The 72089-nt window shown below is 46.4% G+C and overlaps 1 protein-coding gene across 3 annotated transcripts; it reads right to left on the bottom strand.

The window, feature by feature from the left end:
- Positions 1–17362: 17362 nt before the first annotated feature.
- Positions 17363–69877, bottom strand: LOC149361784 (monocarboxylate transporter 12-like). 3 transcript variants are annotated; one of them, XM_089572819.1, is made up of 7 exons: positions 69744–69877; positions 47422–47548; positions 39280–39535; positions 32194–32337; positions 31384–31702; positions 22503–23041; positions 17363–20075 (listed from the first exon to the last, which is right to left on the bottom strand). In XM_089572819.1, exons 3-7 carry the CDS (start codon positions 39509–39511, stop codon positions 19930–19932), a joined length of 1380 nt encoding a protein of 459 aa, XP_089428945.1. In that variant the 5' UTR covers positions 39512–39535; positions 47422–47548; positions 69744–69877; the 3' UTR covers positions 17363–19929. The 3 variants fall into 3 exon arrangements, with proteins under 3 accessions (XP_089428945.1, XP_089428944.1, XP_089428943.1); XM_089572818.1 differs by lacking the exon at positions 69744–69877 and adding an exon at positions 55340–55484; XM_089572817.1 differs by lacking the exon at positions 69744–69877 and adding an exon at positions 47849–47992.
- Between the last annotated feature and the right edge of the window lie 2212 nt (positions 69878–72089).

Here is a 72089-nt window from a genome sequence, read left to right as displayed (position 1 = left end):
CGGCGTCTTCGTCAGCGTCGTTGACTAGGGGCGAAAAATGCACATAAAATTCCAAGTAAAGGAACGTAGGTGGGCCACTTACGTCGTGTGTCCTTGTGGCGTTACGACAACCTCCACATCGGACTGTCTCCAAACTGAGCACCATGGCATGTGGCAGTTAAAGTAATGATTAGACGCAAAAGGTTGCTCGGGAAGAGCAACCTGGGACGCACAAGCCCACCGATGACAGCATTTTTCACCCCAGGGCAGTGGCGCATTTTACAACCTTTGCACCACTGCTCCAGGAGCGGTATGAGGACTACCAGAGATCCATGAATGTGAAGTAGAGAATGACCAATTGCGCATATATAGATACTACTCCTTAAAACTATCGCGTGATACCCTTAAGGCGGAGCTTATGTACCCCTTCTTAACCTGTGTCTCATGGTTGAGCGGACATTCTCTATGGCCCACACTCGTGTAAACGTTCGCAGAAAGCTATGCATGGATATAGCTGCGCACTTGTGCAATTACGAAGTCTTGGAGGCAGTGGTGACGGGGTCAGTTACGCATTAAAGTTGCACTGAAAACAAAAAGAAGTTAATAATAATAATAATAGTTTATTTTTCCTCTTTTACAAGGAAAGGAAAAGCCGTGAAAGAGCTGCTTCGGTGAGCATCTTGACGGGGCGACTGCCCCCTTACTGACGGCCTCTGGCAGCAGAGGATAAATCAACTGACTGTTTCTTTACATCAAGAAATCAAAATTGAATGCAAATTGAGTTAAACACAAAGGAAATCAAAGTACATCATGCACAAAGCACTAAATGAGGACATAGACAAAGTGTTCATTAAAAAAAATTGACGAAATTCTTGTACTTCGTCACTTCGTACTTCGAAATTGTTGTAAGTTCGTCACTAAACACAGATTAATGTACTCCATCCACAAAGATGCTACTGTCAATAAGACAGATATTTTTCAATCTACAAAATGCCTAAATATACAGTACAATTGTCGGCGTCACTAACCAATTTTGCAAATACATTTTTTACACTTTTATTTTCGTACACAGAGCCCACAGACTAGGCTGCATTGTTTTTCACATTGAAATGATGATCATCGAGTTTTTATGTGGAGTAAACTCCACAATTTTCGAATCAATTATAGAAAAAAATTGAGTACAATTCTCTGGGCAACTAACGGTTTGGCTAGTGGTTTATGGGGTTTGACGTCCCAAACCAACTCAGGCTATGAGGGACGCTGTTGTGAAGGATTCCAGAAAATTCGACCGCCTGGGGTTCTTTAACGTGCACTGACCTCGAACAGCACACGGGCCTCTGTAATTTCGCCTCCATCTAAATTCGACTGCAGTGGCCGGGATCGAACGCGCCTCTTTCGGGTCAGCAGAAAAAGGCAGTGGAGAATGTATTCTTACTAACAACCAAGATTAGATTATGTTTTCTTCAGAGTTCCTTTAATTTAATCAAGCACCTTTGGGAGGCAGCTTGTAGCATCAATGCAATACCATCATTCAATTAGGCTAAAAAAAACACAAATGCATGCTAAGTGTAAGGCCTTCCTGTTGTGCTTAAAATCAAACGTGACCACTAATAAGGGCCTCCTATAAATTTGTAATCACAACAGACGCCTCACATTATAACTTGAAAAGAGATCGGTTATTATTTATGTAGCAGATATCAAGTCTTGAATTTTAACGCCAGCGAGCAATGGTAATATCATGTTGCAGAATTCAATACTATACGTCAAATAGTCTACTTGAAAGAAATCCATGCCCGGCTTCACAAAACATGCATTGCAAAAAACGGTTGTTTCAAAACATTGAAGGTGAAGATAGGCCACCTATTTCCAGCTCAACACTTCCGAGGATACAGGATATTTTTGTCCCCTATGACTAGGGCTTCTGAAGAGCGGTCTGCTTGCTTTCTTTCATGTTTTTGGAAGTGACTTGTATGAATTTTTTGTGTCAGCAATAATACCCCACTTGCGAGTTAGCGCTTGTCTGCGTCGTTTCCTTTCCGTCCCTCGTGTTCCTCTTGCGCTATTGTTACATCAAGAGGATATAACGTTCGAAAATCTGGCTACCACAGTAAATATGCTAATGGCAGGAGTGTGATTGAAGCCACTGTCACACGACTAGACTCCAGCCCGCTCTCTGAAAGGACTTTCTTGGGCGCCAGAGCAGAAGCCAGTCAAGCCGGGTGCGCAGGGAAGGCCGTGCTCTACGTCTTATGCGAGACAGACATGAACGCCCGTTTGGGGAACTTGCATTTGTTGGACGCGCGCATGCATTATGCTTTTGCTTTAGACTCGTGCTGCCCATGCGTGGGTGGCAATTTGTGTTACCTGCCAGCTATACTCTGTACATATATCTCTCCTTCAAATTCATTTTCGTCTACTGCTGAATAGCAGGCCATAAACAAGTTCTTCCGGCCGATCTTTACAACTTCTTTGTCGTTACCGGCCGAATATTGGTATGGGTTTATGAATTTAAGTTTTATATGTTGCGGGAATTGCTTCTTAGCAATATTTGCCGTAGGTTCAACAAGTAATTGTATAAATTTCATTCGGCTTTTTTATCTTCATCGCGCGGGGCGTTAAATTGTGCTCTTAGAACGCTGCTTGATCATGGCATGAAACCATAGTATGAATACATGAGTTGAAGTGCGTGCATTTAGCGTGAAAGCTTCCCTCGAAAAGAAGGGGCACCACGCAAAGTCATGCAAATAAACGTCATCATGCACCACTTACCGCGAAGGCTTCAGAGAGCGTACGTGCACGTGTTTTCTACGCCCCAAAAACGTTGTAAAATAGGTCCATCATCCGTTTTCAGTAAGGCGGAACAGCAGGAAAGCGGACACTAAAGTCTACTTTACTGCAGACTGCGACAATGATCAGTAATTTGGAGTTTCGTAGAATACATTTGTTAATAGCTGGCTGTATCGTTCAGCGCTCAGTACACTAGGGAGACAACGCGAAGAGTAGGTATGTGGTTTGGCTCTCACAGTGCCAATTGAAGGCATGAGAAATTTCAAAAAGGAGGTAAAGAGGAGGAAAAATTAAATTACCGTTGAAAGTAAACCGTCTCCGATGGACAACGCTGCTGTTTGGTGCCTGGATAGGCTTGTTGAAAAGGAAAACCGAGAAAAAGAAGAATACACAGCAGGATGAAGCGTGTTTCGGTTACGGAGAAAAAACAAAAACAAAGTTCAACTATATTTTAAAGGAATGGAAAAGATACGGGGATGGAACTTGCTTACATCGCGCAGTTTAGAGTACACAGATAAGAAGAACCAGTATGCAGACCGAATTTGTAGACAGTTTGTAGACCGAGTAGACCGAGCAACATCGGACATTGCACGCCATCTCTCGTTGAACGATACTGGAGAGATGTCCAAAATTATTGCACAAAAAGTTGGAATGTAAAAACGCAACGTACTGGTATAGGAATATTCAATGTAATGCTCACATCTTCCGACACGTCGGAATATTTTTTGTATGGTGTTTCCATCGCTCTCATCGAGCAGTGAAGACTGTCATCAAAAACCAATAGGCGTTTCTGACGACAACAAAAACGTTAATAGTAAAACGGTTCAAGCCTACCAACCGGAGACCTGTGAATATATTGATTGTTATAGTGAAATCTTACGATATTTGAACAAATTGCGCTCATAAAATCTTTCCCATTCAAAGTCCAGTATTTTTGGGCATGAGTTATGAAGAAAGTGCAAAATCTAGCTGAAGGCTTCTTTACAGGGGTGCTCTTAGTGTAGCTTTGAAAGGCGTGACACATGGCTCATATGAGGTGTGTGGTTGCCTACTTTAATACATAGCACCGATGGAGTGGCCTCATTCAGATAACAGAAAACACATCGCGTCAGGTCTACGAGAGGAAGCAGCTTCTCGGTTTTGTTTTGCCGCTGAGCATTGGACATTTGATGTCTCATCAGAACCGGCGAAGACTGGCCTCCATTCATATGCTCAATAGGTAACCGGTTGGCCTAAGAAACTCTGATTATCTGCCGTAACCTCCCCTGAACAGATCTCTACACTACGAGAAACACCAGTGGAGAAGAGCAGATTGATTTCGGACCGTTAGTGTCTTCAAACACGTAATACGCAATAAACAGGTGCTTTTGCTTTTCTTCACCATAGAAACGCGGCCAGCGCGGCCACGAATTCAGTCCGTAAAATTGTGCTCTTTAAAAAACAGTGTCAGTGCTACGGATTCGGAGATGTTTTATTATTCAGGCATTGTGACGCATGAACATTTCCCGATTAAAAATCTACAGGTCACGAGAAGTTTATTGCCAGTTTATACTACCATTTTACTTTGGCTCTGGGAACCCCGGGACACTGATAAAGGACAAGAGAAAACGGGGCGATTTCGCGTAGATTCAAACCTATGCAGCACGAAAAAGCACCACAAGCTGGCAGAACGGAGACGATGCGCGCGCAAACTGTCAACTGCCTTTACAATCTAAGGAAAGGTGTGTGGACTGGCGCCACACACGGCGGAAAACTCAAAAGCACTAAAAAAACACAAATTTACAAAAACTTTCACGCGCGTGCACAGAGGAGGTGAGTCACGTCATTTTGACAAGGCATTAGAGCAACGACCGTTGATAGTACACAGACCCCAAGCTATCTTCTAGAACGCACGCAGCTATCGAGGAAAGGTAACTCCTTGTCTAGCAAACTGATGAAAAGGTACGCGACCCACGCGTCTGCTTCCTGCCTGATCAGATATGCTTCTATTAGCTTCCTACAAATATGATCGGAGTGATTAAACAGTACACTTGTGATATCCAAGTGAGGGAAGCTGTCTTTGCACAGCCTACAATGCAAAGCTAGCTTAGACGACACGGCACATTTCACAGACCTGCGATGCTCAAACAGGCACCCATTATTACCGCTGCCAATCTGGCCGTTGCAGTTGTTGCCGCAGGAAAGTGGGAGCGTAGACAACATCCGTCTCACGGTGCACTAGCGGTTTCCTATAGGGCTGTTGAGAACGTACACCTGTCGTAGTCATCGCTAAGTTCAAGCTTGTAGCACACAGCACCACGTACTCTGCGTAGTGATATGCTTGGTGGTCGGGACCAGGGTCTTCACCGCATGAGGACGAAGTGGGCAGACTACGGAGGGAAGCCTTCAGGGTAGGTAGTAAACTTGACGGTTTATTTACATTATTTACAGTATAAACAGGGAGACCAAAAGTCAGGAAAGAAGCTCTGTGACACAGCACAGATTGCTGCTTAAATACAGTTCACATTCCCCAGGCCACCAGCTAGGGAATCCGAATACTGGTCGAGGGTTCAATGGGCCTTGAGCCTCTACATAGGCTCCACCCTCCCCACGGGACCGCGCACGCCGCTCAGACACACACACTGGCAAGGAGGAACTTGGCGCCTTGCCGTCGCGAACTGTTTGGTTCGCCGCGGGCTGACCAGGCCCAAAAGGCCGTTGGATGCTGTCTGGCGATCCTGATTGTGGGAGACGCGAGTGCTTACGGCTCCCACCGGTGACCTATTCAGGTGGGTGGAAGGGACAAATCAGCCGTGTCCACCCCCGCTTTGTCGGGTCGCACAGGAGCAATCGGGCGATGGGTTGGCGCTGCCGCCGCCGCTCGCTGTCTCCTCTGCTAGTCCACAGGAGAGTGCAGTTCGGCACCAGAGCCACATTCAGCATCGCCGGCGAAGGGGATAAGACGGCTTTGTTCACGCCGACGCCGTCGCCAGTAGCTGCCCGACGCCAGCGTTTCTCTCCGAAAAACAGCGCCTTTGATCAGCGTAGCCCGATGGCGCCAGCTCGGCTCGCCTCTCTCCGCTGGCTGGGCCCCCGATCACAACAGTAGCTTGTTTTTCGATGTGAAGATGACATTCAGCCCATACCTCGTCCCGACCTTTTTCGGCTGGTGTGAAATGCCGCAAACATACGGAATCACCGCCATTCTTTTGCGTGCGCCGTATTCTTTTTCCTTACTAAGAGTTGCGCTGCTTCCCATCCCAGCCAGGATCCTTTCAAATATCTGATCAAGAGGCTCATCCGGAAAGCCTGCAACCCTTAGCCTCTAATACTTCCCAAGGAAGCTGGTCTCACCCTTTGCAGCACGATTTCGAAAGGGATGTTTTAAAGCAAGAAGTCGGTATGCCTGTCTTAACGAAGTTTAAATGCCCTGAACTGTAACTGCAGTATGGCTTAGCCGTCCTTGGGTGAGATTTATAACACACTCTGTGCTCATTGTAAACGATCTTCAAACCTCCCCGCCCCGGCCAGGATTCTTTCAGATATCTGAGCAGGGGCCTCGTCCGAAAAACCAGCATCCCTTAGCCTCTATGTCTTTCCAAGGAAGCTGGTCTCAACCCTGTCCGAGCAAGATTTCGAAAGGGATGTTTTAAAGCAAGTGTTCGGTATGCGTGTTTTAACAAAGTTGGAATGCCCTGGACTGTAACTGAGGAACGGTTTAGCGGTCCTTAGTAGTTTTCCCAACATATTCCGCACTGATGGAAAACGATCTTCAAACCCGGGAAATTGACTGAGCATGACTCTGACAGCTCAAAGGTCAAACCCTTGCCCCTCTTTTTGAATACCTTTATAACATCCGCAACAATACTGGAGAAACCTTGCTTCAAAAAAACCAAAAAATCGTCGACATAGCGAAACACCCTTACTGCCAAATCGGTAAGCTCCTCTTCCAATCTAGCATCCATTTTGCTTAGTCTAAAGAAGAATGGCATACGCACGTGCCCCATGAACATCGCCTTGTGCATGCTCCTGGCTGGATTGGCGGATCTCGGACTGCTGTTGGCTCTATTCCAGTTCCGAAGCTTCTAGAATAAACCACCACCCTCACCTTCACATGGAGACTCTATCACTCTAAACCATGAGAACGATAAAAATGTCGTTGCTCTGATTTAGATGCTCTTTGAAACGAGCGGTACAGGTCGCGCAAGCGACGAGCTAAAGAGGAAGAAAAAGTAGCTACCCTGAATAAACACCACTATGCGCAAACTCATCGGCTGAACGACATGCACTGCAATGTGCCGATCCTTTCAATTTCACCACTTCGTTTCATTGACCAATGTGTGTGATCAAGACGGCTTTTATTTCCAATGCAATGACGGTGATTAAGTCACACAGATATAGAAGTTTAACGCCAAGAAAGGTGGATACAAACGAATTATAAATTCAAGCCTACATGCATCACGCACTTCGTAGAGGGTGTCTCTGGGCTTGCGCTCATAGTTCGTGTTCACTCGTTCTTTTCGCGCTGTTAAAGTTGAATTGCTCTTATACAGCCATTATCGACCTTCTGTCAGCCTTCGCTGAAGACGATCCACAGGAAGTATAGAGGTGACCAAAGAATACCTCATGCTCACCGATTCGATAGACTAAGAGAGCAGCCAGTTTTATCGAGCTGACTACCGCTAGGCGAATCTTCAGCGGCAAGTAGATGGTAAAATAGTCGTCCGAACGTCTTCGTTGATCCTTCTGATCACAAGCATAGCCTTTGAGCAATATTGCAATAATTGACCGGGCGTGCCAGAGAACCTAATAGAGGTAGCCTAAAAGCTGTGAAGCGGAAACAAGACATAGGTAAAAAACAGATGTATGCGCTAAGAGAAAAAAAGAGCAATGTTATTAGCAATATGGTTAAGATAGCTGACGTAGCCGAAGAGTTCTACACAAATGTATTGAGTAGCTATTGCAATAAGAATGTTAGTAAGAGAGGCAGTAGCGGACAGTAATGGAACATCCCGCTAGTAAAGAAAGATGAAGAAAGCCATAGGAGTAATGCAAATGTGAAAACAGTGAGGGTGCAAGTATCCATCCGGCCTGGTGCTCGGGGAAATGCTTAAAAAATGACTCCTCTAACAGTCAGTTGTCTCCTGTTTGTGTGATCTGTTCGCTTTCGAACGACTGACATCCGCCTGGTGCAGTGAACCTGATGTCCACTTTGTGCGGTGATGTGCCATAGTGGCTCAATTTTTTTTCCCTCCCGATTCCTGGCCGATTCCCCAGTGTCGGTATGTGCCATCTTTGCAAAGGCTAACAACAACTACCTTCATTCCTTCCCTTACGGCCGGTTCAGGTGTCCGCCCATATATGTGAAACAGATACTGTGCCATTTTCTTTCCTCACAAACCAGCCAATTTACCAGATCTCTTGAAGGACGGAGGCGAGATTGTGCTAGAAAAACTTGCCACTCCGTATACGCAGTGCCTTATCACCACGAGCGTACCAAAGGCTTCAAAGGCAGCTAATACTACCTAAATTCTTAAGAAAGGAGACGTGAAATACTTGAAAAATTGCACATCGATGAGCTTAGTGTGACTTACCTAAAAGATATTTACCAACGTAATCGCAAATAAAATCAGGCCAACCTTACACATCAAAAATGAAAATGACCAGGCAGGTTTCAGTAAAGGGTACTCGACAACGGTCCGTATTCACACTACCAATCAGGTGATAGGGAAATCCGCAGAATATAACCAACGCCTATAGAATAGCATTCATTTATTACGAGAAAGTATTGGACTTAGTTGAAACATCATCAGTCATGCACGCATTGCGAAATCAGGCTGTAGAAGAGTCTTAAGTGAAAATACTGGAAGATATCTATAACGACTGCACAGCTACCATAGTCCATAAAGTCAGCAATTAAATGAAAGTAAGAAAGGGTGTAAGGCAGGGAGACACGATCTCGCCGATGCTATTTAGTGCATGTTTACCGGAGGTGTTCTGAGGCCTGAATTGGGAACAGCTGAAGGTTAAGGTTAATGCAGAATGCCTAAGTAATTTGCGATTCGCTGATGAGATTTCCTTGCTAAGTCACGCACGAGGTGAGAAGCAAGCATGGGCAATGAGTTGGTCAGGCAGTTCAGAACAGTAGGTGTAAAAATTAGCATGCAGGAAACCAAAGTAATGTTCAACAGTCTCGCAAGGGAACAGCAGTTCGCAGTTGATAGCGAGTTTCTGGAAGTGCTAAAGGATTACGTCTACTTAGGTGAGGAGTGGCCGTCGATCGGGATCACGAGAGAGAAGTAAACAGAAGAATAAGAATGGGACGAAGCGCATATGGCAGGTTCTCTCAGATCTTGAATGTCAGTTTAACCATATCCTCCAAGACAAAAGTATACAACAGCTGTATCTTACCGGTACTGACCTAGGGGGCAGAAACGTGGAGGCTCACGAAAAGAGTTCAGCTTAAATTGAGCACAAGCAGCGAGAAATGGCAAGATAAATGATAGGTGTAACGTAGAAAGACCGGATGAGGGCACAGTGGATAACGGAACAAACGCTGGTTAGTGGCATCCAAGTTGAAATCAAGGGGAAGAAATGGGCTTGGGCATTGCAGTACGAAGGCAAGATAGCTGCTGGTCCTTAACGGTAATGAAGTGTATTCCAAGAGAAGGAAATCGCAGCTGAGGGCAGCAGAAAGCTAGGTGGGCGGATGAGATTAAGAAGTATGCGGGGATTCGGAGGCCGCAGCTGGCAAAAGACAGGGTTAACTGGAGAGACATGGGAGAGACCCTTGCCCAGGAGTGGGCGTAGTCAGGCTAATGATGATGACGATAGCAAGCCTTGAAATAGCTAGTGACAATCCAAGGTCCTTGTCACAAGCGGAACATACGAGATCTCTCCGCTCCCTTGAGCAGCGGAAACTACGGGATCTCCCAGCTCCTGCGAGCATGCTTGGGCATGATTCTCGGGGGCAGCGACCGGATGGCGCGCGTCCGGACGAGGGGGCGCCGCTCGACCCTGCAGAGGGAATAAACGGGGAGACCGCCCGCTCAAGCAGTGCGCTCTGGGGAGGTTCAGCCTCCTGGGTCACTCAAATGGCCGTTCGCTCGGGGAAAGTATTTTTTTATGGGAAGCATACTAGCCGCACAACCGAGCTCTTCCTTGGTGCGCCGCGCACGGCCGCGTAGCTACCACTTGACCTTCATCGGCGCACCACGTGATATGACGTCACAACACCTGTGAAAGCTGGGGCCTCGTGCGCTCGCTTGCGGACGCGCAGCCTCCGCCGGCGGCCTAACTCCCGCTCCTACCGCTAGGAGATACTGACGTCATGCAATTGTATACAAGGCGACGCACTCGTTGAGTCAGTTGAGCAGCGAGATGTCGGCCAGAGAGAGGGCGGCTCGCCAGACCGCAAAGCGCAAGTTACAAAGAGCCACGGGAACGGGAGAAGAACGAGAAGTACGGCTTGCCAAGCGACGTGCACAGTATGCAGCTAGACGGCAGCGTTCGACAACCGATGCCGAGGGGAAGGATGAAGCTTCGAATACTTCTACTCGGTTCGAGCGGCGAAATGCTACCAAACGGAAAATGCGTGCTGAAGAAACTCCTGAACAGCGGCAACACCGCCTTGTAAAGGAGCGTGCTTACCATTACTTTACTGATTATCATAGTGTATTTATTGGTTTGAGAAAAAAAAAGGAAGAAGCAGAGTAACACATGAGTTGTTCTTGTCTATGAAATGGCTAACCAGGTATAGCCAGGTAATGTCTTGTCTATGACTGGCTAACCACGCTAACTTGATACTCTCATTGACAGATTCATACCCGTCATCAGTATCCCTCGCACTAACACAGCTCCTCGGTTTAATAGGCATCTACATCGCCTTAATAACAAGAAAAAGCGCCTTTACAGACAAGCCCACAAGAACAGACACTCCGAATTTTGGCAACGGTAGAAACTATGTGATAAGGAATATCAGTCTGAGTTGATATCTGCACGTAGGCACTTCTTCACACACGATCTACCGGCAATGCTAACAAACAATCCATGGAAGTTCTGGCAGATAATAAACTACGGTAATCATCCTAACATTCCTCTTACCAACGCGGAAGGCAGCAGTGTTCCAGTGGCCGAATGCGCCGAACTTTACAATAACGCATTCACATCCGTTTTTACCCGTGAAGATCTCCCTCTACCTCCTATTTCTGTCAGCACTTCTAATACATCCAAGTCCGAAATATGTATCAGTGAGACCGGTATCTTATCCTTACTACGGAAGCTTAAAACAACATCAGCATCAGATCACCTTGGCTTTAATAACAAAATACTCAAAAATTCATCTGATGGTATTCATCGCATTTTGTCCGCTATTTTTTCACAATCTCTATCATCAGGCGGAATTCCGCTGGACTGGCGTCTAGCTAAAGTTGTGCCAATTTTCAAGTCTGGCGATCGTTCCTCACCAGTAAATTACCGACCCATTTCATTAACTAGCACTGTTTGCAAACTTCTTGAACACGTAATTCACTCGCAGGTAATTAATTATCTTGAAGAACATAACATTATTCATAAATATCAACATGGGTTCCGTAAGGCTACTCATGCGAAACGCAACTTGCCGGATTCATTCAAGACATACATTCATCGATTGATGCTGGCATTCAAGTAGACCCCATATTAAGGCGAAAGCCTTTAATGTCTCATCGTTGTCTCATCGTTGTAAGCAGCAGTTGTCGACAGAAATGTCACGCTTTTCAGTAGGTCGAAACGGTTGTGACGTCACAGTGCGCCAATTTCAAACGGGGCCAATTGTACTTTGGCTAGTAACCATGCAACCAATTGAAGGGATAATATAGTGATGCTCCAAGTAAGTGGGACTGAGCTTAGTTAATTGCTTAATTACCCAGTTAGCCTAAATAACTTTTCTAGTCAGGCCATATAAATAAATAAAACCGAGTAAGAAATTGGTCGAGCTTGGGAATCGAACCCCGGTCTTCGGAGTGCGAGACAAGCATGCTATCCACTCCGCCATGCCAGCTCGATGGTTTGGAATGAACAAAGGCGCGTCTAGTGAATACGGTGTCTTCGCTCACTGCCATCCTCCTCCCTTCCCTTCCGGCGAGGTTTAGCTGTCCACCGAGGTATGAGAGAGAAATACCTTTTCCTTTCCTCAAAAACCAATTTACCGACGAGCGAGGCGTAGAACCGAATGGGCGATGGCGTTCTATGGACTCCCTGGCAGCGTTGCAAGACGATCTCGCGTTCCACTCTTAGAGGCGAAGCTTAACATCTTAGCCACACATCAGTGACCGCACTTCAGGTCAAAAAAGTGCACCCCCCCCCCCCCCCCCCCTGAATTTTGACGGGTGTCCACCGAGATATCCGAGACAGTTACTGCGTAATTTTCTTTCCTCAAATACAATTTTCATTTTCTTCATTACGGGCCATCTTTGTCTTTCTTCTTTAACTCCCACTTTCTCCCTTCCTCTACGGTGCGGTTCAGGTGTCCACCGAGATGACAGAGAATTACTGCGCCATTTCCTTTCCTCAAAAACCGTTGCGCTCAAACGGCAAGGCATCGCGCCGAACGGGTGGTGGCGTTCCGTGGACTCCCTGGCAGCGCTTACAACACGCTGTCGCGTTCCACTCCTAAAGGCAAAGCTTAAGCGTAATTAATTAGCAGTTAATTAGTATTCAGGCATTAATCAGTAATTAACCATTAATTAGTGATTTGTCATCACTTAGTAATTAGTACTCAATTACATGTGACGCCACCAGTGTCACAGAAGCAGTGAAAGTGGTTTGTAAAACGATTTCGCCTCTACGCACTTTCGACAGTCAAAGTGCCCCCTAAATTTTTTCTTGATTTTTCTAAAGCTTTCGACCGAGTACCTCACAACCGGTTATTAATGAAACTAGCACTGCTTAATATTCACCCTGTTGTCATTGCATGGGTTAAAGATTTTCTCTTTTCCAGGTCTCAATTTACAACTGTCAATAACCACAATTCGTCTTTCAGCCAAGTACACTCTGGCGTCCCACAAGGAAGTGTGCTTGGGCCCTTACTTTTCCTAATATTTATCAACAATTTACCGGATTCCATTTCTTCCCATATCAGACTTTTTGCTGATGATTGTGTAATTTATCGCAAAATTTATTCTAACACCGATTGCCAATCCCTTCAATCTGACCTGGATTCAGTAACAGAATGGTGCTGAACCTGGCTTATGCAACTTAATCATTCAAAAACTAAATAGATGTCTTTTACTAACCGAATGTCTCGAATTCAAACAGCATACTCCTTAAATAATAGCTCACTCGAGCTAGTCACCACGTATAAGTACTTAGGACTTCACCTTCATTCAGACTTAGCATGGAACCTACATATTAACCTTATGCTTGCATCTGCTAATCGGTCATTAGGTCTCTTAAAACATAACCTAAAGCATGCTCCTCCTCACCTCCGTGCTCATGCCTATACCACTCTAATTCGACCTAAAATTGAATATGCCTCGGCTATTTGGGACTCTTACCAATCTTACCTAATAAATAACATTGAATCATTGCAGAACCGCGCCGTTCGTTTTATTTACTCCGATTATTCACGTAACACCAGCATCACAGCCTTAAAGAAAAGCGCAGGTCTCCAGGATTTATGTCTCCGCCGTAAAATTGCACGACTATCACTTTTTCATAAACTTTATCATCATCCATCACTTTATAACGACTTTTTTTCTTTGCCTCCTTCGATTTTTGACCGCCGCGATCATCCCTTTAAAGTTAGACGTTTCACGTGCAGAACATTTATCTATGCGCATTCATTCTTACCACGCACAATATCTGACTGGAACACTCTGCCTTCACATATCGCAACCACCACTGATCCTGATAAATATTTTAAACTTATATCTTCAAAAACTACTGCATAACTCTTCGCATGCATTGTTATTTTATTTGTTCATCGCTTCCTTTCTTCCAGGGTTTGTTACTAAAAAGATTCATTGTATTAGTGTTCTGTTTGTATAATTTTAATACTGCAGTAATCTTAGTTCTTTACCGCGCTGCCATTCTTTTGATTCTTTTGCTTACTTATGTCATGCAAAGTGTCTTATTTGTGCTTTTGATTGATTCTTTTCCCTACTTATGTCATCCAAAGTGTCTTATTTGTGCTTTTATTGTTTGTTTTATATTTGTGGTTTTGTTTTATTCTGTTCAATTGGCCGTGCCCCCCCCCCCCCATGTAATACCCTCTCGAGGGCCTTTAGGGGTATTCTGTATCAATAAATTAATTAATTAATTAATAACTGCCACAGTGATTCATCTGTGATACTTCGCCGATCCAAATTGGGTTTCTTAGATAGATTTCTGTAATCGCCTACCTTTGGAATTCTTTTGGTGTTTTCTGGTACCCACGTGCTTGTGATTCGCACAGTGGCGCTTGGGTAAGCGAAGGTATATTAACGGTCTACGTCGAATAAAGCCTGTTGATAGTAAGCGCTCGTCCCTGTCTACTTCTATGTCCGTGTCTTTTATTGCGCCCCTGTGTCCTCCTGAAAAGTTATGAACCAACACGCCCAAATACAAGTACTTCTGAGCCAGGTATAGCCAGGTAATGTTTAATTTTTTTGGCTACTATGCTTCGCATCAAAGGCTTAACCATAAGCTAAGCCAGGCCATTTTTTTCCTTCGCTGAGCCCGCGGTCAACTCCTCGTTCTTCCTCCTCTGGCACGACCGCCGCTACTGAACTCTGCAACTATGACGCTCCATCGAACAAGAAAGCCGTGAGAACTCCATTCTTTTTGTGCAAAAGACTGTCGGTCAATTGAACATTGTTTTCGCATTTGTTTAAACCTTAATCTGGCTTAGTATTTCACGTTTTTTTTCTGTATATCTGGAATATTTGCTTCGCTATCTTTATATTCTTCTTTTATCGCAGTGTTTGTTCACTGTCGGGTTATTTTTGTTGTTTGTTCGATTATTTATGCAGTGTAATTTGGACTACCAGCTGTAAATACCCGCTTGTTTGAAAGAACGCTGCCTTACTGTGAACTTGTTCCTCAATCCCACACCGACACACGTGCTTCACGGGTTGGCCGCCCTAACTTTTAACTATGTACTCAAACCTCATAGAGGGACGACGGGCAATCGTAAAGGGGATTCCGCGCCTCTGTTGACCGTAAAGCCGGGGGTTTGTGACAGTCCTGTTGCTAGTGCTATAGCTAGTGTTATTCCAAGGCTATTACAGCAGCCGGTTGGCTGAGAGTATTTTGGAGTGTGCATGCAATGGGAGCGGCGCATGCCGCGCACTTTGTATGCCGAAGTTCTACCAAGCTAATGTTCGTGAATGAAACTTTTTCCATGGCCTTCAAGTGAAAAGTTTCTAAGAGTTTTATCTTACCGGTACTCACCTATGTGAAAGGGACGTGGAGGCTAACGAAAAGAGTTAAGCTGAAGTTAAGAACAACGCAGCGAGCTATGGAAAGGAAAATGATAGGTGTAATGTTAAGAGATCGGAAGACGGCGGAGTGGGTGAGGGAACAAACGCGGGTTAATGACATCCTAGTCGAAATCAAGAGGAAGTAGTGGGCTTGGCCAGGGCATGTAATGCGAAGGCAAGATATCCGCTGGTCCCTAAGGGTAAAGAGTCGATTCCAAGAGAGGGCAAGCGTAGGAGGGGGCGGCAGAAATTTAGGTGGGTGGATGAGATTAAAAAGTTTGTGGGGATACGGGGGCCGCAGCTGGTACAGGACAGGTTTAGCTGGAGAAATACAGGAGAGGCGTTTGCCCCGACATAGGCGTAGTCAGGCTGATGATGAGGATGAATCTTCATGTTTCTGGCACTAGATGTTGTACAAGCCAGGTCCTATAGGTAGAGCTTTCTATTTCTGCTGAAATAACACTGGCATAATTGTTATTATCTGAGCGCTGCAAGGTCTCAACTCTTTTCCTTCCATTTCTGTAAGTAACTTTATTGCCAGTAGGAGTTCGGTTCATATTCTTAAGTTTTTCTATTTTTTACCGATTGGTTTTGTTTCACGCTAAGGCAAACAGCATTCAGACGCAGCCACGCCACGCACTGCATGCACATTCGGCATGAGCGCCTTTAGGATAATGGTTTCTGAAATGATTTTCGTTTACGGAAGTATAAATTGCTGTGGAGCACATCGTAGCCAAGGCGCCCGCATCCTTTTTCAGCAACGACTGTATTAGAAACATGTCCCCGCTCAGAATAACGTGACCACCGCTGCAAGTGCATGGCGCAACCTCAGGCGTGCTCACTCTTGATGTCATGACAACGCATGCATCTTCCCCTCGATGCACGCGAGGAGTCTCGTGCCGCGAATTTTGAGATACCTACGCTGTAAGCGGGTGCAACATACTGTAGAGACTCCAAAGTCCTTCGAGACGCCTTTGGAATACGCGGTGTACGCCTTTCTAAAGGCTATAAGTCACTGTAGGGAAAGGCTTTGTAGCAATCAGATTACGCGTGTACGCATAGACCGCACCGTGAAGGAACAAATTAAAGAGTTGTTGAAAGGGGCAGGGATTAAAAATGTGCAGTTATGCTTGCCTTTGTTGAGTTTAGCGGCCAACATAGCGTAACTTACTCGCAGTCGGACACTTTGCAAAATTGGTTCGTGAAACTTCGGGAAACCTTTGTGCATCCTAAACAAGGAAAGGGTATCCCAAAAGCTTGTATCAAATATATGTTTTGGTTTCAAATTAATTTATATTATTTTGTTGCTATGCGCCAATACCAGAATGAGTGCATTCTAATAATGCTAGGACTAAGGTTATAAATATTCATGCAAATATGTCCAAAGTACACGTTTCGACCGTTTACTATATTTCTGGCAAAATAGTACCTAATGAATACACCTCGGCTTATTCTGCTTAAGAAACAGTCACATATGGGCTTTTCAGCTCTAAGCTAAATTAAGTGGCTCTACGACGAGCTAATCACCGGCTAGCGGACTAAACGTTTTTGTCCAGGACACTTCTGAAAGCATTTCGCCACAGTAAAGCCGAGCACCAGTCTTGTACCCATGAGAAAAGTGGTGGGCACCCGGCGGCACTGGTGATTGAACTTAGTACCTTCAGCATGCAAGCGGGTGCTCTAAGACAAGCCAGCCGCTTAAACGAAACTACTAAGTCCTTAACCTATCTTCCATTCTCACTACGTACGCTCTCCTCTTCAATCACTGAATTTAGCAGGCTGAGACGAACCTGGTCGTAGAGTTGTGGCTTCTAGAAGTAATCATCAACAAAATAACAAGAGAAAAGGAAGTGTTATAAATCTTCACCGAAACACAATTTCGAGCACTATATTGTTCTACGGCAGCTTCAAGTATGCTGTATAGGTATTCATATTTTGGAGGCAATCCATTATTATTATTATTATTATTTATTATAAAATTCAACTACACTTTGAACGAAATGCTTTCGTAATCTCGAAAGTACAGTTCTAATTTATTGACAATATGCTAATGCCGCAAATGAATTCTGTAACAAGTTTAGAATGTGCTCGAAGTGTACTTCCAGGCCAGGTTTTTTTTCTTCAAATGATTAATAAATCCATCAACCAATCAGTAAATTAGTTACTCAGTCAGTCACTCAGTAAATCAATCAATCTTTATTTCAACATCGTGATGTTTAGAGGTACACTCACTCAAAATGCCGTGACAATGCTTGACGAGGAATGTGCTCCCTCTACAGGGCGGCAGCGGTTACAGCAGTGGGATGAAAGCAAAAAGGTAAAAATGTATGCATTACAAAATTAGGAATATATAAAACAGTAAAAACATCATATTGTACTTCCTTAGTTTCAAGCTTTAATACCACATAAAAGTATTGTGTAGACGTATCAATGAACAGTACAAAAGAAAAACGAAATTCATCGAGCAATTCGTATCTTTTCAAGATCAATTTTTTATGTAAACGACAACAATAATGCACATACTGTTAATCATTTGAGGAACCAGAACTAGAAACATTTTGAGACCATAGTAATCGCGGGAACAAAATACTAACCAGCTCTCCGTATATCGTGTAAAGTTTATTTCTGGGCATCAAGTTAGCTAGAATGTCTGTAAATGTGTTCTTGTTATTTCGTTTGGTTTTGATATCGCCGAACTAGTATAGTGCTATAGAGCTCATTGACGGGCGTCAGTCGCAATGTTACAAAAATAAATATATTTCAAATACCGAACAAGAAATTTGACAAACCTTCCTTTACTTTTCTAGACGCATGACTGATGTACTGGAGGCGTTCAATGAAAACTCGATTGGTTTGCAGTTTAGCATAGAGGTCGTTGCTGATAACTGGCTGCAGTTCTCAGACATTAGCATGGAAGTAGGAAAGGAACACATGTGTTGGAAGTATTCACCAAGGGCAAAAAAGGGTTGGTAATTAAACTACAGATCCCACGATTCCAAAACTGTGAAAACAGAAAATATTATTTCGTCTTTGTTTTCATCCTTGCCAAATCCTGTCATCATATGATTAAACACAGCTTCTGCAAAGAAGCCAGCCGACTCAATGAGGCAGGATACTCGTACGATTTCATCATTTTGGGTTGCCAGAAAATGGGGAGGAAACTACCGGCAACGGCTTCTTCCGGCTTCGGACAAGAGAAAACAAAAGTAAAAGTTCACAGTTCTTTCTTGTGTCCACCGCCTTCCGCATGTTCTCAAATATGCATCTTGTAGGTGTCATGCAGGTGTCCTGTTTTCCGCACTACAGAAAGTAAACAAGATTTTAACACTTGTGAAAAGGAAGGCTGGAAGAGCCGTAGGACCTCGAGTGACCTGCTCGATGAAGCATGGGACAAAATTTTTGTCATACTCTGAAGGGGTTAATATAAGATTCTCCGGGACTGTGAACAAATATACATTGGTCAGACAGGGCGGTGCATAATTACGCGTTTGGTTTTTTAGAGTCAACTAAGTCCACTAATTTAGCTGACCATCTTGATTACATCAGAGTGGCACTTTTTTCAACCACCCTGTCTGATTAAGGAAAGAGATCCCCAAGGCTTATCAGATGAAGAAAAACCCAAGATTGTGTTTCAGCAATCTAGTATATCTGTCTACATGATAGGAAAGCCATGTTGCTTGACTCGACATAGCAACATGTTCGTTATGTTCGGTTCTATGATTGTTTGATTCCACTACCTTTAATTCGACTTCTTTCCTATCAATAAACTTCAGTTGTTAGCGTTCCTCCTGTGTTTCTCTCGCCTTTTTCTCCCTCTTTTTAGCTGCCATCCTCAAGAATGTATTAGAAACTCACCCGTTTAGTAATTGTTTGCGACTTCCTTTGCCCTTACCTCGAGATATTGGACTTAGGCAAATTTCGTGTATTCCATGGTATTGTAATGCAAGCCCTTGATCAGTTGAAAATCTTCTTCACACCTGACAGAGTTACGCTAAAACTGAAACATCTTCATCAGAAGAAGAGAATCTTCTTCGTCTTCAGAACAATTAACCAGAGTTTTCACATCTGGCTGGGCATCTGCTAACAGTAAAATATCGTGCACACATGTTAAAATTAAACCTAGGAGCCTTTGCTCAATGAGCTTTCTGCCTAATCTGTACGAGAGATTATAACCTAGATCACTTTTTTGTAGTCTTTTTTCGTATAGATCAGATAAATCATAAACAGCAGGGGTGCTAGAGGGCAACCTTGCCTTAATCGTTTGCGTACTTCCACAGTTGTGCTTTTTACCCTTTACCATGTAATTTCAACTTTATTATATCGGTATGTTCCCTGTAGGAAATCAATTACCTCATGTCCTCATGACAGGGTAAGGACGGACGGACGGTCGGATATTTGCGAAGATATTGAGAACTGCAGAAATTTTCCGATATTTCTATTGCAATCAATTTCAAAAGGCACCTTCGTCAGCTGTACACAGCTTGAGGTGGGTTGCGTACGAACTGAAGCGTGCATGCTTCATACTCACCATAAACCAGTATGCGCCGCTTTATCTGCGCTGAAAATTCACAGGTGGGATTCGAAATACGCTTCGCAGCTTCCTTAATATAAGGAGGGAAAATTAGCCTGAAGGCGAAAAAAATAGGTACTCTAGCGCTCATTGCGGAAGTTCTTTTTTTAATCAAGAAATAAACTTCGTTTGCGCAGATTAATACAGGCATCGGGAGCATTCCCAAAACTTTCCTTAATTGTGAGATTTAGCATGGGCCACTTTTTTTCGCGTCAAGTTAAAAATGTGGAAAGCAAGGAAAATAGCGAAGCACACAAAACTGATGGCTCCAAGCATCCCGTAAAAGTGGTCGTATGATCCTCTTGCGTCCCGGAATAGTCCTGAAATTTGTAAAAAGGCAATATAATTTAGAAAAGGTAACAGCCGGTCACCCGCAAAGCAGTGGCTCTTAATTACTCGTACATGTTTACGTGAAACACGACACGACCATTGCTATGCGCCCACTAATCATATTTTACTAATCATTGCCTCATCATAATATTTAGAAGTTCTAATATCAGCTTCTCAGAACTTCATCAATGTCAGCAAAAATTTTAACCAATACAGAGGCAAGAAGGACGTCCAGTATTTTTTTCTCTGCAATAAATTTTTTCACTTCACCTCGGGTGATGAGCACACTTCCATTCTGGATTACAATTGCCTTAAAAAGCATTTGGCAAAGTTTTACAAAAGGAAGTGACAGCGTTGATGCTCGCGCCATCATTCATTTTAACGTGAAAAGTAACCCAACTCATGCACACTTTGAATAACTATTGGTCTTCAGGCTTTAGCGCCAACACGATCACCTCCCAATAAAATAAAGATATTGCTTATGTCCACGGTATCATGTGTAGCGAAACAAGTGGTAAATCATGCCAAGGAAGCCTTGCATTGGCCACTATTACGCGGCTCTACGTAGAAAGTTCTTTCTAGCGCAGAGCTCGAACGACGAATGTGGCGAAAATAGTTATCGGCATGTCTTGCGGCAACGAGAAATGAAGGCAGCTTTTGCAAGTGGTATCCCTGGAACCTATTATTAACATAGTGTTTTCTGCCTGCCTTCCCATACCTCTGCCCTACTTGTTCATAGACATATGCGACGCAAAGCTAGCGCAATAAAGTGGCGGCGCTTTCTGCATTAGAACTCTGGTACCAGCCGAGCTTTAACACGATGCGACCGCTAGCAAGTGCGACTATTTGTCACGGTCAGTCTTGAAAACTTGTCCCATGCAATGAGCAGAGATATGTAGCAGCGAACTTGCCAAACCACTCCCGTTGCGCCAAAGGCACACAGAATCAAATCGACCTTCTGACATGCCCTGCCATTCATTCAGAGTGTCGGGTATAACGCCTTCTTTCGATGACATTAATGAGCACCCAAGAACGTTATGAAATTATTAGATATTACAGCCTAAAGCAACGTAACAAAGTTCATACCATATTCCACGACTCGGTTGGTGTTAAAATCTAAAGAGAACATGAGTGCTGAAAACAAATAATAAAGCTAAAAAAAGAATTGCGTTGGCGTAGCCTCTAGCTTGTTTCTGTATAAGCCAATCCATCATCAATCCAATCCAGTCAATCCAATAAGCCATCACCTTATAAAGGTGATGATTGTTCTAACCTTTCCCACGAAACAAGATTAAGAGTTCTGCACTGAATCTTCGGCTCTACCCGCTCATCTGACCATGCGGTATAATATGGTGTGCATAAATCATTTATGTCGTCCAACAAGTTTGTAGCTTTAAGAGGCGTTTGCTGAACATTTGAGCTATATGAGAACATTCTCGGACCTCAAATTAATTTTGAAAAGACGCTGCACTTTCACGTACCAAAGTAGGAAACGAAATTGCGGCATCTTCGCCTATTGGCTGCAGGTACAATTATTTTTGTGCACGAAAGCATAAAGAAACATATTAGAATCTGTATCAAGCGTACAAGCAAAGAAGTCCTTAACAGGAGACAAATCATGTGCTAAAAGCGGAGTCAAGACATTTGGCGCAAGGATATTTTCTGAATATTCGGAAAATTGTTTTAGTTCCTCAGCTTTTCAGCCTACGATCAGCATAACGTTCACTAATAGATATTTACAGCATCGGGATATTTAAATGGTGCCTTGTTCGCTGCAGGCGAAATTCTTCCCTAATATGGTTGGACATGATTATTACACAGCCTGACAATGTAAATGATCTCTGACGGGTAGATTTTCCCTTTGTTAACGAATCTAAATTTTTTTTAATGAATGGTGTACAAATTTCAACCATTTTTGTTTACGTAATGTGCAAAGTAAAGGACAGAGGCGATGTGATGCAAAACATTCACGCGGACACCTTGATAAGCCTGCACGCCATAGACTTGGCGAATGAGAAAAGACCCCACCTGCCTCAGTCAAATATCATGCACTTGCGTGGAATAATGAGAGAAAAGAATTACTTCCAAAAACGTTAAATTAGAAGTCATGCACCTTAGTATGATCGACGTTTGGTGATCGGCACAGTTTTACTCTGTAGAATACTAGTTAAAACCTTCCTTCTGCATTCAAGCGCCTTAAACGGTAAGAATCAACCGCATTATATTTCGCAAAGAAGCGAGAAATAAAAATAAGCCATTTTATTTTAGTCAGGTGTTAGCATACGTTTTGCAGTTGATGTTTCGCAACTCGCAAAAATTCTATTTCAACTCTGGGTTCACATTAGGATAAAGCTGACAGGCGTGTGTGAAAATGCAGCAAGTTCCTTCAGGAACCCACAAGGTGCACCTACACTCACCTACTATCCGTGGACTCAGAGCAGATACTGGTAGCATGACGACGCCAACCAGGCCGCAGCATGCAGCCGTACGGGCGACGCCCAGATAGGCGGCAACCAGCACATACTTCATGCACAGGATGTAGCCTTGGGATGCACCGACAAGCACAGACAGCGCTGCCACGACTGGGTAGCTGGAGACGTAAGGTATCGCCGCCAGACCCGCGCACTGCGCTAAGAAACACAACGCGTACAGTGGATGCCGACAGAGAGGCAGCAGATCGGCCATCAAAGGCAACGCGATTCGTCCGAGTAGCTGACCCGCTGAGAAAAATGTCAGCAACTGCTTCGATGTGCTCAGCACCATTCCTTTATCGACGCCATAATCCACGATTGTCTTTGTGTACTCCGTGCATATAAAATCACCGGCAACGATTGTTATCAAGAGCACGTAGAAAGCAGGAGCGCTGAATAACGCCAAGGCTTGTCTTAAGGTGGCGCCCTGACGAGTGTTGGTCTTCTCTGCTTCTTGAGCGACTGAGTCGTCCTGTGGCTTCCAACTGAAAAGGAAATGCATGATTTGCTTAGAACAAGAGAGCTGGTGACCGCGGATGCTACAGTATAGTGTTCAGCTGTTACTGCAACCATTTCTACAATATCAGTGCAGTCGAAGTATGATACTCTTGCATCTGTACAAATTCGGGTCGCAGTGGTAATGCATATTCAATAAATAAAAGGCTTTAGCTCGTAATCATCCATTTGTACAGAATTGATTTTGACTAACCCTGTCTCGTCAGACTTCATTGCTCAAGCCTCACCTTTAGGCAATTTACTGTACATTCAGCCGTTATATTGGATAGATAGAAGGGATGACAGAATTCCTGGGAACACGAAATGATCAAGAGACGGCAAGAAGCCTCAGACCATTACCCTTTCGATGATGACATGCCGTAATATGTGAAAGTGCGTTCATAACTGGAACGAAATATTCAGGATTAATGTTGAAACAGAACATAACGTCTAGTTAGACTTTGCTAGTGCATGGTTCCTGACTGCTCTACTGACCAGACGGGAGTATAATTTAGATACGCCCGATTTCCTAATTTATTCATTTATTTATTTCTTACTGCGAACTGCCTCTTGGCAGTCCAGGCAGGAGTGGGTGCATGAGCAAATTCAAGTACTATGCCCTACTAATCAAAATAAATAAAAAATGTCAGTGACAGTCATGAAAGAAGGCACACAAATGTCTACTACTGTAACAGAAAAAAAATAACATAAGCAAAATTTTGACGACGTGGGCAGTGACGTCATGAAAAAAAAAGAAGCACAGTAATGACCAGTACAAACAAAAGAAAGGAAATAGTGACACAAGAAATAAGGAGGGTTGTTACAAAGGTTTCACTGCAAACACAAAGAATTCGATAGAAGATATATTCGCGATTTATTGCAGTACGGCATTACACTCTGCTGCGATTCTGTAGAAGAACGAGAAGCGATAAGTGTCAGTTTTAGTTTGTGGCATAAAAATGTTTTTCCTGTGCTTACCTCTTGTTTCTCTTACCTTATTCAAATATATGTATGTGCCCAATGTAATTTTCTTTGATTGTTGATTACATTAAACAAAGTTTATAGACGGTGTAGCTTACGCGGAATTTCTAGAGTTGGAAGGCCAGACTCTATTCTATTGTCAGTGACAGAAGCTCGCCTACTGTATGCATTATTAATAAATCTAAGGGCTTTGTTTTGTGCACTTTTAATGAAAGTTATGTCGGTCTTTGTATGCGGATTCCAGACAACGTCAGCATAGAACTATCAAGCTAGGCATCTGCTGCACTGTTGTAGCAAGCGCAAAATTTTCAACGTGAAACATGTAGATCGTTTTTTAAAAGGTGCATTTAGTCTCTATTCATCACGTAACTGTAGTGTGGCTTTTTTAACAAATTAAAAATTTGACGCGAGCGATATCTCATGCTACCAAATGTCTTGTTTCAAAGGAATTCCGTGCTTAGGATTGACTAACAAGGAAATTCCTACACATCGATCCAGTCAGGACATTTTTTTTTCGTGACACTTATCACAAACTGGCTCGATAAATTCTTGTATGCATTGTACTACGGTGCTGATGTTTTGGATGTATAGACTGCCTGCCGCAAATTAGAAGTATAAGCTGAAGCGCTTCCATTTCACGTCTTCTTAAGTCCTCGCCTGTACGCTAGAATCTTGATATACCAAAGTCGAAGGCGATCCCGAATTGGTTCAATGTTTCGATAATTTGGTGCGAAAAAAATTCCAACACTTTCGTTTATCTGTAAACTCGAAGCAAGAATACACTGCACGCACGCTAATGACGCGCTCCTTGCAGCGACGTGCCGCCGCCGGCTGCTGCAGCACACCTCTCACTAGGCGTTGAGGCCTAACCTGCTTCGCATCAAACCCGTAGAGGACTGTTTCTTGCAGCTAACGACTGTGGATCACAAGGTGTCTAATCCCGTTTCTTGCATACTGAAACTTGTACAACCATCACTCATATGAATAGTGGCAGAGTTGGTTTCCACAACGCCTTCGGCAGCAAAGCACTGCTGGTAAGTGCCGCCCCTAGACTTCAGTTAGGTTGACTTCACCGCATGACCGCAATGTGGCGTGGTGAGTGAGTACTACCGACCGAAGGCCGCCCTCAAGTACACGCCATGTAAACTCGTCAATCGGTTTCAAAGCGCTAGCCCTGCCATTAGGCGTCTCAGGCCGCTCAGTTGGCCCGTCTCTGCGCTCAAAAAGGATCAGAGACCGCTGGTAGAAACGCGACTTACTGGGGATAGTCATAGTAGGGGATATACTAAATAGTCCTTTGGAGCCGCTCGAAAAAATATTACAGGCACAGTAGCTTCCAATATATTGCAAAGCATGTTAAGCATAATTTTGGATTATCATTTAATTTGTTAAGCACACAAAAGTTATTCGCGCAGCATTAAGTAGTTTTTCTGTTACCCTTGTTTTAATATCAGTCGACATCTAATTCTAAGGCCGCTGAAGATCGGGTAAGCACAATTAGCGCATGAACAAGAAGGCGGCGCTGGTAACGCGTGACACGTTTTCGGTAAATTTTTGGTGACACGTTTTAGGCAACGTCTACTGGGGACATCTGCTCATAACAACTTTGGCTGTAAAGAGCTAAGCGAGAAATTGATGAAAAGCTTTTATATGATTCAACGTTGAGTTTTCGGCGAGCTCTGCCTCGAGGTGTGATGCATTACTTTCCAGTACTCTGGCCCTTCAAAGGGCGAATGCAGCAGAGACGCCGAGCATACTACCCAGAACTGCAACTGCAGCAGCTGAACGCGGCGGTATCGACCCAAATGTGGCGGATGAAGCTGAGCGCGCGGTCCAGTGAAGAATCTGCGGATGATGACTGGCGTTACCCAATCTGGGAAAGGAGCCAGGAGTACCACGCACGCTGCCCAGCTAGAGGAGCGCAAACAGACAAAGGCCGCTGAACTTTCGGGAGCCAAAAATCCATGTGCAGATGCAACCACCTGTGATCCGTTTTAGCAGTCTCTCTTTTCCTGGAACGCATTTCATATTTACACTAGGCCGCTTTATGTTGCATCTACCATGCCTACACCTGCACATTATGACGGGATAGCCGACAGTGGGTAAATTAGAAAAGAACTGTTGAAAGGAAAGCTACAGTACAGAGTATCAAAGAACACTACGAGAATAAGTCTTCTTAATTTTTACATACCGCATCAAATTCGTAACAGTCATCATCATCATCCGCAGCAGCAGCAGTAGCCTGACTACGCCCACTGCAGGGCAAAGGCCTCTCCCGTGTCTCTCCAATTAACCCTGTCCTTCGCCAGCCGTGGCCACCGTATTCCCGCAAATTTCTTAATCTTATCCGCCCACCTAATTTTCTGCCGCCCCCTGCTACGCTTGCCTTCTCTTGGCATCCACTCCGTTACCAAAAACAGCTTCTAGTCAATAGATATTCCTAAGGCTAAAGTCATCATTCTAAAACTGTTCTGCCTAAGAACTTGCTTGACTTGCATCTGCATGTAGAATCTAGCACTGTTCCGGCGCAATTTGTCCTCTTGACGCGAGGGCCTGAATTGCGCCTCGCGTGTATAGGAAGCCTCAAGAGTTCGATGACGCGGTTGGCCTCCACAGATGCACACTCACTGCTAGGGTGCCCTTTAATCGCAGTTGCTCACCTATGCATGGTCTCCGACAGCCTGTGATCCGAACCCTTGCTAAACCACACGGAACCCTGACTGAAGATGTTACTTGTTTATGAACAGGAGATATCTGTGTGTCTGTGCTGCTTAAACCGGTAACTTTACAAGAAGGATAACTTGAGAGGGACTAGGCAAGGACTGAGGTCGTTGTTGTTTAAAGGAAAGGAATATGATGGAAAATTTAACTACAGAGTGAGTGCTGCCTTCCCCTGGAGGCAACGCTCACCAAGGCTGTGCAAGGTTTGGTAGGTAGTTATTGAGGAAAAAGCTGCCTATGGTTCGCCGATTTCGAAAATTAACGTACTGCAGCTTCTCGATAATTGGCGTCCGGAAGTCCAATCTTCCAGGTGAACCAACATAGTTAATGCAGCCCAATAAGATGTGAGGTAAGCGGCATAAATTACTGCGGATCACCAAGCTCGACATAGTGCCGAACAAAAAATTGCAGTTTATCTCGTCTTTGAGGTTAGATGCGAGAAAGAATTGTATTGCAGGAAAGGTGTAGGCGATTGTACGACGGCGAAGAGATGATAGAAGCGGCAGTCGATTCTTGATCAGCCTCAGACTTTAGCCTTTTTTTTTGTTATTAGCTTTCTATAGAGAGCGACTTCACACTCGGCTACAGTCGTTTATTTTTTTTTCCTGGCGTGCACGTTGCCAGTGCCAAAGAAAAGAAGGTGGCGCGAGCACCTGCTGCACAGACCGCTTGGACGCTACGGAGCTCGGCTGCTGGGCCAGAGAACATGCGATGAAATCTCGGCCCTGGCGGCCATGTCTCGATAAAGCTGAAAGCCAAACGCAGCCGTGTTCTCTGCGATGTAAATGAAAGTTAAAGAACCCTAGCCGGTGCAGATTGAGCAGGAACTGCCCCTACGATACTCCATCTTTTTCTTCTCTCCCTCCGATCATCACCCCATTTGTGACGGAAAGTTTGTGGTGTAGGGCGAGAAAGTTACGGCTCCGTTTTTTTTATCAACCCGATCGTTCTATTGGCGCCCTTCGCAAGCATACGCGGCGCAGAAGGAATGAATTTTTTCAGTGATCCCCCTCGTGGGTGAGGTGTCCACCTAAAAGTAGGACAGTCAGTGCGCAATTTCTTTCCCTCAAATAACCACCTTTTTCTTTTGCCTGTGACTCTAGGATGAAATGCGATAAAGACGAACTCCAAACAAATGCGAACGTCTGTAAGTTAAACACGATACGCGAGAGGCTGCGGTTAGGGCCCAGTGGTCTGAGACAGCGAGAAGAGAAGCTGATATGTTTGCGCCGTCACCAGTTCTAGTCCGACTGGGGCTGAAAGTACGGCAATTTTACCGCGACAGCTTTAGCGATCCCGTTTACCGAAACGCCAGCGTTTTAGTGCTGGTGTTGTGTCGAGAAAATCCGGACTGGTCGACAGGGCTGTGACGTCGCGACCATATGACCTCTCGCAGGTAATATAAGCACCCCACAACGATCACACAGTACAGCAGTGATGATGTGACTACAGAATCTGTATTGGTCTTACAGGGTCCTGATGCCCTTTCATCACCATAGGGTAGTGCCTCTCAAGTAAGGGAACCGATTGGGCTCAAAAGAAAAACGGTCTAGCCGGCACTGGAACTGCGGCCTCTTGGGTTGTGTGCCCAGCGGGCTACCCCACGACCGCTGAGGAACGTTCTTTCGGAAAATTTTTAAAGGGAAGATTTGTGTGCCTTTTATTATTTAGAGAATTAAAGAATCTGAAATAAAATAATAAAAATGGAGAGAGAATGTTTACTGCATACGAATCAGTGCGAAATCACACACTAGTGCTACTTAGAAGACGACGATGAGAAGGCAGTACAGCGGGACTGAGCCCTCACGCTTTTCAGACCCATAATAGGCAAGAGATGACCTTGCCAAGCTCGGAACTTCCGGATTAGTGCTCTCGAAGGGAGAAATAAAAGAAAAAAATAAAAATAAAATAGAGAACACTGTCCCTCTCTGCGCAATGAATTGAAAAGAGGAAGCCAGGCCACTGAGAGAGAGAGATAAAGAGGAAGAAGGAAGGCATGGACGTTAACCAGAATGGGGGTATGTGCCATTCAGCCCGAGGACATCATCATCATCATCATCAACCAGAATGGAGTTCCCGTTAACTACCCTGCACTGGGGAAGAGCAATTGAAAATGAATAGAGAGAAGGGCGACGGACACCGGTGAGAATATGACCCTCAAGAAAGTCTCTCTCAAGAAGTAAAACACTACGGTTTCAATGTGGAGTTTTTTGGTTGATGAACTCAACTACAGGGCAGCTTGATTTGAGCTGAAATAAGTGGATACAGCGCGTCCAGTACATGCAGCGCGCTGTGTGCCATTGACGTGCGCATATTAGAGAATAGAGCACGCAGGGCTTTCATAAATGGTGTGAGCAATGCAATTACTTGAAGATCTGGCCATGGTCCGGATCGTAACTTTTGTCTAGGTCAGTCGTAGTTGTCGGACATTAGAAGCGTGGCAGCGTCCCTGACCCAGTGCGCGTGCAAGACTTCCGTACTTGTGGGCAGGCAGTATCAGAGGCATTAGACGCGGCGTCTCATGACGCCGGGCTCCCTTATTTATTGCGGTTGTTGGAGGTGGTGGCCAAGCTTCAGTTATGCTTCAGGCTTTCCCTTCAAAGGTGATTTCCTTTCTTGAGGACCTTCGGCGGCACGAACGACGTCGCCCCACCTTTTCAGCGGCCTCTCTCTGAGTGGTATGGCCTCGCACCAATTGCTGCACTACCACCTGTTCAGTCTTTAGACGAGGGCAGCCTTTCGAGGTAGAGTTGTGAGGTCCACGGCAGCTGGCGCACTTCAAGGCACTCGTGCGGCAAATTACAGCACTGTCCGGCTTGGAGCATCTCGGGCACACGATAGGGTTGCTGCAGACGCCACTCACGTGACGGATCCTCATGCTCTTCCTGCACTGTAGTGGCTTAGGTACGAAATACCTAACTGGATGTCGAAGGTTGCCAACCTTTACATACGATGGTATTCAGTCGCCCTTGAAGGTCTGTTTGATGCATTTAGACTCTCCGAGGCATAGAAGTCAGATTATTGAAATGCTATTGGTCGCCGGCTTGATTCAGTTTGGCTTACCGGCGTCACAGATGGAAGTGCCGACGTTGTAAATTAAGCTAGTCTGTAGTACCGCTTTCTTCCAGTCTAGGAGCGCGCGCGCTATTATTGGTGAGTTTGGTGATGATTGGATTTCCTAGTACGCTTCGCACCTTGACCTCAATGGCAATGACGTTTTGTAGAGGCTTACCGTTACGTCTCTGATCCCTCCTTGTAAAGGCTTTCCAGGCACATAGAGGTGGCTTGCCTGTTCAGGAGGTTCAAGTTGTGAGTTGGTTGCTTTGCAGCAAACGAGACGGCATGGGCCGGGGCACTTCGTCCCGTGATGACGGTTGACGAACTTGATGAGGACGGCTCGGCTTGCCTGTGCAGTCTGTGCTTGGCCTTTTTGCTAACGACCGCTACGAACCCGTGATCGGACGAGGAGTCATCACTTGTCGCCGAGTACACCGACTAAAAAAAGGGATGGATGCCTCCCTGCTCACGGCACAAAAACCAAGATTCTGCAGAATTGTTAAGGCAGCGCTCTGATAAAGAACGAGTTCCATCGCATCTTACCCTCAATATATGCATACTGTTATTAGGTCGGAGCAGTTCTGAGGGTTTCGGATAATTTCGGCGCCTTTTGTTCTCAAGGTTCGGATTATTGTTTCGGTCCTGGCCGGGCTTCAAGTTCTCCTTCTTTCAGCGTCGGATGAAGTTCGCCAGTCTGCGCCGAGAATTTAACTGAACGCACGTGGAGCGTTGAAATGAACAATACTGTAAAGCCAGATATGAGGCACAGCAGGTACGGGAGCCCTCTAGAGGACCCTGATGAGGTTATGAGTGTAGTCATATGCTATCTATATATCTCTTTTGGTCGACACCTGAATCGCTTCCTTAGTGTATTCTGAATGAACAGGTCAGAAAAAGTTTCGAAGGAAATAAACTGAGTAAACGTTCGAACCTAATAGGGTGAAGAGCGGAAGAAACATAATCCAATTTATGACTTCAGGACTTGTCCAAGTATGCTTATGGTTTATGGGGGCTCAACGTCCCAAAGCGACTAAGGCTGTCAGGAACGACGCAGTGAAGGGCTCCGGAAACTTCGACCCACTGGGGTTCTTTCACGCGCACTGACATAACACACTACACCGCCCTCCAGAATTTACTCTCCATCGACGTTTGAACGCGGCAGGCCGGGATCGAACCCGCGCCTTTCGGGTGCCGAGCGCCATAACCAGTGAGCCACCACGGCGGCGGTCCGATTGAAGTGTCCTTCTGCTTCGAGTAGCAAGGGAAGTATCTAAATAAGATACTGATACACAAATGAAGCGCCGTACACGATTTGCTGGCGGGTAACACACAAAAGTAATGCCTGTACCTATAGCCGGTGATCGCTTTCATTTCAGAGCACCCATACGGTTTGAAAACGCCCATGAAGAGCTGGATTTGTGGTGACAAGAGAAGGTTTTTTGGAAGAAAGTGGTCACGTTCAGTGCAAAATGGGAAAAATTGGAGGCTACAGCAGAAGCCTTTAAGCGGCAGATGGCTTATAATGAATAAGGATTATCATGATAGTAACGACGAATAATAGACGTTGCTTCACCTGTGTTTTACTGTACCGTTACTTGTAGCAGGATCCACTCCATTTTGGGCCCACTTGAAGCGTTTGAAGGGAACGCCGATAGCGGATGGATTCTTGGCCAGCATGACGATTGGAACGGAGTGCATAAGTACACCACCGAATACAAGCATCGCTCCGTCGAGAGCGTACGTGTCGACAAGGAGGGACAGCACATACGGGCTGACGACGGCGCTCACTCCCCAAGCACCGAACATCAGCGAGGTTGCTGTGGAACGGTACTTGTCGAAGAAAAGCAGAACGTATATGGCACCCGACGTTAGGAACAGGCCGTGCCCGAAACCTGCAAAAAAATTCAAGTATGCTCATATTACTTTTAGTTGGCAATATTATCCGCTGCACAACATGCAGCAGAACAGGGCAAAGCATCCGTTAAAATTTAACAGCCTTGCTTAAAAATGCATCTTCGTTTGAACTTCCCACGCTTCAGCAGAGCAGAGACCATGCCATAAATTTCCCGGGGTGGAAGAAGTGTCGAAATGAGAATAGCCTACGTCCGGCTCCCGAAGAAAAATTTGAAATGAAGGCCCGCATCTGTGCACCATTTTTGCTAAAAAAGTCGGCACATAATTGGCATGCATATCCACCAGTTAAAGTTTTTATAAGTTCATATTCCAGTAAATTAGTTGCTAGAAATATGTGTGCTTGCAGCAAAAGCAAAAAAAATCACGTTTTTGTAGCTTTAACTTTTGTACAAGTTCGATATACTGGTCGTGGTGTATTACGAGAGCGTATTCACCGCAAACACTCGAGAAGAGAATAACACTGACTCACCATGAATAACCCCAAATGTCACGGTCATCCACACAACGGTCGGTGCGAAGGCAGAGGTGATTAGAGCCAAAGTGTTGACGATGCAGCTCAGCTGTACGATGTGGTAAGTGGTCATGTAACGTTGAAGTGCGAAGACAATAAGTCCTGAAACATGTATGCAGCGAACAATTACTCCTTTTCGCTTCAAATTTGTCATGCTTGGGCGCTTAGAGAGGCTACCTTAATAATTTGGTCACTCACAGGGTACCAGGGGACATAGAATTACTAGTCAAAGCAATAGAAAACCAGAGATTTTCGCAACCAGACTAAAAGCAAGCCATCTGAAGACATAAATCACATTCAAGCCTTAGGCCTCTTACTGCGTTACAGCTTCACATTCTTTTCAGAAGGAAAAAGAATGCGCGTTCTTTGATCGCCAGGCACGCTAGGTTGTTGCAGTTTTTTCTTTGGTGAATAAACTTCAGGCAGATTATGATAATTATCGGCTACGTAAGTCATTGTTGCGGTGGAAATTGCAGCGCAGAGACATGCGAGAAGTGCCCACGCAAGGCGTATCATCTGCACTGTCACCTCTTTAGCACTGAAAATATAAAAAGGAATAAAATATGGATTTGAACGCACATGTTTTCTTTACAAGTTGTGTGTCCCCGTGTAAACGTTACCTTCAAATTTCAGTGCACTACAGAGTTCTCACACAATTTTTTATATTGGGACAGGACAGCTCGTTGATGTTATACACTGATGCCACGATGCAAATGTGTTAACGTGTATACTGTACGGCTTTCAATTGCGCTTTATTCTCTTCCTCAAGCATTTCTGTCTGTTCTCAGTGAGAATTCGCAACCTCACGAGAACAGATTAAAGTCAGAGCGCTTCGCAGTGTTTCCACACCATCGACCTGATTACGCCCACTGCAGGGTTAAGGCCTCTCCCATATTTTTCCAATTAACCCTTTCCTGTGCCAGGTGCGGCCAACCCATCGCCGCAAACTTCTACATCTCATCCGTCAATCTAACTTTAGGCCACCAATTGCTATGCTTGCCTTGTCTTGGAATTTATTCCTCTACTCTTACGGACTGTTGGTTATCCTGCCTCCGTGTCACGTGGCCTGCCCACGCCCATTTCTTCCTCTCGATTTCGACTAGGATATCATTAACGCGCGTTCGTTTCCTCACCCACTCTGTCTTCTTCATATCTCTTTACGTTGCATCTATCGTTTTCCTTTCGGTTTGGTTTGGTTTATGGGGTTTAACGTCCCAAAGCGACTAAGGCTATGAGAGACGCCGTAGTGGAGGGCTCCGGAAATTTCGACCACCTGGGGTTCTTTAACGTGCACTGACATCGCACAGTACACGGGCCTCTAGAATTTCTCCTCCAAAGAAATTCTAGCCGCCGCGGCCGGGATCGAACCCGCGTCTTTTGGGTCAGCAGCCGAGCACCATAACCGCTGAGCCACCGCGGCGGCCATTTTCCTTTCCACAACACGCTTCCTTGTCCCCAACTTAATTCGAACTCTTTTTCGTGAGCCTTCACTTTCCTGCCACTTACGTGAATAGCGGAAAAATACAGCTGCTCTCTTCTCTTCTCTTTAAGGGTATTGGTAAATGCTATTAAAATCTCGGAGAACCCGCCAAATCCACTCCACCCGATTTTTATTCTTCTAGTTATTTCGCTCTCGTGATTCGGATCTACTGTCATTTCCTGCCCTAAGTAGGCGTATTCCGTTACCACTTGCAGCACCTCGCTACAGATTGTAAACTGTTCTCTTCCAGGAGAGTTGAACATTACTTTGGTTCCCTGCATAATACCTTTCAGAATCACCGCTCTGCTCTGCCAGCCAACATATCTCCTGAGTGACATAGCAATGCAATGTAGTCAGCGAATCTTGAATTACTGAGGTATTTTTCATTTATTCCTGCCTCCTACTGGTCCCAATTCATGCCACTGAATACCTCATGGAAACAGGCGATGAGTAGCATTGTCGAGGTCATGACTACCCGCCACCGTGGACTATCGAGCAGCCATGTCATTTCAGCCAAAGCATTATGATATCTTGCTTTCAAACGCAAATTCATACTGATGCAAAATATTAAATCTGCTAGCTAGAGCTGCTTTGCTTTCGCTTATCGCTGTAAAGTTCACTTGTAATATTGGTTTGCGATGTATGGCGCGTTAAAGGCTCAAAAACATGTTTGCTGTGCGAGGTTTCGATTGAGGCCAGCATTCCAATGAAATATTCTAGTGCACCCATTTCTGAAACTAATTCCAGTTCACAACAGGGAAGAGCGCTGTACTGCTCACAAACGACAGACCACAGCAGCTGCCAGGCATTCGGCGCTCACATGTGCACAGTTATATGTTTTCAAATAGAGAGGTTACCGGCCCGTCGACTCTGCGCTAGATCTAGAGTTAATATCAGGGCACAATGTGCAGCAAACAGGTGTTGCAATTGGTGGGCTCCACTTCTGTAGAGGTAGAGTCGTAAGCAATGAGAGAGGCAACGAACTTTTCGCACAAAACTGCCTATTTTCTGGTCGTTATTGCAAAAGCAAAGATCTTACTACGTTTGTTAGCTTTCTTGCGGCTTTGTGCCAAGTGAAATATATAAATAAAAATAAATGAAATAAATATCTACGACTGGGATTCGAACGAGCGCCAGCGCCAATAGAGCACCTTCGCTAGCCAGTGCGCGAGAGCAACAGCCTAATGGCGCAGCCGAAATGCCTGGTTTTAAACTGGGATGCAAACTGGCGCAGTGAATGGTACATCGTCTTCTTCAACAACTAATACTACTAACCAACTAATATTTGCGCTTGGAGCTATGTGACGGTAGTCACAAGGAGATGTGCTCCGCAGGTGCTAGTGTGGAAAACGTTGTGGCGGAAACATGACACTAGCCATTATTGACCACGCCACGCTGGAGAATGACGTATGGATATTATACCCCAAGAGGAAGATTGTTAAAAAAGAAAAAAAAAGTTCATTTGTGACACAGAAATACGGGAGTAATAAGTAAATGAGTGCGAAAACTTCCTTCTTGTCTGATGTTGATCATGATTGGTCTTGTCTCGTGTGAGATGAAATTCTTCATTGAAGCGGCTTTTTTTTTCAGAAATTAGTCTTTTTCAAGCACTGTACTCCAACACCAATGCTTTTATTCTCTGCACTAGAACAGCTGGAAATTTTTAATGAGAATCCTAAATTTCGTAAAAATCCGCATTATTCCATCTGCCCGCACATTTCAACTGCAAAGGAATATTCGCGCTCTGAAATGTTTGGAACATGCTGCGGCACCTCCTCGATGAAACCAAGACCAAGGGCCACCAACACAACAACCTGGCCAGGATCCTACACAAGGCAATCTGCGAACACGGGGAGGACGAGGTCAAGCGGCGCTTGGACGCCAAGTACCTGCCGGCCACCCCCACGGAAAGACACCCGGATTACCAAGGCAAGGAGAACGAGACGCTAGATCGCGACATCCAGACCTGGGAAGTAAGAGTTGCCCTGCAGGAACTCAATGGAAGGTCTGCCGCGGGTCTCGATCGAGTGACCAACAGAGCGCTCAAGAACCTCAACGAAGCGGCCATCGAAACGCTCACGAACTTCTACAACAAGTGCTGGCAAGAAGGAAGGCTACCCAAGCAATGGAAAGCAGCCAAGACGATCCTCATCCCCAAGCCTGGCAGGCCGCCCAACATAGAGAACCTCAGGCCGATCTCACTCACTTCGTGCGTGGGAAAGGTCCTCGAGCACGTTCTCATGAACAGGTGGCAGCGTTACCTGGAAGAATCGGAGCTTTACCCAAACTCCATCATCGGGTTTCGGAACAAACTCGGGACGCAAGACGCTATGATCTTACTGAAGAACGAGATCATCGACGATACGACGGGCACCAAGGACAACAGAGCCGTACTCGGGCTGAACTTGCAGAGCGCCTTTGATAAAGTGAGGCACTCGGCTATCCTGGCCCAAGTATCCAGGCTAAACATGGGCAGGAGGACATACCAGTACATCAAAGACTTCCTGACGGAACGAACCACCGAAATCTGTGCGGGAGACCTACAGCTCGAAGAGAAGAAGCTGGGCAGCGTCGGAACTCCGCAGGGGTCAGTGATCTCCCCGCTACTCTTCAACCTCGTGATGATCGGGGTGGCCACCCGGCTAGAAAGAGTAGCGGGAGTCCGGCACACCATCTACGCCGACGACGTGACGCTATGGGTACCGGGAGGAAGCGACGGACACATCGAGACAACGCTGCAAGAAGCGGTCAACGCCATCGAGGAGCAGCTGGACGGGTCTGGGCTCGTTTGCTCCCCGGCCAAGTCAGAACTGCTGGTGATTCCCCCGAAAGGATCGTGCAGGAAAAGAAAGAATATGGAAGTCAAGTACGAGCGTCCCAAGATCACGGTCAAGACGGCGGGAGGACAGGTAATACCGGAAGTCGAGAAGATTCGGGTACTCGGGCTGCTCGTCCAGCGAAACCGAGTCAACGGTGAAACGGTCAACAAGCTCGCGGGCAAGGCGGCTGCGGCAATGAGACTCATCAAGAGGGTGTCCAACAGAAAAGCGGGGATGAAGGAGGAGAGCCTGACTAGGCTCGTTCAATCCTTCGCAGTTAGCCACATAACGTACGTGGCCGCCTTCCACAACTGGAGGCCGAGTGAACGTAACAAGATAGACGCCACCATACGCAAGGCGTATAAGGCGGCACTCGGTCTCCTCGGGAGCACGAGCACCGAAAAATTCATGGCGCTGGGAGTCCACAACACGCTGGACGAAATAGCCGAAGCACAGAGAACGGCGCAACTCGAGCGTCTCTCCGAAACGAGAACCGGAAGACAGATACTGCGGGACCTTGGCCTCGAACCGAGGGAAGGCAAGCAGCAGAAAGACGTACCTATACCAGATAGCATCAACAGAAAGCTCAGGGTCTTCCCGATCCCGAAGAACGTGAACCCCGAGCACAACAGGGAGCGGAGGTTGGCGAGGGCCAGGGCTCTCGTGGACCTCCACGCCAGAGAAGAAGGCGCCGCCTACGTGGACGCGGCAGAGTATCAAGGGAGCACCGACGCATACGCGGCGGTGGTTGTCGGGGCATCGACGGGTGCAACGAAGACCGCGGTGAGCGTCCGGACTCGAGAAGCGCACCGGGCGGAGGAGGTGGCCATCGCTTTGGCCGTTTCCGACCCCGGATGTACTACAGTGTTGTGTGACTCTAGAACGGCAGTGAAGAACTACGCCAAGGGTAGGGTATGTAGTGAGGCCGCGCGCATACTGCGCAAGGCCGAAGACATCGGACGCAACAGTCCTGTGGTGATCAAGTGGTTTCCGGCCCACATGGGCAGTGACGTGTCGGTACGCGGAAACGTGAACCACAACGAGACGGCCAACTCGGCCGCGCGAGGACTAACCAACCGCGCGGCTGAAAGTACGGCCGACTCGGAGTCCTGGTCGCGACGCAGTGCCAAGGACAAGATGACCACCTTCAACGAAATAGTGAAATGGTACAGACTGAACAGACAGACTATGCCGCCACCTCACCCGGGGCTTACCCGGAAGGAGGCAGTGTTATATAGACAGTTACAGACGGGGTCCCTGCTCACCCCGGTGCTAGCTAAGCACGTGTGTCCGAGTGTGTACGCGAGTGACATATGCAGACTGTGCGCGAAGGAGAGAGCCACCGCGGCTCACATCCTTTGGGACTGTAGCGTAAATCCGCGTGAAGCGAGCGAGAAGACGACGATCCCGCCGCAGCTAGAGGCTGCAACGAGGAGCTGTGATCATAAGACACAACTCAAGGCCGTCCAGCAGGTCTCGGCAGCTCTCGAGAGGCAGCGACCGAGCGAAACCGAGGAGAGGGGGGCGGCACCCCCAGGAAGGGGGCGGCGGCCCTCTCGAACCCGCGGAAGTAGCGAGGGACGTAACAAGACCTCAAGGAGCACAACGCACGAGATTGACGTAGTGGCCGCGTCGCGGTAAAAGCTTGTCCTCCCTGCTTGGAGGGAGCCTAACCGACTCTGCAGGCTTTCTAAATAAAAGTTGTTCTCTCTCTCTCTCTCTCTGAAATGTTTGGCGAAACTAAATTTTAGTAGAGTAAAGGCTCAACACAGCTGAATTAACTTCTAAGGAGGAGCGATGCTGCGCGTGTTAGCAAAAATTACGATATGTTATATGCACTACAACATAGGCACATTTTAGGGTAGTCGCGGGTACCTTCATAATGGTACCTGCACAAAGAGACTCGAAGAATAGGTTCATTTGAATACTGGATCTTAAAATAGAGCTGTATTATTCTTCCAACACGAGCGCTATACGTTTCTTTACGGGTATGGTAAAAATGAACGCTAAGTAAATGGCGGAATTTCAGGGGTCTCCTGCATGCGCTGCGAGACATTAAAACATCGAAATTAGATATTACGAGGGGCAAACAATTTTGCAACAGACGTAACATGATAGTGATAGATTTCAATAAACAGACATCACGTTTGCCATAGCTCGATCGGAATTGGTAAGAGCGAAATGCCATCACCACGCCCGACAAGAAAAATAAAAATATAGTTAACGGCACTTAGTTTTTTGTGCTAGTAAGAGGGCTGCACAAAAACGCATTCCTTCAAGTTGCAAACAAGCATCTAAATTAAATGAAACAGTGAATGAATGGAACAAACTTCCACCGAGCATTTTTGAATCGAATAACTTTCTATCAGAGCTGGAATGTCGTTTTTTTCCCAAGTAGAGGCGCCTTGATTGCACTGTATTCTTGATTTTTTTTTTCTTACCTACCATGACTTCTGTACCATGTCATTTTTTCACTCTTTCTATAGCAATGCCTCTTTACGTTGTACTTTTTCTATTTTGGACTGATGTCCTTTTTCTTGTATAGTTTTGTTTCAACTTTTATTGTGGACAAGTATTCATTTGTTGCCAGACTTACTAGTGTTGAATTTCTGGACTTTTTTCTTTTGTTTGTGTAGCCTGTTTACTTTGAACTGTTTGTAAAATGCCCCTCCTGCTAGGGCCAAAGCATTGGCCTGCAGTATGGTTAAATAAATAAATAAATGCAATAAATTAGGCTATTCTTGCCTGATATGTGCGTGACCATGGAGCAGGCGCTCTGGGGCCAGGAAGCATCTTCCCGTGTCACGAAGAACTTGTCCATGAAGAGCACGTAGAAGAGGCCAAAGCTCGAGAACGGCATGCACAACAAGAAAGCCGCGCACGCCATCGTGATTGGCACGCTCCAGCAGCGATCTTGCACATTGCGCTCTCCATTGCTACGAGCCGTGTCGTGGGAAGTGGGACGAATTGCAGGCATGACGTCACTTCGACCACAGGCACACTGTAAGAGAGGGGAAAGTAGAGTCTTGTTGCAAAACGATGTCCTCTAATCGAAGTCTATAGTGGATCATGATAAAGCAAACTGGCGAGTCCAACCACATATCTCTGTATATTTTGCCAGGACAGTGAGACAGCTATTTTGGATCGCAACTGAACAAAATGTTGCGAGATGTCTTTTATTTAAAATACTAACAAATCCTCTTTTGCGGATTTTACACACTACGTTTTCGCGCGCCAATCGGAGTAATGACAGTAATGCATGTACCGCATCTCCGATACAACCCCCTCCACAGCCCCCGCTCGTCATGATGGCGCCTACTTGAGTGCGTACATGGCTCAGGCCTGCCTCGATTACTTGTCCCTGCAGTCAAGTATTCGGTGAGCATCTAGTCGTCGTATCGCACGAAGACATAACGCACCCGCTGCCACGTAAACCAACGCAGGCATTAATGTGCAAGACGTAAGATGGCGCAGGCTCTATAGTTTACTGAGGAGAAGCCCCAGCAGCCAGACTTCAAATGAAACACACTTAATAATGCGCGCGCCTTACTGGCATCCTGATAAATGTGAACACGCTGGGCAAAGTGAGATGTAGTGACCATACCATGGTCAGCCGTTGATCTAGCCTACCTTTTCAGAAGGAACGGAGGAAAGCGGCAAGAGAGAGGTACGTTAAAGAGGTCCGTAATTGCATCAGTTCAAGCTGAGGTTTCGTGCCCCGGTACATGTGGCAGTTTATTTAAAAGTTAATGTCCGCTCCAATCAATACTGGAGTGCCATCAAAAACGTAACAAATACGAAGTGGGGTCTAAATAGTTTTCATGTCATTAATTCTTGGTTTGTACCAAAACCAAGAAGACTTTCAAGGAAGAGAGATCTAATGCATTTGCAAGTATCAAAAACGCCGCGGGGATCTGTTTCGCGACAGAACTGATGCAAGTAGCGCGATTTACTGCTAATCTTTACTGGTAAAATTTCTCGTATTCTCTGCCAGGTACTGATGATTAACCGGAAGCTGTCGGATTGCACTGTTGACTGCACAAAATCGACCCAATTAGTTAGCAGTAACGGGGAAAGCGGAGCAATACACAGTCTGGCGTCCTATCAGGAATTCCGCTACCGTCACGGACGACAAACTTACTGGCCAAGAAATGAATGACAATGCCAAAATTATCATTAAAAAGTGCGCGACAGAAGTAAAGGTTTGAGAATCTAGACATGACTCTGGCAAACTCTTCCAGGAGACGAGTTTCATTTTAGTCAGAAGCATATGCGCCACTGCCATTACGACCAACCCAAAATCGTTGTTTGAGCTAGCTGGTACATCTTTACATTTTCACAAGCGCTTGTCCCTGCCGAGTGTTCCAACGCCTCTCTATATAATATTTAGGGCCCTCATTCGAAATGAAGCACTGCTTGTTAAGCAGCACTAAAAGTCGTCCAGATGTCGGAAAAATTTAAGAACTTTATCAAAGTTCCATTTAATAACACAACCATGTAAAGAGCCATTGATCTATGATAAAAAGATATAGCACAGCACCGACACGTTGCTTGATCATACGCGAATGAATTTTTTAGAGATAAAACTGGTCGACGTATTTGATAACATTACTAGGAAGATGAAAATTGGAGAGAACACTTCACTAAAGTTAAAGGTATGATCTGGTTTGGTTGGCTCATTGGTCTATGGGGATTTAACGTCCAAAACTGACTCAGACTATGAGGGACGCCGTAGTGAATTGCTGGGGAAATATCGATCATATGAGGTTCTTTAACATGCACTGACATCTCACAGTATCGAAATTTGACCACCATGGACGGGATCAAACCCGCGTCTTTTGGGTCAGCAGCCAAGGGCCATAATCACTGAGCTATAGCGGCGGCCTTAAAAGTGTGATCTGATAGCGTTAGGGGGTTAAATGGTTCCTCCGAACTTCACACTCATAGGTCCCTGGGAGCCCACATACCCCTCCTTGCGCAGAGGTGCAGCAGTTAAACGATGCGTCAATGCCCTGCAATGACAGGTGCTGCGACCGGCGGGGCTTGTGTGACCCAGCTTGCTTTTCTCGAGCAACCTCTCGCGACCAGTGATTAATTTAACTAACCGCTGCCATGTGACCACATTGTTCACAATCCTTTCGGCAGGCTGTGATAACAAGATCACGTGAACTAGGCAGCCCAACTAGGTTGCTTCGGGGATTTTTCATTCACGCGCAGACGACGATGCTAGATTTTAATCAGAACGGGAACCTTAGCGCTGCCGTGATGAAGCTGTAACTTAGTTAAACGTACTTTACAGTAGTGCCAGCTGTATTTTTGGGAGCAACAGGACCATTTTTATTTCTCAAACAATTCGCTGATGCGAACAGTTCATCGTGAGGTCCTACGTAAAACAGGTCTGCCATATCAGTAGAGAAGGCATAATTATTCATCACTGTGATGAAAGAAACGAATCACAACCGTTGAACCTTCTGTGAAAAGCGCGACGCTCGTCTCGATGCCCATCAAAACGTTTGCACTAACCTATTCACACGAAGCTGCGATCTGCTAGCTTCGTTCACTATATAAAGGGCGTACAGGCTAACTTTAGCCAATTTGAGGTAGGCCAGGGGAACCACATATACAGCTACCAGTCGGCTTGCGCATCTTGGCAATTTTTCGTATTGCTATTAATTAGGGAGTAACTAAGATATTTTTTCTAAATGCGAAAACATTGAATTTAGACGGCAGATGTGAATAGAAAAGTTGGAGAGCACCTTCAGAAACCCCCATTTTATTTATGTGCTATAAAGAAAGCCTCGCGTGTATTTTTTTTTTAAGAGCTCCGATGAAAGTCCTCGAAATACAAAAAAAAAATCATGTGACTAGCGCTTTCGCGCGCCACGATTGTGCTGCTCTCATACCTGGCTTGAATGAACGAAATCAGCTGCTGGTGTGGTGCGATGACCCTACTGCTCCGGCAGGCCGATATGTCGACGGTGATTGCTACGCCCGCGGAAGCCAGTCGGCAAGCGTAACGGCGCAAGTTGCGCTGCAACCACCGTCGACCTATCAGCTTTCCGGTGCAATGAGGTCGCTGCGCCACGCCAGCAGCTGGTTTCGTTCACTCAAGCCAGGATTGAGAGCAGCACAATCTTGTCGCGCGAATGCGGAAGTCACGTGATTGTTTTGCATTTCGCGGACTTTGCAGCTCGGAAAAATGATACACGCGAGGCTTTCTTTACCGCCAAATAAATAGAATGGGTTTTTGAAGGTGCGCTCCAACTTTGCTATTCACATTTGATGTCTAAAGTCATTATTTACGCTTTTAGAAAAACTATTTTAATTGATAATTAACTAATTGCAAAACAAAAAAGGCCTATATTATGCGCAAGCCGGTTCGTGATGTATGTAAGCGGTTTCCCTGGTCTACCTCAAATATTTTCTCCTTTAAACCTTGGCTAAAGTTAGCCTGGACCGCCTGTATAGTGCGAAACGAAGCCTCCAGTAGTTGGGTCTAAACGCTCAAGAAAACATCCAAAGCACCAATTTCGCTATTTCTATGAACTCTTGCGAGCGTCTTTAGACTTGAGCGCTAGCAAAAACCATTGTACATCGAACCATTTTTTAGCAGTGTCGCGGTACTATTTTCCCGCCGGTTTGTCAGCGCCTTATCACGGTCCGGAACGGTGAAACAAGCGAGAATAGGGGCACGTCATACACGTGCCCTCATTGTCGCTTATTTTGCCGCTCTGCAAAGCGATTAGGCGCTGAGAAGCCAGCTGGTCAATGCTCCCGATAGACTTAAAAATTTTGACGGGTGCATACATACAAGGTCAGGTGCATACAAGCAGTTTGTTTCACCCTTTTTCTGCCAGTTTTTAAAGTTGTTATTGCGGTTGCACCCGCGCAGTCTTCAAGGAATATAATAATGATGATAATAATAACAATATTAATAATAATTTTATTGCCACAACACATTTTGATACATACAGACTCGGGCCTGTCAAAGCCAAGAGGAGGCTTCCAGGACTAGGCCCGGCAAAATCGGCGAGCGAAAAGTAAAGGCAATAAAATATCAGGGTAAGTGCACAAACACTGAAATGCAAATACTAATGAAGATACATTGTATGAAAGAGAAAAAAAATCACATAGGAACTTACAAGTTGCTTGCATCATTTCGAATTAGAACTTCACAGGTTCGATCATTTGTTTTACGGTGGCTTTAGAAGTAGCGGACAACACCTGATCAGGAAGCGTATTGAATATTGTAGGGACATATACACAACGTCTTGCTTTGCCATATCTGGTTGCGTATCTAGTGACCGTGTAGCGCTGACAATTCCGTAGAGTTCTGGCAGAAACGGCTCTCGTCTTGAAAGCAGGATTCCAAAAGTGCCGAAGAATAACGGTGTGCTTATATAAAGTTTCAAAGGGCGGAAGACAAAGAAAATTAAACAAGTTTACTTGAGGGGGAAAGGAATGTTCGCAGGTTGTACTTTTCAACATATATTTTAGAAGAGCGCCTACCCGATCATGCCACCTTTGCGAAGAGTGCACAAACACTGTTATGCCATATCTTATAACACTGTATTCAAGTGCATGCATGATAGTCTTTTTTACCGAGAGAGGAAAGAAAGATTTAACTGTGAACAGTAGCCATGCCGTTCTACGCAATCTGCCACAAACGTAAGCCATGTGACTATGCCATGAGAGGTCGCTATCAAAGTAAGTCCCCAGATATTTTACACAATCAACAGTGTAACCTGGAATACAATGGCAGTCTTTATCATTGTGGGAGTGCAAAAAACCGATTCACTCAGTACTGCTGTCTTCAATGGGTTTCTAAAACAAACCAGTTTTGTTTTTTGTTGGTTTACCAAAAGACCATTCATGGTAAACCAGTTCATTGCGATACCGATATTTTCTCTCAGTAAAGCAACAGCACTTTTGTAGGAAATATGCTTCGTAAGTAAAACCATATCGTCGGCGTACTGAAAGACCAAGGCATTTGTTACTGCTGAGGCGAAGTCATTGATAAATAAATTGAAAAGCAATGGTGATAGGATAGACCCTTGAGGAACCCCAGCCCCCAACATCTGACGGCTGCTAACGGCTGTGGTGTAATCAAGGGCTACGACTTGTGAGCGATCTTCTAAATAACTACTCAATAGGTCATGAAATGGTCCCCTAAATCCAAGCAGGTATAATTTTTGCAACAACATTTTAAGATATATTGTGACAAATGCCTTGCCGATATCTAGAAACAAGCCACATGCAGATTGTAATGAAAAGTTGTATACAATCCATCTGCAAATTCTTCGAGAAGTGAAAGCGTTCCACGACCTTCGATGAAACCGATCTGTCGGTCAGACAGAATAGAAAATTTTTTCACAAAAGATGTCATGCGCTCTAAAATAATTTTTTTCGAAAATCTGTGAAAGTACTGGCAAAACGGATATTGGTCTATATTTCTCAAGGTTCTCTCTCGTGCCACCTTTGTGTATTGGTCTCACAATCGCTGTTTTTAACATGTTGGGTATTGCGGCATTCTCAAAGAATTCGTTAAGGATAAAAAGGAGGATATTCTCAAGATTTCCATAATTTCTTTGAAGTAGAGACGCTGCAATGCCATCAAGGCCAGGTGGCTTGTTACGTTTGAAGCTGAAGATTATGCGCTCCAGGTCTACTGGTGACAGTTTTGGTAAAAAGGCGGACGCAGATATGGTACGTGTCAATGAACACCTATCTTGTGGCAAGGATGAATTGGGCTGAGATACACTCGCGAAGTGCTTGTTGAAACATTCAGCGTTTTTTTGGGAACTGGGAACTACCCGCGAAAATTTTACTGATAGATGACTCATTTCTGTCAACGCCCCTTAAACTATTCAACAGCGACCAGGTTTTGCCGGATTTTTGGCAGCTAGTTTAAATTTCTGACGATATTACTGCCGTTTAGCAGAACGAGTAAGCGCAAAACAGCTCTATTTCTTGCGGCTCTGTAGTCGATACGCCGTTCATGATTTTTAGGGACACGTTTACACCGTTTCCATAGCCAATCCTTGTACAAAATTGCCTTCATAATTGCTGCATTAAACCAGCTATGTTTACGTCTTTGGTTTTTGCGGGTGACCCGCTTCGAAGCTTGTTCAAACATATTTAATTTTTGGCAGAACAAAGAATAAACTAAATCGGGGGGATTAGACCTACATAATGCCGACCAGTAAAAGTTCCTAATTAGATTGTCTAATTTGCCTTGATCGACTATAGTCATAATAATAAGAATAATGATAATAATAATATTAATAATAATAATAATGATAATAATAATAATATCGTTTATTTCACATAGTAAATACAGAATAGAGAAACGGGCCTGTCAAAGCCTCTAATGGCTTGAGGGACTAGGCCCGGCAAAGTCGGCAGGCGGACGTGCAATACAAACATGAAATATGAGCATAATGTTAACACAACATATCAAAACAATAACACGAAATGACTTGTGATCAAGGTTTAACAGTTCAGGTAACTGACATCAACAAGAGATAAAAATAAACTGCAAGAGCCTACGTTAACACAATAGCAATTTAACACTTCGTGCCTGATCATGAAAATTTAGACAAATAAGAACCGTGTTACAATGACTGAACCATGATTTTTAATGCTTTTTTTTGATGTTGCGGAAAGCACCTCCTCTGGCAAATCATTAAAAATTTGGGGAACATAAACACAGCGCCTGGCTTCTCCATACTTTGTTGAGGAGCGCGGTACCTTAAAACGAATGGTACTACGTGGGCTTCGGGAAGCTACATGATGCACTTTGAATTTGCTGTCCCAGAAATGCCGTACCACTACAGTCTGTAGAAAAAGCGTTCGAAAGGATGAAAGACCAAGGGCTGTGAAAATGTTATCGGATACAGAAAAGGGGGCGTTATATGCTATATTTGTCAGTATGTTTCTTAATAAAGTGTCAACTCTGTTTTGCCATCTGGCTGAGCAAAAAGTAAAAATAGTAATTCCATATCGGAGAATGCTGTACACCAGAGCATGCGCAATATTTTTTTTGATGTGAAAAGGAACAATTGAACAATTGAATAATAATAATAATAATAATAATGATAATAATAATAATAATAATAATAATAATAATAATAATAATAATAATAATAATAATAATAATAATAATAATAATAATAATAATGATAATAATAATAATAATAATAATAATAATAAATTTTTCCCCTTTTATAAGGAAAGGAGCAGCCGCGAAAAAGCAGCTTCGGAGAGAAGCTCGACGGGACGACTGCCCCCTTACTGACGGCGTTTGGCAGCACAGGGTAAATTCACCGAATGAATTTTTCACATCAATAAATAAAAACTGAATGCATTTTAACTTAAAGCACAACGAAAATCAAGGCACATCATATCAAAAGCACTGATGAGGACATCGACAAACTGATGAAAACATTTGACGAAATTGTTGTACGGGAACAACAGTAAAATATGTATATGGCATGATTAAACCCTTGGCGAAGCATTTCTGAGTAGCCGCCGTTTTAATCTTCTTTTCGGTTATCCTGTCGTTTCCGCTGAATAAGATGATAGTGCCTTCTGGATGAGCTACCCAGTACATCAGCTATAAATTTATATATTGTCCACTGAACGTTCATGGTGGCCGAATTGAGTGGCATATTTTTCTGAGAACTCCACAGTAATTGTTGTGAGGTGTTCTGAGTCCTGTTCTCTCGGTGCTCTGGGATATTTTACCCGTAAGGCATTACGAGTTGCGAGCTGTCACGTTTCATAGATGAGGTAGACAGTTATTTTGAGAACAAATTCATCTTACACCTACAGCACATTCACTGCCGCTAAGAGAAAGGGTGCTGCGACTAGCAACGAGCAACTTACCTGATTCGGCAGGAGATTCTCCGGTCCCGGCTCACCCGGTCCTCTGCAGGATTTCTTCCATTGGCTGCCAGGCAATGCAGTATGCCGGTGCCTCGAATCCAAGCCCGCTCACATGTCCTAGTCGCACCTGAACACAGACATACATGTATAGGTCCCTACGCTTCACTGACAATATCATGCCAACGTCGATCCAACGGGCAAACTGTCCGATCGCTTGAAATTTTCCAAAGAGCGTTAACCCTCGCATGGGAGACAATGCACAAAGCACTCGTACTGTCCCCCGCGAAACAGTTTCGTGACGGCAGGTCAGTCGACGAGCTCTCCAGATGCGGTGCGGAACTGTGTATCTTGGGCAGGTCTTTTTTCGTCGTCTCGCGTGTAAAATGCGGTGAAGCAGAGATTGCAGGGAATAATAAACGGGTAGCACCTGATAGCACTGCGTCCTCGTTCCGTGGCGGTCGTCAATGCGACACGAGATAAGGAGTGGGGTTGGCTGCACGCCCAACTGCTTTGCCAACGACTGTTTCAGTCGCATGGACTTTAAGCGCACGCTTCTACTTACCCTCACTCTTTATTTCCGCCCTCTCTCTGTTCACCGATAGCTTTTTCCGCGTTCGGCGCACTTTACGCAAAGTCGAACATGTCTGCTTACTGCTCTCGTATGTGGTGCGCGTAACCTAGATGCCCTTCGAAGTAATCATCAGCAATACAGCATCTCAGTCACGTACAGGTGCGCATACGAGGGTAGCATAGCGCATATCTTTTCCTTTTCAGCTCTGCTGGCGTGTTTCCTCTTTTTCTGCTGCTTCACATCCAGGAACGTGATTTTCTGACTAGGGTATGCCGTTGGACAGTCGCTAGTATTCAGTAGAGAAGTGTAGTTAAGTGCTTAGGGTGAAAAAAGCTTTTGGGTTTGTGCTCGGACGGTCCTGGGTATTTTCCGTTCTGCAGCGATATGATCTACAATTTTGGGCTACAGTTATAGCAGTGGTTGTACCATACGCTCCCGAAACCGCTTGCAAATGTGACGCACTCCTCTCACTAACGTACTATCGCGCTCAGTATGACCTACACGGCGCTAGCGCCTGCCCTGGTGCTCACGCGGTGTCGTTCATATTGACTGCGATGGCACGCTCTTTCTGCTTCCTGGCCGCAGTTATCGACTGAAATTCTGCGTTTTTATTGCGTTTTCAAGCTAACTAAAACACAGAATAAAGTGGCGTACTTTTCTATCAAAGTGATTGCTAATTTGTAGTGCGCTTGGGAATGCCAATTAATATTGCTTTAGTGGGGACGTTTTTATGTACAGTTTGAATTGCCCCGTGTTCGTGAGGGGTGCAACAGACCCACTGTGTGGAAGAAGTTCGTGTTACACAGGAGCAGAACAGAGTCGCTCATCATTTCTGGATAATTAGACACATTTCTTGTAATTTGAGGGCCACAGAAATCCGGTTCCCTAGAATAATTTATTCGTTCTTTGTACGCTCTCAAGTTTTTAGCTTGCAAAGCCTCCATACAGTGGTTTCCGCTATCCTCCCACAAAAGTAAACGAGAATGATTCCATTGCCACACCCTCCACAGCTCAATAAAGAAAAATTATTAGACCATCATACAAAGGCTCCTAAGTCTTAATGACGCCCTGATTGACGTCACTGATATGAGGCACACACGGGCTTGCTACCCTCTTTAGAAGCAGTCCGAGCGAGAAGCCGTGGCTCCCGCCACAACGCTTCCCGCCTCCTACTGCAAGTGGCCGGTTAGCCAACGCACCATAGTTATCTCCGAAGTATGAAGTAATAACGCGGCATGGTTTCGCAAACCCCTGATGTGCTGACGTGGTAAGCGCTTTGCCCCACTCGGGTAACGGCCAGTTAACGTCTGTGGCTGTGCTCCTGGCACCCACATTCTTCTCCTCTTTCTCTTCAGCTAAGCGCACTCGCAGGCTCCGGCGATCGCATGGGTAGGGGCAAACTTTTGCCCTGGCTCACCACTCTTTCAAGCTCCCGTAAACGCATGCAAATTATCTTCGCGCGTTTATGCTGGCTGTGCGTCAATAGCTTTAGAGCATGATAATATCAAACGGCAGCGTTTAGTGATGACGGCTACCTGTTCGTTGTTTTCCTCCCTTAACATCGCAAGGACCGTGTCTGGCACGTGGAATTTCAAAGAAAAGTAAGACCAGGCCTTGCTATCGCCGCCTCGTTGCGTTGCCAGACAAAAGTGAACTTATAGTGAGGAGCCCTCCCAGCACCGTCAGGCTGATGAGTGCGTTCTTTTTTTTCGCGCATTCGTTTTTCTTTCAAGCACAAATTTGCTTTTGCTGCAGCCGAAGTCGCATATCAAAAGCTGTCTTTGGAAGTCACACGCGGCAGTTTAATTGGGAAGATAGCCCTTCAGTGACACGAAACATGGGGCTTAGTTTGCGTAATCTGCCGGAATGACCAGTTGTCCGGGAGACAATGCTGTAAAAATGACAAGCGCACAAGAGAACTGCACGTTGTGGAATTTTCCTTATCGCACTAAGCAAGGCACTGGTTATTTTGTTATCTTTATGAACAGATAAATCTGAACAGCTCCGCAGTTTTGACGCTTTCCGTCGTCAGTATTTCCTGTAAATTTTACAATCTTAGGCCTGGAATATATGCTACTTTTTTTTCTACGTTATTCGCGTGGCAGAAAACGTCATGGTGGCGCGACGCCCGGCTGTATATACACGCATCGAAGAAGCGGCGGCACGCCGCCGCGTATCTCTCGACACGACAGCAATTGTGATCGACAAGAGGCAAATACCATTGAGCAATAAGGTCTGTGAGAGCAGCGCGACGCTGACTCTTCTGTTAAAACCACGCAAGTGTTCACTTCGACACCAATGTACTTGCTTAAGCACGCATCCATAAGTGTCTATAAAAATTTTGCGTGCTCGAATGCATGGCGTCGCGTACCTTTGGGCACCAGCTCAGCCGCGCACGCCCCCACCTGCAGTTTTCTTGGACACATTCGCTTCAGGAATGAAATGCAGGCATTTAGATCAAAGATTCGGCCGTGTTCTAAAAAAAAAAACGACCTTTCATGCCTGATGTGGCGTTTATTTTCAGGATAGTAACATTTCCATGCCAAAATCACTGCTTCGCTCTACGGCCATGGCTGCCCTGCTGGTGACGGCAGGCCAGGCAGAGCAAGGAGGTAGGCAGAGGGACTCAAACCGAAAGAATGAGCTTTCTGCGCTGCTATTAGCTCGCTTCAGCTGCCGCTTCCGGTCTCACCGGAAGCCGCGCTTCAATATCTGGCGGAACCAGATCTGGGTCGGGGGGCGTTTTTATCGACGCCGGTCCTCGAGTGCGCGCCTTCTGGCAAAATCCGCACACTTGTCACTGCAAAAATGCTCCATGTATTCCGGCCTTTACAGCACGGTCTCAGGGCATTGCAGGGCAATAAAGACATGTCGTACCTTCTTCCGCAAAAAAAGGAAACCGGAAGTGGACGAGGAAGATCCGCCAAAATGAGACTAAAAATTAAATAGATTTAATACTGTGCGCTCACCCTGGCTTCTACAGGAAGTGGAGGTCCTCGGAAAGGTTCGTTGTAGCGACCACAGAATGGTAAGGTCTCTTATTAGCTTAGATTCTAAGGGGAAAAGGGGGACTCTAGTGAAGCAGAAGGCTATTAACTAGTTAGCATTAAGTGGGAAAGGAGAATGATTCAGGCCTCATTGTAGAACAGATTCTCTGCATTAATTGAAGCAGACGACCGTAATGTTGAAACAATTAACGACAATTCCACAGCTATCCGTACCGAGTGCGCCGTAGATTAGGCGGTAGGATGGTTCGACACGATAACAGCAAGCTACCTCAGGAGCCCAAAATTCTTGTTAAGAAATTCTAAAGCATGAAAGCGCCTTACCCTACACTCATAATAGAACTGGCAGAGCTATTAAAGTTAATAAATAAGCTTAAGGTAGCCGACGTAAGAGAGTTTAATATGGAGCAAATCGAGCATGTTGTACCGAACGGACATAGTCTAAAAGCAGTAAAGAGAAAACTAGACAATGGTAAAAACCATACATATAAGCTATGAGAAAAAGAGGGAAATGCCGTTAGAAATATGGATACGATAGTCAAAATAGCCGGAGAGTTCTACACAAATCTATACAGTATCCAATGCAATGAGAATGTTAATTAGAAAGGCAGTAGAACACAGCAATGAGACATCCGCCCAGTAACGAAGGAGTAAGTAAAGAAAGCCTTAGGAGCAATGCAAAGACGGAAAGCAGCTGGTGAGGAGCTGAGGTGTTGATGGTCGGAGGAGAGATTACGCTAGAAAAACTAGCCACTCTGTATACGCAATGCCTTATGACCTCGAGCGCAAGAAGAGCTTGGAAAAACGCTAATATTATCTTAATTCACTAGAAAGGAGACGTCGATGACTTGCAGAATTACAGATCAACCAGCTTATTATCCGTTGCCCAAAAGGTATTTGCTAACAGGACTTTACTAACCGGACTCGCGTATTTACATATTTGCATACATATACATATTTACTGCGGCTTCCAGTGACGTCTGAGTCATTACAACTGTATTTGCCTGCACGTGCACCTGTTCTAGCTGTGGCACAAGCAACATTTTCTTTAAACTCCGTGGAGTGGTCTTCAGATAGTGTATGCAATTTTAAAACTGATTTAATATCCGTATACATCATTATAGAAAATTTATTATAACACGACATGGATACACCCATGACAACGTCCAAAATTATGCAAGCAGTTGCACAAGGGGCAAGCGTTTCGACACTGAGGGTAGTCTTGTACGAATCAATGGCGAGAACATATTAAGGTTTATCTTTGGTAACAAAGCCTTTACGCGTCTGAATGAGTTCTGCATTGCATTGAGGCCATAGTGAAATGTGTATATATGGCTGAATGGTACTGATTTTTTATCATCCTAATGTAGGAGAGCACAATGGGCAGTTTTGAACCTCGGGATAAATCAAAAGTGTAACGCTACTGTAGTCGGGACACACAGCTAACCATAACAGCCGCAGAAGAGTACGTGCATACCGTGGTTTAATGCATGGTTTTGTCCATATATAATTGGCTGTAGCTCAAGTATGTAATATATCTGCTGTGGCCGACGTACGTGCCCATTACTGCGGCATATAGGCCTTCAAAGGCTATTTCTCTCTAAAAGGCTCGAACAAATTTTCCCCTTCGCTCTGAAGTGTGTGCGCCATTAAAAGTGGTCGCCTTGAGAATAAGAGGAAACTGCGTGCCTTCCTGTAGGCCAGTTATTAAACTTCGATGCGCTTCAGTTGCAACACTTCAGAAGCGCTTAAACATTCATCAAGAGTCTTCCATGTGTGACCAGAATTTTAATCGCGTTCGTGTAGTCGAGGGCACAAAACTAGTTGCGAGCGTCTGTATTTTTTTTTTCACCAGAGCTTATAAACATGTTTTCCATTTAGCCTCAATAAAAATTTCTGCGCGGCGCCAGGATCACATTCGTCGAACTCTTTCAGGGTCACAGAATGCCGGAGCAACTGAGTTAACTTGGGGGGGGGGGGGGGGGGGGGGGGATTGATGACTGAAAAGAACTGTCCAAGACCGGCTCGCTTGTAATATTCAACCCGAGCGGAATCACTTTTTGCCAATTTCAAGCTCCACTTGTATAACGCATCCTGATAATCACAGCGAAGACGGCTTTAGTTGCTGCTTTAGCGTCTGCCTGAATGCGGCATTACGCACGGTTCTGGAAGCATTGGTAATCGTGAGTCGCAGCGTTCAAGAAGCCACTTTTTAAAGCAGACCTCCGTCAAAGAAATTGTGAAACGCACTCGTCTGCAAACTATATCGGCGGAAAAGATCGCTGCGCCTGACGGCAGGTCACACATGTCCTTTTAGTTTTACTTTCACTGTTGTAGTATTTCTTTCAGCAGTTTTATGAAAAATTGTGCACATGTTTCAATGACTATCCTGGCGCGCTCATCAATGAATGCAATATGTCGAGAGTTTTGCGCACTACCGAAGAGCAACGCGGTCCCAAGCAGCTGACGCAAAAAAATTGTTATGCGTGTTTTTCTGCCAAGTGATGTCAGAAAGACGGAATGGATATGAGCCAAGTTTTGACTTATTTACGCTTCCACATGCATCAGGGAAATCAGGAGAGGAAGACAGTTACCCGCCATAGGACGATGCGCACACCCGCCTTTCTAAAAGCAAGCGATCAAGGACCACTAACACGTTTATAACTTACGTGATTGGGGAAACCTGACGCAGGGTATATAACAAGTCGCTGCCACGATGGGATTAGTTGTAAGGTAGCGCTCGAAAGGTGCTCACACGTTTCGGTCTCGCACATTCACGTCATATTTCAGTGCCAGAATACATATCTACAACAAATAACAACGTCCTTCAGGATGTCGCTGGGGATGTAGCAGCCAGTGGGCTTGCTTCACACCGAGTGGCCCATGGTTTGAATTTCAATTCTGCTGTTCACTAATGCGTTCGATGACATCCGCATTGTGTAATTAGTTATGAATGTGTGCACTGTGCCTGCAAACCGCAATACGTGACCGCAGTAAGACGTGACATCAGGACAAAATCTCTTTTTCTTTGTTCACAAAATTCGGAAGTGGGCCGCCTCTACATGGCACCCATCAGGGAGAAGATCGCCTAGTAGGAATGAAAGTTTCTCCCTTTTTTACTTCATAAATGTCTACAGCGCATTTACGAGGCCCCTTAAAGTCTCCGTCGCATAGAAATTATTCCGCCTAGACGAAAAAAAAACAGCTCATGCTGCAGGCTGCGCGCCGCACAAACCAGCTGCTAACAGGCCTCCTAAAATATCTCACGAATACAGCGTCGATGTACGCGCTATATGCAGGACGTAATAAGAGCATACCGCAGCTCCCTTTATTATGATCTAAGACGAATTTTTCAGCGATTCGATTTGCCGTTTCTGCTACAACTGCAAAAACAAAAAAACGACGTTAACAAAATAGGGCACGCGGAAACAGAAGCACGTCTACGGGGCATTTCAACTAAGATTTTAAACAATTTTTAAAAATATGCTTTTTGACCAAGAAGGCAGCTTTTTTTTTGCATAGCATTCTCAGCCGTGTAGCTCACCAGATTAAAGCTAAGATGTGCTAACTAAAGGTCTGGTTAACTAATACTGAATAATTACGTTTTTAATTATTACCGTTACTCACCTTAGTAACCGGGAGGGGTGTAGCCCCCCCGTAAGTAATATCCGTATGAGCTTTTGGAATTTCTAAAACGCGGTGACCTCCGGCTCTGTGGCGGAGCAAATCTTACTATTTCGACGAGTTGTGTGCACTGGAGAGGTTTCTTTGCCTGTAAGCTTCTCGAAAGCGCATATATTTTGGCGCGATGTAGCCAAAACAGGAGCTCCGATGGTAACCGCGTTTTCGAAACTCTAAAAAATGGTAGGGATATAACTTACTGTTGGCTACACACGACTCAGTAATTAAAGAGCCTACACTTAGAGAAGAAAGGAGGTGCTAAAAATGCATTTCGAACATATAGTATTGATTTGATATTTATTGCGTATTTTTTGTCCCTATGCTTAAACTGCCATACGTGCGCTTTCTATGCATACTAGAATTAATATTTTGAACGTTCTTACAAACACGTCAAAACTACACTTTTGCCCGCTTAGTATATTATATAATGCAGCCAATATATACTAAAATATACAATAAATAGATTAGATTACATGAAAACAGATCAAAAATATACAGTTATTACATTCAACATATTGTATGCTCACTTTGGCTTAAAAAAGGGCTACTAGTCGGCTTCACCGGATGAGACGGGTTAATGTTGTCAACAGCAGAAGTAATGACTGATCAGGTTATAAGCGATAAGCATAAGGAGCCCATCTCAGAGAAGACGCGTACTTACCATCGGTCGAGAGGTTGCAAAGACCCGTGACGAAATTGAAGCGGAAAAGGTGTCTCCACACAGCAAATGCCGAGAGAAAGTGGCGCAGCAAACAAGTGCTCCGACGAGTGCGATACTTGGCTTGCCTTATATATACCCTCCGAGAGAGGTCATGTTATCTCTCCCGGTGAGGCGGTATTCGCGCAAAGGCCGTGGGCCCCAAAACTGTCGCACAAGTGCCGTACTGGTCGCGTTCGAATCTGGGGGCGGTCTAGAACCGAATTGCTAGTCGAAACTTACGTCAATCATAAGTCAGGGGTTGAAATGTCCACCAACAAATACACGGGCGTCTGAGGAAGCCGGTCGGCCTTCGCAGTCGGGTTCCTTTTCGCTGGCATCTTCGGGCACGGAAGTACCCAAGGTGCCTTTGCCGGTGTCATGCTATCACGTTCACCACACGTAATTTAAATAAGCGGTGATTTCCTTCCTGCTAGAAGTTATCATAAACGAAAGGACAAGAGAAAAGAGAGAGTTTTCACTGTTGCCTAAACGTCATTTCGAGCCCTAGGTTGTTCCATGGTAGCTTGAAGTGTGATTCAAGTATGTTCTCGCGGACAGCCCATTTGTTAGAATTGAAGTATACTTTTCGACGAATTGGTTACGCATTTACCAATGTACACTTTAAATACGTTGCCAACATCCAAATTCTATTTCCCGAAACTCGATTTCGAGTATTAGATTCTTCAACGACAGCTTGAAGTGTGCAGCAAATATGCTTACGTGGACTGGCCATTTGTTAGCATTGAAGTATAGTTTGCATGCAGAAGCTCTGCCCAGTTCCCCTAACGATGGACAAAGTTTTAGGTCCCTTAACCTGCTTCAGGCAACAGAGACTTGCAATGAACTTTCTATTTACATATTTAAAAGACATTTGGCATCTCTTTGACATTGGAAGACATTGGATAAGCTTTAAATTCACTTGCACGTTACCTTCATGCATTCTTCATGCAGTGAACTTCGTCAGCCCGTTTGTCGGACTATGCACTCCATCATTCCATAGGTTACATCAATACTCGTCATTGCATCCTTAGTACCCATTTCATCGCCGCATTTTATCTTCGTTTTTTTTTTACCTCTTCCACGCTGCTCTCCTTCTGTCTTTATCTCCCAAATTCCCCTCCCTGTGCAGAGTAGCATGCCAGCGTAATTTAAACGCTGGCTAAATTCACTGTATTACATTAAACAGTCTCTCTCTCTCTAGTTTGGAAGAATTAATTGCGTTTTTAAGAAAGTAGGCTTCAAACACATTACCATCGCGCAAAATCCTTTTCTCGAAACGCGATTTCGAGCGCTAGACCGTTCTACGGCTGTTAAGTGTGCTCCAAATGCATTTTAAAAGGACTGCCCGTTTGTTAAAATTTTTGCAAACTTCGGACGAATTCATTTAATATTTAAGAAAGTACACTTTTAATACATTCACAAGATGCTGAAACCGCATGCATATTTTTTCATGTATTTGAAACGTGCTCGAAGTATGCTTTAAGTCAGATATATTTGGCAAATTTTAAAAATATCTTTCGAATATCAAGCAGGAAATTCCAGGAACCTATTTCCAAAATATTTTTAGTGCATTTATGTATACAAAATATGTCTGAAATACTATACAAATATCCCATCATATATTCTAAACGTATATTCCAAACGCTTTCGCTAGGGGACAACGCTAAGAATTAAAATTAACTATTCAATACTAGGTAACCATCCTGTTAATTAGCATATCTTAGCTGTATTCTGATGTACTACACCGCTGACAATGCCATGACGAAAAAGGCGCTCTTCTAATACAAGAAGCCTACTTTTAAAAATTGCGTAAACTATTAGGCGAAACACACTGTATCTCCTTCGTTAACATGCATGGGAAAAGTTATTCACGAAATTCAAATGCAAATAGGCCCCACGCCCATGGGAACATTTGGTCTGGTACAATCAGTAATATATATATATATATATATATATATATATATATATATATATATATATATATATATATATATATATATATATATATGAAAGAAGCCAACAGCCACAGAAACCAAGGGGCACAGGGGATTTTTAATCTATTTATTTATTTTGTGGTGTTGATCAATTTAGAATTTACTGAACATGTTATCGCTTAAAGCTAATTGATTAGAAAAGCAGAAGAAAAAACAACCACTCTCAAGGTTAGGTTACTTGTAAACATAAAATACCCCCGAAAGCAGAAGATTTGACAGCCGTCGCCGTAGCTCAGAGGTAGAGCACCGGACGCGTAATTCGGAGGTCGTGGGTTCGGATCCCACCGGCGGCAGTGGTTGTTTTTTCTTCTGCTTTTCTAATCAATTAGCTTTAAGCGATAACATGTTCAGTAATATTCTAAATTGATCAACACCACAAAATAAATAAATAGATTAAAAACCCCCTGTGCCCCTTGGTTTCTGTGGCTGTTGGCTTCTTTCATATTTATAACGAGCCCCTCATACCCCTTCCCTTATATATATATATATATATATATATATATATATATATATATATATATATATATATATATATATATATTGATACATGCCTTCGAAGAGACAGAAGTAGTGCATGCGCTAGTAGAGGAAGAAGTTGATGGTCTGTCGCGCGCGCGCTCGAACCACTGAGGGACCGCCGCAGGTTTTTCGTCTCTGCGCCGGTGTTCTATTCGCGTTGCACGCTACAGTTTGGTGGAGCAGTGCTGGGTACGCTTCCCGACCCGCGCACTCCGTACAGCGTCACTATGGGCCTCACACCGGCTCACCAGCGACCCAGCCGCCGTCTCCGCGGAGAGTCGCCTGAATTTGGGCTCCTTCCCCCGCCAGCAAGGACGACGCAACCTCGACCGTCGAGCCCAACTGACATGGCCACTGACACCAGGCCCCCGTCGCCGATCCAGCTTCTACCGTCGAGTCCAACTGCCATGGCCGCTGACACCAGGCCCCTGACGCCGATCCTTTGCCACCCACCGCGAACACCACCATCTTTTCACGGTGACGTGTTCGAAGACGCTGAGGATTGGCTGGAGACGTTCGAGCGGGTGGCACGCTACAACGGTTGGTGCGATGAGCGCAAGCTAAAAAACGTCTACTTTGCCCTTGAAGAGTCTGCCAGGACGTGGTTTGAGAACCACGAGGCTACCCTTCCCACCTGGGAGGCGTTTTGCCGGAGTCTCCTGGCCACGTTCCCCAACGCTGACCGCCGGGAGAAGGCTGAAGCTGCGCTGCACTCCCGAAATCAGCACACGAACGAAAGTGTGCGCATGTATACCGAAGATATGGCCCGTCTCTTCATGCGCGCCGACCCCAACATAACAGAGGAGAAGAAGCTGCGCCATCTCATGCGTGGGGTTAAGCAGGAGCTGTTCGAGGGCCTCTTGCGCAGCCCACCCCGCACGGTGGCGGAATTTATAACCGAGGGGACCACGATGGAGACGACGCTGCAGCAACGGGCTTGCCAGTACAACCGCGACATCAACCGCATGGTGCCCGAAGGCTTTTCGTCGTGTCTCGGCGGCAGTGCACACACACTGCGCGAACTAATTCGCTCAGTTGTCCGGGAGGAACTTAATCCATCTGCCCCAGGTTGCACCACCTGTGCCGCTGGCAGCGCTGACCGAAGTCGTCAGGGACGAGGTGCGACAGGTTTCGCAGGCGCCTCCTGTCCCCGAAGCACCGCCCCCGTTCGATGAGAGACCTACGTACGCATCTGTTGTACGTCGCACTACTGAATACGGTCCCATTACCACGACGCCTGGCGTGACCAACAACGGTACGTGTCACGCAAACATGCCTGGCTACGGCATGACCCCTACGACGCCCGTGTGTAACATCGCCGCATATTCCGCCACCACATCTGCTACAGCTGGTCCACGCCCTCGCAAGTCGGATTTGTGGCGAACACCGGACCGCAGGCCTCTTTGCTACCACTGTGGGCAGCCCGGTCACCTCTACCGAGCGTGTCCGTACCGCCAAGTGGGCCTTCGCGGTTTCCATCCCGACGACCTTGCCCTCAGAACGGCGAACGACCGCATGAGATTGCGCAGCATCTCTGGGCACGCCAGAACCCTGTCTACTCTGAAAGGCGCGAGTCCCGTTCGCCTTCACCTCTCCGTTATCGCTCTTCCAGCCCTGGCCGCCAGAGTAGCTCTGCTGGCCGTCGCTCGCCGAGTCCGCGCCGGGAAAACTAACACCAGCGACCTCTGGAGGCAAGGCCGCTGACATCGGGACGTGTCAAGATCCTCCATCGTGCAACCCTCGAGCCGACGATACCTCGACAGAGAGAGACAGCGAGAGTATCAGATACGCTGCATCCGATTTGCGTGTGACACTTGATGGCACTCAGATTACCGCGCTGCTCGATACCGGTGCTGATTATTCGGTTATGAGCCGTGCCTTTGCTCGGGAACTCAAGAAGGTTCTGACACCGTGGACGAGGACCCCCATTCGCACCGCTGGTGGCCACCTAATTTCCCCTGTGGCCAAGTGCACGACTAGAGTTGGGATTAGTGGTTTCACGTACGTTGGTGAATTTGTTGTACACCCCGAGTGTTCAAGAGACTTGATTCTGGGGACCGACTTCCTGCAGTCGAACGGCGCTGTGATTGACTTTCAGGAGGCACGAGTCACGTTCTAGACCAAACAGGCCGTGGCGCGCTTTGACTCCCGCGATCCCTGCAGCAACGCCCTGCGCATTGTCGAGACCGAAGTTACGGTGCCGCCGCGGTGCAGTGTTCTGGTGCTCGTGCGAAATGACCTCTTTCACGACTACGAGGGCCTAGCGGACAGCCATAGCCCAATTGCCGTTGTACGAGGTCTCGTCCAACTACGTGACGGCCGCACCCACGTCCTCCTGACTAACTTTTCCAACGAACATCAGCACCTGGCCAAAGGCATGGCTATTGCCTTCCTCCACGACGTTGCTGAGGTTCCAGGTTTGTGCACCGTGGGAGGACCCACTCCGGAGCATGCTGGCCCACATCACGTTCTTCAGTCCTTCAGAATAAATCTTGCCCTGCCGTCGGTTCAGACGGATCTTCTGTCGGAGCTCTTGGCAGACTTTGCGGACTGTTTCGCTACGTGCTCGAAGGTCGGCCGAACTCCACTCGCCAAGCATCTTATCATCACTGATGCGACTACGCGACCCGTCTGCCAGCGCCCCTATCGTGTTTCCCCGGTGGAGAGAGAAGCCATTCAGAATCAGATTGCCGAGATGCTTGCAGACGATGTCATTCAGCCGTCCACCAGTCCGTGGGCATCGCCTGTGGTTCTTGTCAAAAAAAAAAAGGACAATACTCTGCGTTTCTGCGCGGACTACAGGAAACTTAACAACGTTACCAAAAAGGACGTTTACACGCTGCCCAGGATAGATGACGCGCTCCACCGATTGCGGAATGCCCGATACTTCTCGTCATTAGATCTTAAAAGCGGGTACTGGCAAATCGAAGTGGACGAGCGAGACCGGGAGAAGACGGCTTTCGTGACGCCTGACGGCCTCTATGAGTTTAAAGTGCTCCCATTTGGTCTGTGCTCAGCACCGGCCACGTTCCAACGCATGATGGACACTGTTTTCTCCGGCTTGAAATGACAGTCCTGCTTGGTGTACCTAGACGATGTCGTTATATTTTCGACCACCTTTGACCAGCACTTGGAGCGGTTGCGCATTGTGCTGCAAGCGCTCAAATCCGCGCAACTCACCATCAAAGCCGAGAAATGCCATTTTGGCTTTGAGGAACTTCGCTCTCTTGGTCACGTTGTCAGCGCACAAGGTGTTCGCCCGGACCCTGACAAGACTGCTGCCGTCTCAGGTTTTCCACGCCCAACTGACAAGAAGGCCGTTCGCCGGTTTTTGGTCCTGACACCGTTATAGGCGCTTTATTATAGGCGCTTTATTCAAGATTTCTCGAACATCGCGGAACCGCTGAACGCACTGACCCGTGACGACACGCCCTTCCTGTGGGGGCCCGACGAAGAGGCTGTATTTATCGAGCTTCGCAGCCGTCTGGAAAGCACTCCGATACTCGGCCATTTCGACCAGCATGCTGCCACGGACATCCACACTGACGCCAGCAATGTTGGCCTTGGTGCAGTACTGATCCAGTGGCAAGACGGTGCAGAACGGGTCATCATTTATGCTAGTCGAACGCTTACGCGCTCCGAGACCAATTATTCTACGACGGAGAAAGAATGTCTTGCAGTGATAGGGGCCATCTGCAATTTCCGACCGTACCTCTACGGACGACCCTTCCGTGTGGTAAGCGACCACCACTCCTTATGCTGGCTGGCGAGCCTCAAAGACCCCTCAGGACGCTTGGCTAGATGGAGCTTACGCCTGCAAGAATACGACTTAACAGTAGTTTACAAGTCTGGCCGTAAGCATCAAGATGCGGATTGTCTGTCACGCGCGCCTATCCCAATCAATACCGAAGAAACCACCGATGATTTTCCTTTCCTGGGCTCTGTTAGTACCACCCAAATGGCTCAGCTTCAGAGGGCGGACTCGGAGTTGGCGTCGCTCATCGATTACCTCGAAGGCAGTGAAGCTGCCATTCCGCGTGTTTTTCTTCGACGGCTTCACGCCTTCACTTTACGGTCTGGTGTTCTCTACAAGCGCAACTTTGCCAACAACGAAGAAGTGTTCCTACTTGTCATACCATCACAGCTGCGGTCTGAGATCTTGAGTGCCTGTCATCATGCACCATCCGCCGGCCACCTTGGTGTCAGCCGTATACTCGCGCGGATTAGACAAAAGTATTATTGGCCCAGGTTACTCCCATCGGTGCTGGCCTTCGTAAAAACATGCCGTGAATGCCAACGTCGGAAGACTCCTCCATTGAAACCAGCCGAATTTCTTCACGCCGTCGATCCACCGAAGACCCCTTTCCAACAAGTGGGCATGGACCTCCTTGGTCCATTTCCGAAGTCTTCGTCTGGAAAGCGTTGAATAGTCGTTGCGACTCACTACCTCACACGGTACGCTGAGACCACGTCTCTTGTCCAAGGCACTGCTGCTGAAGTGGCGCAGTTCTTCGTCTACAACATTGTCTTGCGTCATGGGGCACCCGCCGTTGTTATTACTGACCGGGGAACTGCTTTCACAGCCCGCTTAACCAAGTCCGTGACGACTCTGGCGCACACGACCCATCGACGTGCTACGGCGTATCACCCGCAGACAAACGGGTTGGTAGAGGGACTCAACCGCACACTAGCCGACATGCTATCAATGTACGTTGATGTCGAGCATCGGACTTGGGACACCATTCTGGCATACGTAGCGTTTGCGTACAACACCGCCCTGCAGGAAACAACCCGACTTACCCCTTTTCAGCTTGTCTTCGGTCGGCAGGTGACCACTCCGTTGGATGCTATGTTGCCCGTCGATCCTTACTGCGACTCTGACGCTGACCTCGACGTAGACACCTTCGTTCAGCGTGCTGAGGAAGCGCGGCAATTTGCACGCCTGCGAATTAACCGCCAACACGAGACTGACGCCGCTAGGTACAACCTTGGACGCCGTTTCGTCAGTTACGCGCCCGGCGACCTTGTGTGGATTTGGACACCTGTTCGTCGCCGTGGGCTTTCTGAAAAGTTGCTGCGCCGATACTTCGGCCCTTACGAAGTAGTGCGCCGCATCAGTGAAGTGACTTATGCAGTTGCTCCCGCCCCGACAGCTTCTTCATCGCGCCGGTCGCACTGAACTGAAGTCGTGCACATTGTTTGCATGAAGCCTTATCACGACCGGCTACCTGACTGAACTGCGGTTCCCTGCAGCTGTGTTCTACCCTCTCACTGTCTTTTCTCTCCTAGCCGCATCGTGTCGATGCTCCAGAAGGGGGGGGGGGGGGGGGCAGTGATACATGCCTTCGAAGAGACAGAAGTAGTGCATGCGCTAGTAGAGGAAGAAGTTGGTTGTCTCTCGCGCGCGCGCGCTCGAACCACTGAGGGACCGCCACAGGTTTTTCGTCTCTGCGCCGGTGTTCTATTCGCGTTGCACGCTACAATATATATATTATTACGGGGGGGTTAGCCCAGCGGCAGACGGGACAGGCCACAGTCAGAAGGCACACCGAGCTAAATCACTCCAGCACAAACTGCCACGTCCTCGTCGTCGTCCACTGCCGAACGTCCCAAAACAACGTCGTCTTCGCCTAGCAACTATGCACCGTAACACTACCCCCCCTCCTCCGTTGGGCGGAAGGAAGCACAGTCCCTGGGCGTCCTAAGGTGGTGGGTTTGTATGGTAGGGCTTAAGACGGGCGACGTGTACGAGCTGTGTGGAGGGGGCCGCACGAGGAGTGTGGGGTTGCAGGGGCGCGATCTCGTAGGTCACACTGCTCAGTTGCCGCAAGACGCGGTAAGGACCCACGTAACGAGGCAGCAACTTCTCACACAGGCCCACACGACGCGCAGGGAGCCAGAGGAGTACGAGGGAGTCGGGAGGGTAATGGGCGTCACGGTGATGAAGGTCGTACCGTCGTTTTTGATCTAGTTGTGAAGCGTCGAGGCGATCTCGAGCGATTTGGCGGGCGGCGTTAGCTCGGGCAATGGCGTCACAAGCGTAACTGCTGGTACAAGGTTCGTGAGGCAGGAGACTGTCGAAGGGTAGCAGCGGGTCGCGGTCAAAGAGCAGGTAGAAGGGGGAGTAGCCGGTAGTATCATGGCGTGTGGAATTGTAGGCGAACGTCACGAAAGGTAAACTGACGTCCCAGTCACGATGGTGGTCTGAGACATACATAGACAGCATGTCCGTCAGGGTGCGGTTAAGACGCTCAGTAAGGCCGTTGGTCTGAGGATGGTAGGCCGTCGTGAACTTGTGGCGGGTAGAGCAGGAGCGCAGAAGGTCGTGGACCACTTTAGAAAGAAAGCAGGGGCCGCGATCCGTAAGCAGTTGACGAGGAGCGCCATGAAGTAGGACGACGTCATGAAGAAGAAAGTCGGCGACATCGGAGGCACAGCTGGTAGGGATAGCGCGCGTGATAGCGTACCGGGTAGTGTAGTCGGTCGCAACGGCAATCCACTTGTTCCCGGATGCTGATAGGGGGAAAGGACCAAGCAGGTCGAGACCAACACGGGAAAAAGGGTCAGTCGGGATGACGATGAGCTGAAGCTGGCCACTGGGTGGAAGTGGGGGCGTTTTCCGGCGCTGGCATTGATCACAAGCAGCAACATAACCGCGGACAGAGCGGTAAAGGCAAGGCCAGAAGAACCGCCTGCGCACGCTGTCGTACGTGCGTGACACGCCTAGGTGCCGTGCAGTAGGAGCGTCATAAAGTTGAGCAAGTACTGTGGAGCGGCGATGGGTCGGGACGACGAGTAAGAGGTCTGCGCCATCTGTGTGCATATTGCGCCGGTACAAAATATCGTGATGCAGCACGAACATTCGTAGAGCAGGATCGGAAGGGTCGCTGCGGAGGCAGTCGACTATGAGGCGGAGAGATGGATCACGGCGTTGCTCGTCACCAATGTTTAGAAAGTCTGATACGGACAGTACACAGTCGTCGGTATCACGGGTGTGGGAATCAGGGGGATCGACAGGATGGCGGGACAGACAGTCAGCGTCTTGGTGCAGCTGGCCGGACTTGTAGACAACACTAAATGTGTATTCTTGCAAACGCAAGGCCCAGCGACCAAGACGGCCTGTAGGGTCTGTAAGGGAGGACAGCCAACACAAAGCATGGTGATCCGTAACTACGCAGAAGGGCCTTCCAAACAAATAAGGGCGGAATTTTGTTAACGCCCAAACAAGAGCAAGGCACTCCCGCTCCGTAATGAAGTAGTTACGTTCGGAAGGAGAGAGTAGGCGGCTGGCGTAAGCAACCACACGAAAGTGCTCGTGTTGGCGCTGCGCAAGAATGGCGGCAATACCATGGCCACTGGCGTCTGTGCGAAGTTGCGTAGGCGCAGATGGGTCGAAATAGGCCAGCACAGGTGGAGCAGTGAGGGCCGCAGCAAGTGCCGTGAAGGAGCGAACTTGGTCTAGGCCCCAGGAAAAAGGGACATCCTTCTTCAGGAGGGTGGTAAGGGGACGGGCCGTGTCGGCGAAGTTCGGGATAAACCGGCGAAAATACGAGCAGAGCCCGAGGAAACTGCGCACATCGCTCGAGGAACGGGGAGTGGGGAACTCACGAACGGCATGAACTTTGTCAGGGTCGGGCTTCACACCAGACGCATCAACCAAGTGGCCGAGGTCCTTAATTTGGCGCTGGCCAAAGGTGCACTTCTTGGAGTTCAGTTGGAGACCAGCGCGACGGAAGACAGCAAGGATAGTAGCAAGACGGCGTATGTGGCTTTCGAAGGTTGAGGAGAAAACGACAACGTCATCTAGGTAGCACAAGCGCGTTGTCCATTTGAAGCCACACAGAAGCGAGTCCATCATGCGCTCGAAGGTGGCAGGAGAGTTGCAGAGGCCGAAAGCCATAACTTTGAATTGGTACAGGACATCGGGGGTGATGAAGTCAGTCTTCTCACGATCCCGTTCGTCAACAGCGATTTGCCAGTAGCCTGAACAGAGATCAATAGAAGAAAAGTAGCTGGCAGCATGTAGACAGTCCAGGGCGTCATCAATTCTCGGAAGAGGATAGACGTCTTTCTTTGTTACTTGATTAAGATGACGATAGTCGACACAGAACCGCCAGCTACCATCTTTCTTTTTGACCAACACCACAGGGGATGCCCAAGGGCTGCTAGAAGGCTCGATAATGTTGTTCGCCAGCATCTTGTCCACCTCTGTTTGGATGACATGGCGCTCAGGAAGAGAGACACGATAGGGCCTTCTGTGTATAGGGCTGGCATCGCCCGTATTGATGCGATGGGTCACGACAGAAGTTTGGCCAAGAGGACGATTCCCGAAATCGAAGACATCACTGTAGGAAGCTAAAATGGCGCAGAGGGTGCCCTTTATATATATATGTATATAATTTCGATACAGGCGAAAATCTAGAGTCCCATGTACTGTGCGATGTCAGTGCACGTTAAAGAACCCCAGGTGGTCGAAATTTACGGAGCACTTCACTACGGCGTTCTCATAGCCTGAGTCGCTTTGCAACCCCAATAAACCAAACCATATATATATATATATATATATATATATATATATATATATATATATATATATATATATATATATATATATATATATATATATACTACAACAGCACGGTGGAGAGAAGGGCGAATTTTAAGCTGCCGTAAGTATTCAAGGCTGCAATAGCAGATCTAGTGAGACTTTTCATGACATGAGTAGCATCCTGCAGTTAAAGTGCAATTTCGCTTCTCTTTAGCCGACAATCTTGGCTCTTTAGAAATAAGAGCAGGATGTACAGTGGCAAGTCAACGGCGAACAGCCGTTATTATCATTTTTTTACCTGCCGCTTTATGGGATCGCTGTTACGGCGGCTAGTTTTCTCGTTCGAAAGCGGTGGCGCGACGCCGCTAACATGCTCGTAACATCAGTCAAGTCGCGGGAGCTTCCGTGCAGGTAGCGGAAAAGCTTAGGTCGTGAAAGTCGTTCAGTTTCTATCGTATGCAGGTTTTTTGTGCCAGCGTCGTCCTTTTTCAGGAGGTTGCCGGATGCTCCTACCACGACCGAAGATTCTCCCGCACGATAAAACTGCCGATCGAGAACAAGAACCTGCTTTAGTTTTATGAGCCCACGATTTCTCTAGCGCGCAGTCCATACGCATATTAACCATGCGCATCCTAGTTGCTTTGCAGTGTACTGAACCTTCGAATGGCACAGGAGCACAGGAGAACGAAGACACAGGAGAATAAGAAGGCACACTAACACTCATTGTCACTGAGAATTTATGACGGAAGATTTGTTTCTGCACACAGAGCAACGACACCTCGCTCGCAAAATCTGCACAGAACTTTACATTAGTGCACTACACGGGCTCGGGCCGGCCCGAATGCCCGGGCCCGGCCGGGACATGATTTGTTTTGCCGGGCCTGGGCCGGGCCCGGGTCTGGAGTTGCGGGCCCGGGCCGGGCTCGGGCTTAAAGCTGCGGACCCGAGCCGGGCTTGGGTCCGTATAGAAACTGCTAGTGTCCGACTATTCATTCACTATTGCAGAGTGAAGTACAAGACTGCGGCATTGGAGCAGCGACACGGATGAGCTATGGGTTATAGTACGCGCTGAAAAAAAACTAAGCTTTATTCATTGACTTATTTATGTACTTATTTCCATGCTGCGGTGGCTAACTGGTCAAGGCGCTTGATTACTGAGCCGGGGAACCAAAGTTTGCTCCTAGCCTCGGCAGCCGCATTTCTATTTAGGCGGCAAGCATGACAGCCATGTACTTTGTAGTATCATTGCTCGTTGAAGAAACCCAGGTGGTCGAAATGATCCGGAGCCCTCTGCTTCGGTGTCTTTCACAGCCTGACTCCCCTTGGGCCCTTAAGCCCCAAAAACATAGCTTTTATTTTAAAGCTATATTTTTCTTACGTGATTTTCTTATGTGAGAAAATTCACAAACTAAAGCGCGTTTGTTTATCATTATGATCAGTAGACCGGGACGTCCCGTAAATGAAATAGCCACAAAAGCTCGCGAGAATTTGTAAATCTCGTCTCATAACCACATCTATCCCTCCTCGCTTTTTCAGCCTCGATGACATGACAAGTGTTTTGCCCTATAAGTTATCACGTGGTTCGCGCGTTATCGTCTTCTCCACCAGCAAGAGTAATATTTAACCGGCCTTAGTTGGCCATTGATCGTTCGTCATCCCAAAACGTACCTATACACTATTAGAAATGGATTCGGGAAGAACATATTAGTTTAGCACGCTTATAGTCTTCAAAACACACATCGCGAAATACTCGAGCCTTTTAGCTTTTAGTTTCTGCTGAAAGGCGAGCTGTTCGGCTATGAGTTCAACATGTGAGATCGCGTTCACTAGAAAAATGTCATCCTACTGCTTGCTAGGCAGCTTTAATGCTTATACTTCGCGGTCGGCAAAATATAACTGATTAAAATCATGGGGGAATGCAAAGTAGTCGATTACGCGCTTATGCAGCCCTTTTTATTTGGCTCTTGGAACATCCAAGTTTATCCTAGCGCACCTACACGAGATCACTGTCCAAAAGACTGGCCTGGCGAGCACTACTCTTAATCACTTCCTTCTGGGTTAAAAAGAACCAACTTTCTGCAAGCCAAACTGTGGTTTCAGAACCTTTGTCGGCCAGTTTATTATCGGTCTAGTAGCAGTCTACTTGCTCAGAGTGAGCAGTATACCTCAAGCGTTACTGTGGAACGGGCCGAGCCGGGCCCGGGCTCGGCTTCACTCCGGGATACACGGGCCGGGCCGGGCTTGCTAGAACAATAATTTAGCGGGCCTGGGCCGGGCCCGGGCTTGAAGCCGCGGGCCTGGGCCGGGCTCGGGCTTCAGGTATCGGGCCCGGGCCGGGCTTGTGCCTCAAATTGAGGCCCGTGCAGTACTCTACTTTACATGCGAGTGTAACTCTAATTCATTATGAAACGGAGTTTCATAAATTAACGATTGTCCCGTTTCGTGAAATTAACATAAAAAAACTCGTCAACACACAGGCCCCATGCGATAGTTCTCAGTTGTCCAGACGAGACGCTGGGATGGAGAATTCATAGCTTCCTCGGACCAGGTTATCATCGAACCCTCCTGCCCAATCGGGCCGCACCCTCTAAAACCTGGACACTTCTGTGCGACTTCTCTACTTGCCAGCGGCTGCGGTGTCCCCTGCGGTTGGTAGTGCACAAGACGCGCAAGCTATTCCGGTTTCGATGGGCTTCTGAACCGCGCCTAGTGGGAAGGGAAATAAGTTGTTTAAATGGAGAAAGCAACAGAGGCATTAAGCGCCTTTAACGCAGCAGAGAAACACCACGACCACACAGAAGGCGATGGGCAAGAGCGTGGAATTATTAATGGCGTATATGTGCCACTCACGTATAGGGGTTAGATTTAAATATCAATTTGAATTCGTGGGAGAAGCCTGAAAACTCCCTTGGAAAACGCTTGAGTGCGTGGCTGGGCCAGTCTTCACGCTTTAAAACTAAGTATATAACACACCATTTCGTCGCAGAAAAAGGGAGAGTGCAATGCCTGCTTGATTACCACGACTTCGCTGCAAGAAATAAAAGGTTCTCTCTGACAGTTTGCAACAAAACATGCAAGATTATTTCTGCCAGTATGCAGTGAACAGCAGCGCTCTCCATGAAGTGACGAATGTCCTCAGATAAACTCATGTTTTACCCCTTCCATGTTTACTTGGCGTCGAAGGAGCGGTGCTAAGAGAGAGCCTTTTGCAACGGTACTCGGTGTCTCAGTGGATATCGTCCATACTTAGGTGCCGCACAACTACGTGTTCATAAGCACAGGACAACTAAAGAAAATGACATACCTTCTTTATCAGAATATTAAAGGCAACTGCGCTCGGAGCACCAGCAGCTGCAACACGTTGTGGCGACGCTATCTTTGCCTCACCGGGATGGAAGAATAAGTAGGTCTTTATAGAATATGTGACACGTATTAGCGGTGGTGTACACCGGTTTACTTGATGCGTCCTGCGCACACGCCGTGGCCCGCACGGCTTCACCCACGTCATTACGCTTGCGCAGGAGGCTCCCGCTAAACCGGTATGCATATCTCAGCTAATACGTGTCCCATGTGTAGAAAAACGTCTAGTAAAACAAGGAAGAACTTGCGCTTGCTGCCGAGCAGAGTGGTGTGGAAACTTATTAGTTTTTGCGCAACCCTCACTTCGCGTCTCTGCATGGGTTATTTGAGCTTCTTGTAGTTTCTTGGCGGGGGACTGCATCGCAACAGCACTTAGACGCACAACTGTATTTCTATAGAGGCGAAAACGGACCCAGAGCAGTCGCATGTCTTCTGACAAGGTGAAAGCATGCTGCCACATATTACTATGGCAACTGTACCTTTGTTTCGCTATGAACGACAGAATCTTACAAACTGTTCTGTATTTCAAGCTAAAACGGAGTGGTGTACAGTTATCACGAGGTGATCTTTAAGCAGACATAGCAACCCACGAAAACGCAAATAAGGTAAGAAAAAATCGCTTGGAAATCTCTTGGAAAAACGATATAATATAGGGAATCGTTGAGAGGTTTACATGACCGCAAAGGAGAGGCATGTGAGACCAAGCGTCCTGCTGATCGCCAAGGGCCCGTGTGATGAAATTTTATCCTGACGTCTGAAAAGGAGTTACTTGAACCTGGCTTCGTGTTGTACCTGCCTTGCTGCGAACGCAAAAAATGATGGAAGTGGCGGCCATCTTCCTTTGTATTTCCCATTTACTACAGGCTTATGCATATTCGCCATCCTTGGACTTTTGAGGGAACCACTTTATATTTTCTGACGTGCCAGTTTTGTTACAAGATGTATAGTTGCTCTCAGTAAACTTCGCGAGATATGGTGCCGTGTTATGCTAGTGGAGAAAGAAGTAAACATTGTTGCCATCCGTTGTAGGTTCACACCGCCTTGGTACTGAGCTCTAGAATGCGGGTATGCGAATAAAAATTCGAGGGACTCTTAAATGCGTGCAGGCATCAAATTTTTCGTTAGCGTGTTCTTAGTTTCAAACGTTGCGTGTTGTTTCAGGACGCGTGATACACGCTGCGCAATTCATGTATGCGCGGTAAATAATTTATTATTGCATTATTTATATTGACCGATTTCGGTTTCGGTTTCTGAGCGCCGGGTTGTGCTACGACGTTACTATCAGAGAACCATGGTCACATGCGCCCCAAAAGCTGTGACGCACGGATTACTGCGTCGTCGCATCTCGTACACATGGTGCACATAGCAGTCCTTTCGAAATCATGTGCCGAGAAACTTGATCGGTACTATGATATGTTGAAAAAAGCCAAGCGCGCGAGGCGCTACATCGAGTCCTGAAACTAAGCCGCTCGCTTCGGTCGATCTGAATCAACGCGGTTTCGGCGTTGTATTTCTTTTCCACGCCGACACCGATGCTCTGCGGACGTCTGTGTCGGAAGCCCGTAGCTCACAGCGCGCCTGTCGGCCGATCGCCTGGTCACAAGGCAGCGACACGATGCGTCACTGTTTGTACCGACCAATACCCGTCTCTGTCTTCACATCGCTCGGTCATCGCAGCCGCGCTGCGAGTCTGCTCAGGGTCCCGGGGCTGCTGATTTCGATAACTGCTGCTTGTGGAGCAAACGGTCAAAGTATTCGCTAAATGAATGCTCCCGGACAAATGTACAGTATTCAGCATTTGCCGCACCAATACGTTACTCTCTCAGGAATGCGCCCATGACGACGCCTGGATCTCGGCGCTACTTTTGTGTACATATGTCTGCATCTGTGTACAGGCAGCAATTGCACGGTAGTTCTGCTCGAATTGGAAGCTGCGTTATACTTAGGTTCAACTGCCTCTTTTTCTGTGCGCCGGTTGTGCGTTTACATGTTTACGCAGCGCGGTAGCTGCAAGAATCGCCGAAGAATGCGAGCGCCAGCCTGGGGAATACTTCACAGCGAGGTTGGTGACCTCGCGTAGGACCGGCGTTTGAGACTCGTAACAGCTTTTTCCGATGTGTCTAGTACTTGAACTTATATTGGTTACCTAGAAGTACTTCGAGACAGAAATGGTAATAGCGCTGCAGTAAGATGTACACAAGAAAGACTGACACAGGACACGCGCTTTAGCTCCAAAGAATCCTTAAATGCTCTTTCTCACCATCAAGACCCATCGCTAGCGCCTGTCCTG

The sequence above is a fragment of the Amblyomma mixtum genome, chromosome 2 (genome assembly GCF_055824585.1).
Source record: "Amblyomma mixtum isolate Tamu chromosome 2, ASM5582458v1, whole genome shotgun sequence".
NCBI classification, from domain to species: Eukaryota; Metazoa; Arthropoda; class Arachnida; order Ixodida; family Ixodidae; genus Amblyomma; species Amblyomma mixtum.
Note: the sequence above shows the minus strand (reverse complement) of the source record. Positions and strands in the feature narration are given on the sequence as shown.

Coding starts and splice junctions, on each gene's coding strand:
- LOC149361784 (XM_089572819.1), bottom strand. CDS start 39,511: ATGCCTGCAATTCGTCCCACTTCCCACGACACGGCTCGTAGCAATGGA. Junction 32,338..39,279: donor CATGGTCACGCACATATCAG/GCAAGAATAGCC, acceptor TACATGTTTCAG/GACTTATTGTCTTCGCACTT. Junction 31,703..32,193: donor GACATTTGGGGTTATTCATG/GTGAGTCAGTGT, acceptor ATTTTTTTGCAG/GTTTCGGGCACGGCCTGTTC.